The sequence below is a fragment of the Podarcis erhardii genome (assembly GCF_964252035.2).
Source record: "Podarcis erhardii genome assembly, chromosome: 7".
NCBI lineage: Eukaryota > Metazoa > Chordata > Lepidosauria > Squamata > Lacertidae > Podarcis > Podarcis erhardii.
Window position 1 is genome coordinate 33,989,602 of NC_138511.1, and position 60,948 is coordinate 34,050,549.

The 60,948-nt window shown below is 44.3% G+C and overlaps 1 protein-coding gene across 1 annotated transcript; it reads right to left on the reverse strand.

Moving 5' to 3' along the window:
• Positions 1-39,011: 39,011 nt before the first annotated feature.
• SHCBP1 (SHC binding and spindle associated 1) lies at positions 39,012-60,686 on the reverse strand. The gene is made up of 13 exons (XM_081870211.1): positions 60,295-60,686; positions 58,336-58,521; positions 56,744-56,859; positions 55,620-55,831; positions 54,892-54,984; positions 51,635-51,868; positions 50,337-50,505; positions 49,454-49,574; positions 43,931-44,062; positions 41,733-41,851; positions 41,186-41,272; positions 40,101-40,251; positions 39,012-39,440 (listed from the first exon to the last, which is right to left on the reverse strand). Exons 1-13 carry the CDS (start codon positions 60,566-60,568, stop codon positions 39,127-39,129), a joined length of 2,208 nt encoding a protein of 735 aa, XP_081726337.1. The 5' UTR covers positions 60,569-60,686; the 3' UTR covers positions 39,012-39,126.
• Between the last annotated feature and the right edge of the window lie 262 nt (positions 60,687-60,948).

Here is a 60,948-nt window from a genome sequence, read left to right on the forward strand (position 1 = left end):
TCAACAATAACAACTCTGCTATGGTGACTAGTGTTGCAAGGCAAGGGCCACCAGTCTTTTTGGACCAGCGGGCACATTGCCAACTTGCCTTAAAGAAGACTCAGGACACAGCTTTATCGAGAAGAGTTTATATTTATTAAATATATCCTCCTAGAGGATCTGCAAATCAAAGTTAAGCAGCCAAATGAAAATATAGTACTGGGCAGGAAATTCCCTAAAACAGGTGAAACCAGGTCATAGAATCATAGAGTTGGAAGGGACCATGAGGGTTATCCAGTCCAAACTCCTGCAATGCATGTTTTCAGCAACTTCCCTAACTATTCCACATAAAGCTTGGTTTCAAGACCCTTCCAGACACAAAACTTTCCACCTACAGGCAAAGCTGTAGCTCCGGGGGGTCTAGCCAGGTTTTTTGCCCTGGATGGAGCCTCCAGAGGGACACCATTGAGGCTTCCAGCCTCTGTGTGTGTGTGTGTGTGTGTGTGTGTGTGTGCGCGCGCACACACACACACACACACACACACACCAATGCACATGGGGGGTGCCAAATTGGGTCTTTGACCTGGGTGAAATAAAGCTTAGTGCTTTCCAGGTGAAGTTGTTTCTGTGGCGTCACTGAGCATCAGTCATGCAATCTTAGTGCACATTGCAGAGGATCTGGTGACATTTTTTAGAGCAAGGTGTGGGTGTGGCCAGCAGATTGTTACCTCCCCTAATCACCATGGGTCGAGTCTGACTGGTGGGTGTGGCTACCCACCTGTCAATCACCTAACACAGTAGCCATGCCTGAAAGTGTCAATGTTCTGGGATCAGATAATGCAGGAAATTTACAAAATCACACACCGGCAAGTCATGAAAACCCTAGAGTTGGCACCTTTGAGCCTATTTACAAATGAAAATCAGGACTTCACAGACAAAGCTTTAATGGAATTTTTCTGGTGGCAGCACATATGGTCGTCGCCAGCTTCTGGAAACACCTTAAGCTACGGTTGTACCTTGGAAGTCGAATGGAATCCATTCCAGAAGTCCATTCGACTTCCAAAACATTCAAAAAGCAAAGTGCAGCTTCTGATTGGCTGCAGGAAGCTCCTGCAACCAATCGGAAGCCGCAGAAGCCCCATCGGACATTCGGCATCCAAAAATCGTTCGAAAAATCACTTCCGGGTTTAAATCGTTCAGGGGCCGATTTGTTCAGGAGCCAAGACGTTCAAGATTCAAGGTACAACTGTACTTTAAAACTTTGGTATAGAAGAGTGTGGCATGTAGTCCTCACTGAAAAGCTAACAGACAAGTTAAAATGGGCAAGAAGAATGAAAGATAAGCAGCATGGTGTACTATGTCAGACTAGGACCTGGGAGAGCAGGGTTCGAATCCCCATTCAGCCTACCTCACATGGGTTGTTGTAGGCATTAAATAATGATGATGATGATTTTATTATTTATACCCCACCTATACTGGTATACAGAACTGTGTTTGTAGAGTATATGCATCATGGCCAGTAGCCATCAATAGCCCGCTCCTCCACAAATTTGTCTATAAGAACCACTTCTGCTGTTGATTTCACCCATGTCCCTTCCTTCCGGTCAATGAACAGGTTCCCTCATAATAAAAACGCTACTGTCAAATAATGAATAGCAAGATGCTCTCCGTGTGTCAGCATGCAAACATTAGGACAGAGATATGGCTCTTCCCAGCTGCCTGTTTTGTTGCCGGGTAAATGGCACTACTTGAATACCAAAGGAAGCAATACAATGAAAAAGCATTTCATTATCAATTCATTTTTAATGAAGCAGAAAAGGCCTTTCCGTTGGTGGTGGCGGGGAAACAGTGCTGCTGTTGCGCGAGGCAGCCTTCTGTAAAAAATGAAATACACTCAAAGATGATGGGGGAGGGGTTCAAGGACCATTTGAGGAACAGTCACTAACATCAGGCGATACAGGAAAAGATGTTTAACCCCTTAGGATGGATCTGTCTTGTTCGCCTCCTCAAAGAGTCTGCTCCTTAAAAAGAGCCTACTGGATTAGGCCAATGGCTCATCTCGTCCAAAATCCTCTTCTCAAAGTGGCCAATCAGATGCCTGCATGAAACCCTCAAGCAGGACTCGACTACCAAATGACTCTTCCCTCCTGTGGTTTCCAGCAACTGGTATTCAGAACCATTACTGCCTCCTGCTGTGGAGGCAGAGCCTTCATCACGGCTAGTAGCCATCAATAGCCCTTTCCTCCACAAATTTGTCTGATCCTCTTTAAAAGCTCTCCAAGTTGGTGGCCCTCACTGCCTCCTGAGGAAGCAAGTTCCATAGTTTAACCACACTCTACATCTAGGAGGACTTTAATTCATGTCTCCTAAGTTCTTTGCTTCTTCTGCTTCTCAGAATTAGACAGCTATTCTGATTTCAAGTTCTCATTTTACCCAGCATTAAATTCAACCGGCTGCCGCCATCGCCATCATGGCTAATGCAGAGTGATTTCTGAAAGATACTACCGGGGTAAGTCCCTCCGGCAGCTTCCTGGGCAACTGATTTAATGTGATAATGGCTGTGATGATTGAGTGAGCCATCAGTGCCAATGGCTTCCTGTTCAGTGGTGCTCCTGTGCCTCTGCTGTGGGTTATGTCAGCCTATCTGGGAGACACAGATTCAGCCACAATGTCTGAAAATGAATCATAAGCCAGACAGCAGTGAGCCCTTTACTTCTCCTGCTGCCCATTTGCTTTTATTTGGCTGGCCCATCTGATGAGATGCTCCACAAGCTTCAGCTATGGCAGAGTGGTGTATAGTTTGAGCCAACCAGCTCCATTCTGGCAATCAGCTCCCCAGGTTTGCTGGATCGAGGCTGCAGGTTCTCCCCTTTGCTTTGAGATTCTCCGGTTGAATTTCATCTGTTCGTCTTTTCTCCCTAGAGAATCAGTTCCATGGCATTGCAAGTCAGATGCTCGGCCAAACAGAACTGCATCTGAATGAGAGGCTTCCCTGCCATAAATCAAGTCCTTTTGTGGAGACTTTGGATTCTGCTCCATCATTCATTTCCTTTAAAAAGGGCTGGTCCAAAACATCATGGCACATCAGAGCTGGCAGCCTGAAGAGTGAACTGTGAAGCAGGCAAGCAGGTATTGAAGGGAGAGGCAGCCTGAGACAAATGAGAACCCAAGACAAAGTCAGTGGTGTTGTGGATTTCTTCAGTAACTACACCAATTGTGACGTTTAAGTCAGCTTTATTTTGGTCAAAGCAGCAGCCAGTGGGGAAATGGATTCCAACCCCATAAAGGCACATCGACTTTTATAAGCTTCCAACTTAACACTACTAAGCACATGCACACTTTCTATCCATGTAACAGGCAAGGTTACCATCAGGTAGCTAGGCAATGACCTTATTGGGTGGAGCAAACAGTGACAGCACACAGAGAGAAGTGAGGAAGAACCAAGGCCACATATCCATCCATCTTGGGTTGCTTACCTCCCTATTTGTGCTTTAAGCAGTCCAAGTGTTTATAGAAATCTTGTGCACACATGCAAGAGGGAGAGTAGATTGCTGGGGTCTGTGGGAGAGTTTCTCCTGCAAGATCCAAAGATCCCAGAAGCCCACTGGAATATGATAGGCACCCACTATCTCCACTTTCTGGAAACAGTTAAAGACATTTATGTTCTAAAATATTTCCCCAGCTGGATAGATGGGTCTTTACCCCGAGCGCCCACTTGTTGGGGTCTTAGCTTTGTTTTAAATGCATTTGTTGTTTTTAACTGTTTTTTAATTAACTTTAGTGTAAACCACTTGGAGACGGGGGCTTAGAAGGCAATTAATAATTTAATTGTAATGGAAAGATTTTCTCTGTTGATTATTTTCAAAATCAAAATGACAAGTAAACCCTCAAAAAGAAAAAAGAAGACCCTTCAACTAACTGGCTCAGGGCTGGTACTCAGCAACCATTTTTAGCATTTTGAAACACGATGACTTTGCACTGGATTGTATTAATTGTTTGATTAACTTGTTTTTCACCTTATATGCTTTTGCATTTTCGATGCAATTATAGTGATTGTAATGTTTCTTAACTTTTAACATTACCCCGAGCTACTTTGAGCTCATCATTTTTGTTTTTGGAAAGGCTGACTACAAATATTAAATCAAATCAAAATAGGAAAGAAATAAACAAACTGTAACAACAGCAACAACAACACCACCACATGAAATATGGTTTGCATTTGACATAACCCCAGAACAAAGGGTGGTTGTTGGAAGTGGGTTGATTCCTCTTTTCGTCAAGGGAGGTAGAGAAGCATTTCGAAAAGACCGACAGCACACTCTAGTATCCATTTGCAAACAAAACCACCACTGGCAAGGAGCATCGTCTGCTTGCAGCAGGCAGCGACATCTTTACCATTCTGACAGTTTGTCATTTGGGACATGTTTTATTCATGCTTTCGTGGGCCCCTTGTGCACACGAGGTATTTAGATGTGTCATTGGTAATTAGCGTCACACTAGCAAGAGGGGATGCCCTTTTCCCCCCAGCTCCCAAACTCCCCTGCCTCCAGATTCCCACAATCCCGGTTTCACGACAACAAACCTAGCAGAGATTACAAAGCATCACAGCAGGACATCTTGTTGAGCAGCCGGATTTGCGATCAGCAAAGTTACCTAGCTAGGATGATGCCAGGTAAAGCACTTCAAATGGAAGGGAGGTGCGTTCCATAGAAGGACACGGACATCCAAGAACTGTAGTCTAACCTTGCTGAGGGAATTATTCCCCTCCTTGTTTTGAAATAGGGCCACCTAGCTTTGGCTTTGCTACGGTATGGACAATTGCACCCAGATTTTTAAAGTTTTCCTGTTCAGTTATGTTCATGGTTAACCTTGCAGGAGCTGAGCATGTTAGATCAGAGCACTTTCACGCACAGCTCAGCTTTTTTCCAATCCAAACACAAGAAATAAAGAACCTTTGCTTAGCAAGCTTACATCTTAAAGCTAGAGACCTTGAGAGATCTAGAGAGCTGCATAGCTCAGCAGGGATTTGAAACCAAGTCGCTTAGTACATGTCCACCTGCTCCACTTCTCTGAAAGCTTGACTTAAGATGCAATCCCAAAACCAATTTGCAGCAAGCCAGGAAGGACTCAAACAAATGGATTCAAATTACAAGAAAGGACATTTTGACTAAGCATAAGGAAGAACTTCCTGATGGTGAGAGCTATCCAACAGTGAAACAGACTCCCTCAGAAGGTAGTAGACTCTCCATCACTGGAAGTTTTTGAGCAGAGGTTGAATGGCCATGTGCCAGGGATTCTTTAGCTGTGATTCCTACATTGCAGGGAATTGAACTGGATGATCCTTGGGGTCCCTTCCAACTTTACATTCCATAATTCTAAATCCCTGGGGCACAGTTTGGATTCCAGCCTATGTCATTCTCAGAAAAGACCCACTGACACCAATGGAGTTATTGTCATTATACCATGTGCTTCCTCCCATGAGTAATAATAATTAATAATAATAATAATAACAATAATAATTTATTATTTATACCCCGCCCATCTGGTTGGGTTTCCCCAGCCACTCTGGGTGGCTTCCAACAGAATATTAAAATACAATAATCTATTAAACATTAAAAACTTCCCTAAAGAGGGCTGCCTTCAGATGTCTTCTAAAAATCTGGTAGTTGTTTTTCTCTTTGCCACCTGGTGGGAGGGTGTTCCACAGGGCAGGTGCCACTACCGAGAAGGCCCTCTGCCTGATTCCCTGTGACTTGGCTTCTTGCAGTGAGGGAACTGTCAGAAGGCCCTCAGCACTGGACTTCAGTGTCTGGGCTGAATTGTGGGGGTGGAGACACTCCTTCAGGTATACCGGACCAAGGCCGTTTAGGGCTTTAAAGGTCAGCACCAACACTTTGAATTGTGCTCGGAAACATACTGGGAGCCAGTGTAGGTCTTTCAAGACCGGTGTAATGTGGTCTCAGCACAGATCCAATGATTTCAGTGGAACTCCTGTGGGTATGACTTAGCTGGATACCACCCAAAGGAAACCTAAGCCCTGTTTCATCCTGATTCAGGTAGAGAAAGAAAGGTATGACTGGAGCACCATTAAATATAGCTGCAGCTTTCCAAGGACAATCACAGAAGCAGAGTTTTCAGCACCCATCATTACACTCCAGCCATGGTTGTATTTTCTGTATGAATACCTCCCTGGAGACACAGAAGCTGAATGCATAGTGAACTTCATTGAATGTTTGACCCATTCGCAATTATTCATGGATTTAAAAAAAGAAGAAGATGTCTCGGTTTCAGCACTGCAAGAAAACACAGACTGTGACTCAAAGTGGCGCTGACATCCACAAACGATAAGGACGGCTGGAAATAGCCAGACGCGGCTCAATGCTGTCAAATGTGGGTTGAATTAACAGACGTGGCATTACCAGTGCTGACAGCTCTACCATGTCCAGGGTGCCATTTCTCCTTCCACCCCTTTCAAGTCTCTAAATAAAATAGCCAGAGAGAAATTCTTACCCCAAAAAATATTTTTTTTAATTGGAAAAGTGAAATCAAATATACACGGCATGGAGAAAGTGGATAGAGAGGAAGTTAGTATCCCTCTCTCTTAACACTAGAACTTGTGAGGCCACCCAGGGAAGTTGAATGTTGGAAGATTCAGGGCAGAGAAAATAAAATTATCCTACATGCCGAGCCTAGTTAAACTATGGAACTTGCACTCACAGGAGGCAGTGACGGCCACCAACTTGGATGGCTCTAAAAGAAGATTAGACCAATTCCTGGGTGAGAGGGCTATCAATGGCTACTAGCCATGATGGCTATGCTCTGCCTCCATAGTTGGAGGCAGCAATGCTTCTGAATACCAGTTGATGGGAACCACAGGAGGAGAGAGGGCTCTTGTGCTCCAGTCCTGCTTTATGGTTTCCCATAGGCATCTGGTTGGTCACTGTAAGAACAAGATGCTGGACTAGAGGGGCCAGTGGCCCGATCCATCAGGGCTCTTCTTATATTCTTCTGTTCTTACATTATTAAGCCTTGAAGACAAGATGGGAAATAAGACCCTGAAACTTCCTCCAACGGGTGACCTTCTGAGGTTGCTGGGCTATAACCCCATCACCCCTGAGCACTGGCCATGTTGGATGGAGATATGGATAAGTAAATCTAACCCTTCAATTTCTTTCAGTTTCTTATTTGTTCACTCTTAAGTTCAGTTCTCCACATCAGTTTGCAAAATAAAAATAAAAATATATTTTTCGGTCCTCATGAAAATCCGTTCACATTCCAGTGTGAATTTCTCCTGACACACACATTTTTGCAAAAGAACTTCCCCCCAATATAATGCCTTTGTGCATGTTATTTTCAGTAATAGATGCATTTTTATGCAATGCACAAGCTACCCTAGTGCTTGTACAGGTGATCAGAACGAGGAACTGCATTGCAAAATTCAGAGACATGCAATTTTTCGAAAGAAAGCTGTGGTTTGGTTTATGCGTCATTTCAAAAAGTGTGAATTAGGTAGATTTGTTTTTATGTTTGAACTGAATCTGATTTCTCCTCTGTCCCTAGCTGGAGTCCTGTAATGTCTGGAGAGCACCAGCTTAGGGAAAGTTGCTCTAACATCTCCAAGGAGCACCGTGAAAAGCCTTCTTTGGTGCCATCTTAAGAGATGCAAGTGAAGGCACTGACCCCAACATTCTGAGCCATCGCCACATAACAGTTTAAGTCACATGATCTAATTGGCAGATCTCTGCGCTGTGAAGAAAACACAGAGGGTGTAAATAGAAACTGGGCTGACGTCCACAGACTCTTGAGGACAGCTCAAAATAACCAGGCGCCACTAAATGGTGCCAATGCTAAGTTTCTTAATTTCTGCTTACATTTGACTGCGTCAAATCAGTATGTTGACAGTCGTGGCTCAGGTCCACCCAGTCAGAGGTCAGGATGAAGCAACATTATGTTAGCCACACTGTGTCCAAGGAAATGAAAGGGGGAGGCGTGTTGGTTACCATAAAAGCAATAAGGAAAACAACTGGGTTTTTCCTCAATAAGTGCCCAATTTTATTGATGCCTAATGAATTTTGGGAAAGGACACTTTCCTTCTGCAGCAGCTGATCTAAACAATCAGGTGAGCACTTTATACATGATACAATGAGCACTCATACTTTACATTGTGGGTGCCCTTTGCGGGATCACGCGCAGTGCTACAGTTCCCAGGGAACTTACTGGCAAACAGGGACTGGCCTGCCTCTCAGTGTTAATTTTTGGAGGTTCACGCCCAGCCTCAGTAGTCAAGTTTCATTGCTGGGAAGTGGAGCCAGCCAGTACCCAGGCAGTCGGCTTAGGAGATTCACCCTCCCTACCCTCCCTTAGTTTAATGTTTTCTTGTTTGCAGGTTAAGTTTTTCTTCTTGTTTAGTGGGAGCTGCTACCAGGAAGAAATTTTCCTGCATTTGCAGGTTTTGTCTTCCCCGTAGCAATTCGTCACAACTTTGGTGGTTATGGCATTGGGTGGAATCCTTTCGCCTTTTCTTCCCTATATGGGGGGGGGGCTAAAGTGATGACTCACCCCCCCTGCAGCTGCGATTCCAGGATCCCCTCTTAAAGGGGTTATATATAATGGGTGTCATTGGCCATACACTAAAAGGTTGTCAGTGAACTACCCTGCATGTGGTAATATGAGCTGGGCTGCTTGCTACACTTGTGTCTCACAGAGCACTCCCATATCCCATTTACCCTGATGTGCCCCAGTTCCCCTGGCTGGGGGGCTAGGAGGAATACACACCCAAGACTTAATCCAAGGTCTTCCTACATTTGAAAGTTTAATAAAGTTGTGGCCTGATTTTAATTCCATATAACGTTCCTTATGATCCCTGGGGGCTGGGGCTGTCGCCACCTGATCACACAATAACTTATCCTGCCCTTCACATTTGGATCAAGATAATAGAATGTCAAAGGCCGGGGGGAGACGTGCATCTTTAGAATAACATGAAAGCTACACAAGGAAGGCTCAGAATCACCTGTGTGGGTAAGGAATCCCACAACTTTGGGGCTGCCACAACGAAGGCCCTTTTAGTGGCAGACCTTGGGGTCTCCTATTTCAGTGGCACCCTGTGCGACACCAAAACCCCACACTCCAATCTACTTCACAGGTGTGATGTCCACTGTGATACACCCAAGGCTCCACACCTAGTGCGACCGAACCACTTGTGCTCCCCCAAATCTGCCTCGGGACTCTTTCCCTGGCTGTCAACCTCCCAAATATCAAAGGGTGCTAGAAGTACCAAGAGAGCCAATCTGAACACTCATAAGTTTCTGTAGGGACAGCAAAAACTATTCAGATATTAGGGAGCCTAAGTTTCAACAATCGCACGAGCACCTTCCATTGGACCTGGAAATGAACTGGCAGCCAGTGCAGCTGTCTTCAAACAGCAAGCCCGACGCTTCTGATATACCCAGCAATGTAAGATGGTCTCTAACCACGTTAACACACACAAACTCTGGTTTGCATTTGCTAACTGCTCTTTAGATGAGCAACTGCAGGTGGGGAAGGAGAGGCAGAGACAACAAGGATATCAAATTGAACAGTGCCCTCTTTCGACCAGGAACAAATAAATAAAGAGCTGCTCCTTTTCTCCCTTCTTTTATACTGAACGAGAAAAATGTTAACACATAAGAATTCATCGTGGACATCCAATAAAAGATCAAAGAAAGTCCTCCTTCACGCAGTGCATAGTTAAGCGGTGGAACTCGCTCCCACAGGAGGCAATGACAACCACCAACCTGGATGGCTTTAATTTGGGCAATTCATGGAGGAAGTGGCCATTGATAGCCACTAGTCATGATGGCTATGCTTTGCCTCCACAGTTGGAGGCAGTGATGCTCCTGAGCACCAGTAGCTGGAAACCACAGGAGGGGAGAGTGATCTTGTGGTCCAATCCTGCTTGAAGGTTTCCCACAGGCATCTGGTCAGCCTCTATGAGAGCAGGATGCTGGACCAGTTGGGCCATTGCTCTGATTCAGCAGACTCTTCTCACATTCTTGTTTCTTAACAAGGAAGACCCCGGCGAAGCCAAGCAAAAGTGGGGAGTGGGGGAGAAAGCATCCGTTAAGTTACAGTTGCAAACTTTCAGAGAGATAAATCAGCTTGCCTCGGGGAATACACTGCTGCATTTTCATTATGTGGATCTTAATGTGCTTAAACAGAAATCCCAGCAAAAACACGGCAACGGAGCATAAACGCAATTGTAAACACTTGGCACATTTGCATTTTTAAGCAGCGTCGCTCGTAATACTTTTTTCTAGCTGATCATACAGCTGCTTGGCGAGGCTCCGAGGTGGGACTCTTCTATTCCCAAAGACAAGATAACCATTTTAAAACCAAGAAAGATCTAAGTCAACATGTTAAGAATGTCTGAGGTGTGTGTGTGTATTTCACAGCAGTGCTTGGCGTGCAGTCTTTGTAGGTTGGTGCTAACCTGGAAAGCAGACTCTCGAAAGCTTTATGGAGAGAAGGGAATATGAACAGCCCATCTGGATCAGGCCAATGGCCCATCTAGTCCATTGTCTTCTTCTCACAGCGGCTAACTGGCTGCCTCAATGAAAAGCTTGAAAGCTGAACCTGAGCACGAGAAAGCCAGCATGGCGCAGTGGTTAGAGTGCCAGTCTAGCACCTGGGAGACCAGGGTTCAAATCCCCACTCAGCCATAAAGTTCCCTGGGTGAACTTGCCCTGCTACTGCCTAACATACTTCCTAGGGTTGTTGCGGAGATTAAATGAGGAGAAGGAGAACCTTGCATGCCACCTTGAGCTCCTTGGAGGAAAGGTGAGCTATAGATATATAAAAATAAAATAATGATGAAAAATGACTTTGTGGCAGCTACCAAATCCTACCAAAAAACACCAAGAGGTTCACAGCCTAGGTAGTCAGCATTAAAACTAAGCAAAAGAGTAAGAGGGGAGAAAGAGACAACAATGTGCCATGTTGTCAGATGCTAAAGTCGAATATTATAGGATAGGACACGAAATACAGATTGATATGGCTGGGGGATGTTTTTGCCAAGCCATCAAGTACCGTCACCCACAATGCCATGGGCAGATTAAGCCATGTGACTGCAAGCTGCTGCCAATCACTACACCATGAGCCAAGTCTGGATCTGCTTTGAACCTCCATCATAATGACAGAAGCTTTGAATGGTGCAAGAGCACACAAAAACCCCAACTCTTTCCAGTCTCTCCAAACCACCCTCACAATACTACTCTTTTTTCATGCCCATTACACTTTCGGCATTACCTGTGTTTGCATTTAACACTGCAACATGCTAGGTGCAGTATTTGCATTTTGATTATTGATTTTATTGTAAGGGACCATCAATAGAAGGGGGGGGTTGTGTACACACACACACACTTTTATTTATTTTTAAAGATTATTTCTGTTTGCCCTTTTATATTATAAAATATTAGCATTTTGAATCTGGCATTTATTTATTCTTTTAGAGTCCATGATATGCAAGGAGAATAACCCTAAAGCACATTCTCAGTTATGGCTTGTTCACAGCTTAGGTATTCAGCATTAAAACTAAACAAAAGAGTAAAAAATGAGAGGGACGCAATATTCACAAACATTTTCATCAGCAACAGAAATCTCTCTGCTTCCAATTTCACTGGGGGTTTTTTTCAGGAGCAACCACAAATTGCTATGAAAGTATTCGCTTTAAGCATTAGCCAGAGTGGCTTTGCTTGACCTCAATTACTCCATCAGTTCACTGATTGGTTCTATATGACCAGACCAGGAATCATTGCCCTCTTTTATATGCAGCGATATCAGCAAATAGTCAGATCTGATTGGATGTGTACTGTTGTAGCAGTGCAACTTTAGTCACTTTAGGCTGTCCTTACATCCCTGATAGGGTAAAAACCTGAGTACAGTTCATTGAGACCCTGCAAGTCATTGACAGAGCTTCTAGGCCTTCATGGAATGTTAAGAAACATTCTAATATATCAAGGAGAATGAAACTGTTGTCAACAGAATGTTAACAAACAATGCAGATTCTCTTGGGGGAAATTAGAAGTTGGTGCAGCTAAGAAAAGCCACAGACAGGGTCTAGGAATGGCTGCATGCTGTCAAGAGAGCAACTGAAGGCTGAGAAACCAATAGGAAGCTGGTTAGATCAAAATGCACAAATCTCAGAGTTGGCTGATGGAAGGGGACCAGATTAAGCAGTGAGCTGAGTACAGCAGCTTGAAATATAATACTATATGTACGGTTTTATTTACACACATATACCACCTGAGCATAAGTTGGAGGGGCTCACAGCTTTTCTGTGAAGATCTTGCTTCTCCATTCATTGCAACTTTGGATCCAGCACAGATCAAGCATGTCTCTGTGTCTCCAGCTTCCAGCCTGCTTCCAGCTCAGCTCACATACAACTCCCTGGCTATTGCTCCCCTACCTAGCAGCTGGGTGAGTAGGGTGGAAGACCCAGAGGGTGGCATCACTTAGTTGTAGATTTTGCTACCTAGCGTGTTCTTTTAGGGGGCTGATGAGGACTCTTCAGTGGCCAGCATTCCAATCCTCACCAGATACAGGGCCCTAAGAATTGGAAGGGATTCGGGGCAACAGCCAGACTGACTATTCAAACCTACAACACTTGAGAGAATTATGTATTAAAGAAGCATGAGGAAATCTCACACAGGGTCCAGGGGCAGAAGAGAGTGTGTGCTGTTGTGAAAGACAACAGACAAGGGAGGTTTGGTGGCTCAGGAACTGTGGACCATTCCATCAGGGAGGGGAGGAGTAAGCTCCACAAAGTGATGAGAAGATCTGAACCAACCAAACTGGTGCAGATCTCTAACCTCTAATAGCAAGTATGGGGAATTCCAGATGTTGTTGTACACAAAGTCCCATCAGCCTCACCCATCATGGTCAATGATATGGGAGGGGCTGATGGGATATGTAATCCAACAACATCTGGAGAGTCACAGGTTCCTTGGGAAAGGCTCTCTACCACCTTCTACCACCTTCTACCACACAGTAAGCCTGGATCCTTGTTGATAAACAGAAGCCAAAATGCATCCATAACTGTGGTAAATTAAAGACTGCTTAAGCCGGAGGGGATGATGCATTGCAGCACTGCACAAAGGATGCTGTTTAAATTCCCATCGCATGACACCTTGAATAACAGAATTGGGTTTGATGAAATTGGAATTACAAGCAGAAAAGCTTGGATTTCTTTATGGCGGTGGAGCGAGCACCAATGAAGCCATCCAAGGCCTGAATTATTGCCAAACCACATCGAGACAGCAAACAAAAGCAGGTGAGATTTATCAGGTACATTATCACGTATTATTTACCCCAAGTGACATTTTAATAGCTCCAGAAAACATGAAAAAAAAGCTAATGGAGGATTTTCATAAAAACCCCTCACACACATTTTGCCACATGCCGTTCCGAATACATAAATTCATGCTTTGTCAATAGTAATGAGACGCAGAGTGCAGAGAACCCGCTGGGCCCGCTTACATATTCCCGGAGAAAAAGGCAGACATGGCTGAGGATTTGTGAATGCTCACCTCCAATCTATTATTCAAATAGTTTCCTTCTTATTTGGCTCTGAAATTAAACATGAACTCACTGTGGACCAGCATATCTTTAATTTAGGATCAGAAGTAGCCTTTGATGCACGCTGGTTAGGCTCATAGCACGCCTGTACATCGCTTGATTTCTTATCAGTTGATTGCTCACTAGTTTTCAAAATGTGCCGTCCCATTTCTCTGGAAGGCACAACAGTTTCAGGGGGACATCAGGTGTTACAATCACAGACAGCCAATGTGGCACAGTGGTTAGAGTGTGGAGCTGTGAGTTGGGACAGGCCAGGGTTCAAATCCCCACTCAGCCATGAAAGCTCGCTTGGGCCAGTCATTCACACTCAGCCTAACCTACCTCACAGGGTTGTTGTGAAGTGAAAATGGCGGGGGGGGGAGGCCTATGTACACCACCTTCAGGAAAGGTGAGATTAAAATGTAATAAATAAATAAAATTAATCTTGAAATGCTTTTAAATGAATTAATTCTATCCAGTCTTCACTGTGCATTCATTCTGACTTGCTTGTGCAGCGGGGGGCAGTTGTTAGTAATTTGTTCACCTCACACTTTTCAATGCATTTCCCCATCGCTTTCCAACCCATCCACCCCCCCCCCAAAAAAATGCCCATTTCTTTTTAAAAGTTCATTTGTCCCTCTAGAGAAGACAGGGAGCTTTAATCGACTTTAAGAGCATTAAACTACAGTGCCAGGACGTCCTTGGATGCCTCTTGCAGAAGAATGGCAGTCTGGAGGCCGCCTTCATCTCCCCACACCAGAAGAAACTCTGGGTTGCGATGAAAGAAATTGGCCTCCAGAAATTCTCCTCTGCATATTTGATCACAAATATCCCCTGAACAGCCAATGATTTGTTAATAGCACTCAACGTTTCAAAATGTCTGATGCGTAACTGTCAGCATTTGACAGCTGATGGGGTAGTAGTCAACGTTTGAGAGTGTCGACAGCCGTCTCGCAATAACATTTCACAAATGTTGTGTTTGAAAGACCAGAACACTTTTTTAAAAAAAAGGATTAAATAACTTCAGAAAGAATACAGCAGTTATGAGCTGTGGTAGCTATAGGGAACCTGCACAGACAGGGGCAGTATACATTAAGAATAACAGGTGCTAGAGATAAGCAACAGGGGAGTGCACCGATTCCCTGTTTGGAGCTTCCCAGACATACCTGGACTTTTTGTGGTTTAATCCAGGAATGGGAAACATGCAGCCCTCCAGATGTTGAACTCCAAACCCATCATTCCGGACCATTGCCCATGCTGGCTGGGGCTAATGGAGTCTAGCAACATCTGGAGAGATGCTCAGAGACAGGGGTGAGTGTAATGCTTTGTTCCAGTTCAGTACAAATGAGCTCCAAATATCTTAAGCCTGAGCTTGTGCTATAAAACAGACCAGAGCTAAATTAATAAAGGCCAGACAGCAAGATGGGAGCGGTCCAGATTCTATGCGCAGCCCATGCTCTGCTGTGGCTTTTGATAAATATGTGAACACAGCACTTATTTTAAATAGAATGGTGTGGGTTTTTCATTTAAAAAAAAAAAAACCTGGGGATGATGGAAACAAGCAGGCAGAGAGTGTGAACGTTCCCCCTTCCTATTCACAGAGCTAATTTTTCCTTCTCGTCACAAACAACAACCACCGATTATCGAGACCGCGCTTTGGTGACTGCTAAACTTCCTTCGACTGGGAAAGAGATGGATGCATTTTGAACTACTTCTGTGGGTTGCTTAGTGCTTTGTCAGTAAAATTACAGTCATATCTCACGCCATCTGTCCCATTCCCTTCCCGCAGCAGGAGTCGTCTTCAGCTATAAAGTTGCAACGCTGGATTTAAATCTTAAATAGTTAGCATGCAAGGATGCGGGGCTCTAGCGAGAGGAATGTTCTGTTGAAAGGGGGAGAGAAAAGCAGAAAGGCAGGGCATAAAGATGAGCAATAAGACTCATTTTCCATACTTGCTTTTTTTTAAAAAAAAAAAAAAAAGCGGGGGGGGCAAGCAGGCTTTCAAGAATCACATCCTTCTCTGAAAATGCAAGGGGTAAATGCTACAGGAGCAGCTGTTCAACTCTGAGCAAGCATTCCCCAATCAGGTGCCTTCCAGCTGTTTTGGATCATCATTCCCATGAGCTCCAGTCAGCTTCAGTTCTCATGTAAAGTGAAGAACTTGCCATGTACGGAAATTGGACGCCTAAATTAGTGTCGGGGGGGTTAAAAATTTTAAGAGATGTCAGGAATTTCTGGGACATATGGCATATGGTTTTTCGGTTTTCTCTGGTTTTTTCTGGTTTTATTAAAAAAAAAGTACAGGGGAGGCTGTGCCCCAACGGCAGTGGAAGTGATGGGAGTGTTACCATAAAGAAGCAATGCAGAAGCAAGAAGCAGCTAAGCCAGCTGGTGCTGGCTGGAAAGGCAGACAGTTGCCATGGCAAAAAAAGGGGCAGTCCATTCTCCGTACTGAGCACAGGATGTGAGCTCAGTGTGTGTCATATGACCTGTACAGGATGTACATGGGTGGAGTCAGTTTGAGTTTCTCTCTGTTGTTCGAAGAGTGCAGACATCTTTATATGTATGGCTGCTAAAGACAGAAATAAAGGCATGTAAATACGCTTCTGTCTGTCTGATTCCCCTCCCTGGGGATATGCAGGGAGGAGGAGAAGCAGTGGTGTGTTTTTCTCACAGTCTGGGAAAAATCGCCGATACGGACCTCAACTGTTTTTCCTGCCGGGAGTCGCGGGAGGGAGGTCAAAAGGAATTCAGCCGGTGCCTGGACAGATAGGCACATACCTCTGACCGAGGCAGAATTCCAACAGGGAGGTCACTTTCCTTGGCCTGGGGGGGGGGAGGCGACGCAGCCACCACAAGCCTGGCCATTTTTGGATTTTTTTCAGGGGGGTTCCTGGGGGTTTTCGCTGGGGTGTTTTTTTCCCTGTCAGAGCTGAGCAGTGTCCATTCAGGTGTGCTGGATTCAATCGCCCTGCAGTGTCATAATAATAATAATAATAATAATAATAATAATAATAATTTATTATTTGTACCCCGCCCATCTGGCTGGGTTTCCCCAGCCACTCTGGGCGGCTTCCGCAAAGACCAAAAATACACTAATATGTCATACATTAAAAACTTCCCTGAACTGCCTTAAGATGTCTTCTGAATGTCAGGTAGTTGTTTATCTCTTTGACATCTGATGGGAGCGTGTTCCCTCAGGTACAGTGGTACCTCGGATTACATACATACTTCAGGTTACATACACTTCAGGTTACAGACTCTGCTAACCCAGAAATATTACCTCGGGTTAAGAACTTTGCTTCAGGATGAGAACAGAAATCGTGCTCCAGCAGCTCGGTGGCAGCTGGAGGCCCCATTAGCTAAAGTGGTGCTTCAGGGTTAAGAACCGTTGCAGGTTAAGAACGGACCTCCGGAACGAATTAAGTACTTAACCCGAGGTACCACTGTACTGCTATAGGAAAGCTGGTGGGTCTCCTCCATGAGGGGTGGTGGTTATTCATAAAAACCCTGCTAAGTTTGCCTCAACTGCAGTTTGGGTCAGAAAAATCTTCCACATTTTCTGTCTTCCTCATTGAAATCCACAGCTTCTGCCACTGTTGGTCACCTTCCCTGCTGAAGGTAGCTGGTGCCTTTGAGGGTTCCCCTCCAGTAACAGAATGAGCACAGCCGGACTGGAGGCATTAAGTTTAAAAAAATTAAGAAACCGAGGCAGGTCGTTGTGAAGCTCAACCATTTCAGTGATTTCCTAGAAAAAGCTCAACAACTTTGGGGGCGACTTTTTGAAATATAGCAAGCTTAGGAACCCACATGATTCACACACTCTGAAACAACATGAGAAATGAACCACCATCATTCTTTGACATTCACATTTATCTAAAACTTGCAATTCTGTTCTCCAACTAAAGAGCTTTAGCAAATACAGGAGACGGACATTTTAGGCGCATCTGATATGTGCATGACCACCACCGCACATTGCGCCAAACCCAAAAGTGACCCCAAAAAAATCACAAAAAGGGGCAGAACAGGCCAATGAAGGGGCTGAATACGGTATTTTCAGGCTTTCTCGACAGTGTTTCAAATATATGTAAGGTAAAGGTAAAGGGACCCCTGACCATTAGGTCCAGTCGTGACCGACTCTGGGGTTGCGGCGCTCATCTCGCTTTACTGGCCGAGGGAGTCAGCGTACAGCTTCCGGGTCATGTGGCCAGCATGACTAAGCCACTTCTGGCGAACCAGAGCAGCTCATGGAAGCTGCCGGAGTGGTACCTATTTATCTACTTGCACTTTGACGTGCTTTCGAACTGCTAGGTTGGCAGGAGCAGGGATCAAGCAATGGGAGCTCACCCCGTTGCGGGGATTCAAACCGCCGACCTTCTGATCGGCAAGCCCTAGGCTCTGTGGTTTAACCCACAGCGCCACCCATGTCTCCAAATATATGTGATTTCACTTAAATGCACAGTGCCTTGGAATGTAACCACTTCGTAAATTGGGAGTTGCTTGTATGCACATGTTACATGACATGGGGCATGCAAATGAAAACATTACTGAAAATAACATAGAAAAATGCATTATATTAGGGGCAAAAAGTATGTACATTAGTCAACAGGGCTTGCAAAAAAATCTTTATTCAGATAAATTTGCACAAAAATGTTCCCTGAGTATTTTTATTTTTTATTTTTGCTGTAGAAATGTGGAGAACTCCATTTAAGGATACGAAACAATGAGAAACCGAGAGGACTGAAATGAACAGATCCAGCAGCAGTTCTGGAGAGGAGGTACCAAAAAATCCCCTATTGTCAACGGAAATGTCCTTGTGAATTTGAAGAGGCAGAATCAATAACTCAAGTGAGGTCCCACAAATCTGAAAGACCACCTGCTTCCCTACAGGCCCTCCTGAGTGTTAAAATAATCAGAGGGGCCCTCTTGGTAGTTCCTCCCCCCCCCCCCAGAGGTTCCCAGGGGCAAGACCTGGGAGAGGACATTATCTGTGGTGGCCCCTAAGTTGTGGAACTCCATCCTCATATAGGTTCATCTGTCACCTTCATTGTACAGCTTCTGGAGAATAATGAATATGCACCTCTTTACCCTGGCTTTTGACAATTGAGATGTGTACTTTTAGATCCCACCTTATTTTTGTGATTGTAAGTTGTTTTAAACTGTTTTTAATATTGTGTTTTAATGTTATAACACATCCTAGGACATTAGGGTGAAGGCTGGGTAATTAGTAGTAGTAGTAGTAGCGATGATCATGATGTTCAATCATATGTATTTTATGCTCTTTTACACCTTTCAGATAAAAATGCACCCCCCTCTTCCAGGGTAGCTAAATGTAAAACTAACTGGGGACTAATTCTAGTAAGCTTAAACAGTGGCACCTTGGTTCTTAAACTTAATCTGTTCCGGAAGTCAGTTCCAAAACCAAAGCTTTCCAAAACCAAGGCACACTTTCCCATAGAAAGTAATGCAAAATGGATTAATCCGTTCCAGACTTTTAAAAACAACCCCTAAAACAGCCATTTAACATGGATTTTGCTATCTAACGAGGCCATTGATTCTTAAAATGAAAGCAATAAGCAATGTACTGGAGTCACACAATTAATCAATCAGTAGCTGAACTGGGTTCCACACAGTCATAAAAACAAAACAAAAAAGCCACAAAAACGAAACCGCAAAATAAATAGCAAAATCAGACAGACCTCAGCGTAACACTCAAATCGTCAGCGCAACACTCAGAACGGAAGTGTGGCACTCAAAATGGAAGCTTAACACTCAAAACGGAGCATGTTCGGCTTCCAAAAGAAGTTCACAAACCGAACACTTACTTCCGGATTTAAGAGATTTAAATTTTTATAAAGATTCTATAAGGAAAGTAGAAAGCAGCAAGAAATATCAAGTAAAAGTATCGGAGAGGAGATCAGTGTAAATGAAAACATGAGACTTATGGTTTTGTTGTATATGATTTTATTTTGGAGTTGTGTGCTTATTTTGGAGTTGTTTGCTGTAAAGAATGTGTATTATGTGAATATAATAACAAAGGATTTGGGGGGGAAGATTGTTTGAGTACCAAGGCATTTGAGAACCAAGGTACCACTGTTTTCCATGCCTGACATTCTATAGTGAGCAATAGTTATTAGTAACTTTATTTCACGGCTCTCTATTCTGCTTTTTTATTGTGTGTTTTTAATATTTGAAAAAAAAGTTTCTTTTTGAATGTTTGTCATTGGCCATAGTAAATGGATTGAATCAAATCAAATCAATTGGCATATCCATCCATCCCTTCTCTCCATCCCAGAGGGTCGGTATTGTTAAAAGAAAGAGTTGGTAGCACTGGGCAGAAGCAAAGAACAGTTTCTATGCTACAGGATCTGAAGGACCTTCATACATTTTAAGCTAGGAGAGGGACAGACACAGCAGCAAACCTCAATCATTTGTTCTTCTTGTCTGTTTGCGAAGCGTGAATCTCCACCAATTTATATCCAAGCCAGGCTCAGTAGCTGTACAAAATACAAATGCAAGCCAATAAAGTATTCTAATTTTTTTAAAAAAAAGCAAAGCCTTGCAAATAATAATAATAATACCATACAAATCTAATTTTATCAAACTCCAAAACCAGCTACAAAGTGCGACAACTTCAAAACATATTGGAGCACTATAACTTTTTATAATACACTATAGCAGTTGGAGCACTATAATTTTGTTGTAATATATCAGATGGAAAGGTTGTGTTTTTAAAAAAAAAATGAAAGGGGGGGAATCAAGTCAGACAATAAATTTAAGTCATGTTCTGCACCATGAACTCCCTCTCTTTCAAAACAAAATAAAACAATATGAACTCCTACATCATTTTCTGACCGGAGCACTTTGTAAAAACAGGAATGGAGAGTGTGGGGAGTGATTCAATCTCTATGAAACCAAATGTGATTTAATAACAATTAGCAGGTTGCAGGGAGCAGGGAGCAGGGAGCAGACAGATACCAATGTGTGGGTGAGAGAGGGCTTTAAACTTTAGCTCCTCCCATTGTGTCCTGACTGGCATCCCCCTTTGGTGCCAGTTGGAGCAATCACCCTGGCTGGCACCAATGGGAGCATTTCTACTCTGGAGAACAATAGGTGCAGGGGCCATGTCCAATCAGGAGCCACAACACGGGCGAAGAGTGAGAGACTCCCACATACCATGATCCCAATCACACAGGAAAAGAAAGAGTGGTTGCAAGGAAGTCAGTTGGAGTCAAGGGCCCTTGGCCAATGCCAGATTTGACCAATTGTTGCCGCTGCCCATACACACACACACTCACACATTTTTATATAGAGAGATTGATCTATATATTTGCATCTACACAATGGCAAATCACATGGCAAGCACCGTGTTTGGCCCCAAGGCCCCTGAAGCTTTGTACTGCAGCAGTTTTCTCTGAAGTTACTCTCCTCCATTCACTCCAGTTATCATTCTCTTCCTCAGCTAAACCAAGCAGCACACATCGATTAAATCTATCATCCCTTAAAGGAGTCCAAGCAAGCTGCTTTCAGCTGATTAAACTGTTCCCCAGCTGTTTCCCATTCTGCTCTCCACATCTAGAATTGTCTCTTTAGTGAAATGATCCGTTTGGCTATAATTAGTTCTGTATTTTGAATTTGTCTCCCACCTGTCCCCCACCCTGCCCCCAAATATACCCAAATCTCAACCTTCTTGGGCTGATTCTCTCCATTAAATAAGTACAATACTTTTGACACGTTGAGTTGCATATGTTTAGGACTCATTTTGTTTCTGTAATTTTAAGTTGTTTAGAACTGTTTTTAATATTGTGTTTTAACCTGCCCTGGGACCTTAGGGTGAAGGGCGAGAAATATATTGTAATAATTATAATAGTCAATTTTGGCCATTTTGGCTGGGGCTTGTGGGAGTCCCATCAAAATCTGGGGGAGCCACAGGTTACCCAACCACTGGTCCATGAAAACAACTTTTGCACCCAGCTTGTCACATAACACAGCTCTCAGCTTCTGTCTTTCTAACTAACAGATAATTGAGGGGGGAGACCAACCCATTTGCTCTCTCATTCAATGCCACTCCCTTTGTTCCCTTAACAAACTGTGTTTAGCAAGCCATTGCCAGGTTTGCCTGGCTATTCCAGCAATTGAATCTGTGCTGGATCCAGGCATTAGAAGCAGGGCTCAAGCATATAGCCTAACATCCCCTGCAAAACTTTAAACAATATTGTTGTATGCTGCTTTGATGTTTTTGTTAAGTTGTGGGTGAACATATCAGACGACACAGCGATTCTTCAAACAGCTCTTGCTTATTCACAGGCCAGAACAGAACTGAACTGAAGGGTTCAGCCAGCCTGCTTATATAGAGCTCCAGTACAACGTAACCGTAACAATTTTCTAAAACTATCCAATCACTGAACGTCACTTTCGATCCCTTATTTGCATAACTATCTACAGTATCCCCCTGCTGGCCCAGGGTGAGAACTTCAGCACATAACAGTTTTATAAAAGTGGGTGGTATATAAATGTTTTTAAATAAATCAAACTGTGGCATGAGTCACCCAAAAGGAAGCAGTTGTTCAGTCCCAATGAAAAAGAAGAGTATTTGGTCCTTCGAGAAAAAAGAAAAAAGGGCAGTCAGCCTTGGAATATAATAAACCCGTGTGTAAATGCCATGGTTTTGTTTCGTTAAAAAAATAAAATAAAAGAGGAAACAGATGTTGAGAAACAGATTTCCATTTGATTGGTTTCCAACAGCTTATTTGCTCGAGCCAAGTGAAAAATTCAAAACAAAATGTTTTCCCATTTTAATGTGCGGGGTGGGGGGGGAGGAAAGATTGCTTCTCTTTGTTCCCCACCCCCTACCCACACCCCAAAACTCATTCCTGTAACAAAATGAAGCAATAGCGGAATTCTGGTTTTGTGAAAAATGTCACGCAGTCGAAGGTGTCAGTTAAGACAAATGTGAAAATATTACAGAAAATGTTCTACCTGGTGGGTCGCTGCAAATGTTAATGAGAGCTGCGTCTCTGTGTTCTGTCTCTTAAAGATTTGTCAGAGGCATGGGGGATGACGACAGCAGAGCAGAAGAGCTTCTCTGCTACATTTTCGCAGAAGCAGAGTGGTCCCTCTTACCGACGCTGCTTTTTAGCTGGAAGAGGGGTCTCGTAAGGGCCAGTCGGGAATAAAATCATCAATTTGATTTGAATTAATTTTAGAATGAAATGATTTTAGAATGTTGTATTATTTTATTGTTGTTAGCCGCCCTGAGCCCGGCTTTGGCTGGGGAGGGCGGGATATAAATAAAAATTATTATTATTATTATTATTATTATTATTATTATTATTATTATTATTAAAATGGAGTGAGGGTGGAGAAGACAGATGAAATGGCAGGGAGAGCTAGGGGAACATCAGGCAGCTGGATTTCAAACACCAAGGAGCAATAACCAACAAGAGATCCATGAAACACCTTCCATGAAACAGGAAGACTTCCCTTCTCAATATCCTTAAATGCAGGGTTGGAAACGCATGGTGCTTCTGATGTACCGTAAGTTGAAGTCCTGGATAGAGTTAGCCTGACCACTGTAGCCCATGCCTTAGTAACCTCAAGACTGGATTGCTGAAATGTGTTCTATGTGGGGCTGCCCTGGGGTCTGGTTCAGAAGCTCCAGCAGGTGCAGAAGGAGGCAGCCAGATTGCTGATGGGCCCATCTAGCCAACAACATGTGGCACCGTTTTGTTAAAGCATCTACACCAGCTGCCTATCTACCGCAGAGGCAGGTTCAAGTTCCTTGTGTTAATTGACAAAGCCCTGAACTATTTAGGTCCTGGTACCTCGGAGACCACCCAAACCCTTATATCTCAGTTTGATTGTGGAGATTATCTTCAGGAGTGGTCATTCTCCATGCTGGCAAAGCTCATTTGACAACAACAAGAAAAGGAGCCCTGTGGAACACTCTGCTAACAGAGATTCAAGAGGTGCCTTCCATTTCAACTTTTGAACATCTGCTGAAAACTTTTCTGTTCTGTCCAGTTTATGCAGGCAATTAAGAATACACATTCCTGCAAAAGCCAGCTGATTTGTCTTAAAGATCTATATTGTTTTTATTGTATGGCTTTGCGTACACTTGTGAACCACTTTGATATTTACCTTTTGAATTCGTGGTATAGAAATATTTGTATAAATAAAAGAAATAAAAACTTCCATCAGTCCCAGCCTAATGGCCAATGGGCAAGGGATGATGGGAAATGTAGTTCAGCAATACCTGGAGGGCCAGAAGTTCCTTAACTCTGCTTGCCCCTTTCTCTGTGTCGAATTTCCCATTCTAAGCTCATCACAGCAAGCACCTGTCCTTTTGCACCTTTCTTGAGAACAGCAGTCCCACACCGTGGGCGAAGAACTCAAAAGGCATCAAAAATATTCATGGGGAGAATTCTGAGTGTGGTTTGGGTTTTGTTTTATTTTTTTTTTTTTATAATAATTTTTATTGATTTTACAACATAAAGAAAAAACAAAACAAACATAATGCGACTTCCCCAAACCTCCCCTTCACTGCATCCAAATTTCAAAATTTTTAGCAATTCTTCATCCCATTTTTATATTTAATTCTCTTTAAAAAGAGTTTCTGCTTTATAAATTTCGATTTATAGCTGTAATTCTTAGTGTCCAATCCCCTGACATCTTAACATTCCGAAATTTTACAACAATTTTTAAGATAGATTTTAAATTTTTTCCAGTCCTCCTCCACTGTCTCTTTCTTCTGGTCACGGATTCTGCCGGTCATCTCTGCCAGTCCCATAAATTCAGTCACCTTGGTCTGCCATTCTTCCAGAGTAGGTAGTTCTTTAGTCTTCCAATACTTCGCCAAAAGGATTCTTGCTGCTGTTGTTGCGTACATAAAAAAGGTCCTATCTTTCTTTGGTACCAATTGGCCGACCATGCCCAAGAGAAAAGCCTCCGGTTTCTTTACAAATGTCCACTTAAGGATTTTCTTAATTTCATTATAGATCATTTCCCAGTAGGCCTTAATCTTTGGGCAGGTCCACCAAAGGTGATAAAAAGTTCCTTCACATTCATTACACTTCCAGCAATTGTTATTGGGCAAATGATATATCTTTGCAAGCTTGACTGGGGTCATGTACCACCTATAGATCATTTTCATTATGTTCTCTTTCAGGGCACTACATGCCGTAAATTTAATACCTGTGGTCCATAACTGCTCCCAGTCAGCAAACATAATATCATGACCAATATCTTGTGCCCACTTAATCATAGCTGATTTAACCGTTTCATCTTGTGTGTTCCATTTTAGCAGCAGATTATACATTCTAGACAGATTCTTAGTATTGGGTTCTAGCAATTCTGTTTCTAACTTTGACCTCTCCTTCTGAAATCCTAGTTTTCTGTCCTGCTTAAAAGTTTCATTAATCTGGTAATAATGTAACCAGTCTCGGACTTTAGGTTTCAATTTCTCAAAACTCTGTAGTTTCAGCTTTTCACCATCATATTCTACAATTTCACAATATTTTGGCCAGTCTGTATCCATGTTCAATCTTTTTACCGCCTTAGCTTCCATTGGTGACAGCCACCTGGGGGTTTTACTTTCAAACAAATCTTTATATCGATTCCATACATTATACAATGCTTTCCTGATAATATGATTTTTAAAATTTCTATGTACCTTTACCTTGTCATACCATAAATATGCATGCCAACCAAAACTATTATCATAACCTTCCAAGTCCAGAATGTCTGTATTCTCAAGAAGTAGCCATGGTTTCAGCCAGCAAAAAGCTGCTGCTTCATAATAAAGTTTTAAGTCCGGCAGGGCAAAGCCCCCTCTATCCTTTGCATCAGTCAAAATCTTAAATTTAATTCTGGGTTTTTTGCCCTGCCAGACAAATTTAGATATATCTTTCTGCCACTTCTTGAAACAGTCCATCTTATCTAAAATTTGCAATGTCTGGAACAAAAACAACAATCTCGGCAATACATTCATCTTGATTACAGCAATTCGGCCTAACAAGGAAAGTCTCAGTCTTGACCATATATCGAAATCTTTCTTCACTTCAGCCCAGCATTTCTCATAATTATCTTTAAATAAATTCACATTCTTAGATGTTAAGTTCACCCCCAGATATTTTACCTTTTTAGTAATTTCCAAACCAGTTTCTCTTTGAAAACTATCTTTTTCCCCCACCGTGAGATTTTTTTCCAACACCTTTGTCTTGTGTTTATTCAATTTAAAACCTGCTACCTGACCAAATATTTCAATAAGTTCCAAAACTCTTTTTGTACTAGTTTCTGGCTGTTGTAGTGTCAAAACTAGGTCATCTGCAAATGCTCTTAGCTTATAATGTTTAGTTCCGACCTGTATACCTTTAACCAGCTGGTCTCTTCTAATCATGTTAAGGAAAACCTCCAGTACCGATATAAACAATAGAGGGGAAATTGGGCATCCCTGTCGTGTCCCTTTCTCTATTGGAATTTCATCCATAACCATACCATTTACAATAAGTTTGGCCTTTTGCTCAGAATAAATTGCACTTATACCATTTTCAAAGTTCTTGCCTACCCCCATTCCTTGGAGATTCCTCTTCATAAAGCTCCAACAAATATTGTCAAAGGCTTTCTCTGCATCCACAAAAATCAAAACAGCTTTTCTATTTATGTCAGTTTCCAAAAGTTCTAGAATATCTATAATATTCCTCACATTGTCTGACAAATGCCTGCCTGGTAGAAAGCCTGTTTGGTCCCTGTGAATCTCCTCTAACAGCACTTTTTTGAATCTTTTTGCTAAAATGTCTGCAAAAATTTTATAATCCACGTTCAAAAGTGATATAGGGCGGTAATTCTTGACTTGATGTTTCTCAGTTTCTGTCTTTGGTATAAGTGAGATGAATGCTTCCTTCCACGATTCGGGAGCCTTTTTCCCCTCCAAAATTTGATTGCAGACTTCTTTCAATGGTTGTATTAACCAATCCTTCAATACTTTATAATATCTCGCAGTTAATCCATCTGGTCCTGGTGATTTTCCCAGCTTCATATCCTGGATGGCACTCTCTATTTCTTGATCTGTAATTTTCTCGTTTAAACTCCTTCTGTTGTTTTCAGAGATTTTTGATAGTCCGTATTTTCCAATAAATTCTTCTATCTCCTGTTCATTTTTTGGCCCTTGTTTATATAATTTCTTAAAGAAACTTTGAAAACAATTACTTATCTCATTTGGTTTATTAATAAACTTCCCATCTACTTCGAGTGATGTCACTGTATTCAATTTTTGTCTCTTTTTCAGTTGCCAAGACAGTAGCTTCCCACATTTATCTGCAGATTCAAAAGTCTTTTGTCTCATTTGTTTAATTTTCCATTCTATTTCCTGGTTCGTCAATTCCATATATTGTGTTTGATAGAATTTTATTTCTCTTAATATCTCCTGGGATTTAGGCTTAGATCTCAATTTCTTCTCCCCTTCTTTTATTAGATTCCAAATTTTCTCTTTCTTCTCATTCTGCTTTTTCCTCTTTATTGAATTCTGTTGTATTAGGAAGCCACGCATCACGGCTTTACTTGCGTCCCAAATGATTCTTTTTTCTGTGTCTGATCTCAAATTGATCTCGAAGTAGTCTTTAAGTGTTTCTTGGGCCTTTTTGCAAATTTCCCCATCTCCAAAGAGAGTGTCATTCATTCTCCATCTAAAGGTTCCAGCTGTTGTCAGTTTCATTTCCATCTTGACAGCATTGTGGTCAGAGCAGGTCTTTGGGCAGATTTCTGTTTTTTTAACCTTTGATGCCAGATTACTAGAAATCCATATTTGATCAATTCTAGTCCATGTCATTTTTGCTTCAGAGAAGAAAGTCCCCTCCCTTTCCAGAGGGTTCCTAGTTCTCCAAATATCGATCAGATCCATAGTGTCAGTCAGGTCAAAAAAAGTCTTTGGTAGTCTTCCGTCATTAGATATTGTTTGTCTTTGGGCCTTGTCCATGTTTGTAGAGACGACTCCATTCATGTCACCCATCATTATAATTTTAAAGTCCAAAAAGTCCATTAAAGTCTCGTGCAACTTCTTGAAGAATTCAGCCTTCCCCTCATTTGGTGCATAAACTCCAACAATCAATATTTTTTCTCCATAAATTTGGATTTCCACTGCCAGGTATCTTCCTTGGTCATCCTTAAAGATCAATTTTGGTTCAAATTTTTCCTTGACATAAATCACAACTCCTCTTTTCTTGACTCTATCTGATGATATAAATTCTTGTCCTAGTCTCTTGTTTGTTAAAAGTTTTCTATGTATCCTGGCAATGTGAGTTTCTTGTAAACAGATTACGTCTAGATGTTCCTTCTTTAATAAATGAAATACTTGGCCCCTTTTTCGAGGGTGGTTCAAACCATTGCAGTTCCAACTGAAGAGTTGCAGAGACATTTTGGTTACTGGGTAGACCTTCCACCGACTGCACCAAGTTGTTGTTCCTCCTCGGTCGGTGCTCGGTTCAGTCCAAATGATAGATTTGAGATGTCCGGTACTTCCTCCTCGCTGACGGTTCCTTTCTGAAGATCCTCTTGATTTCTTTCCAAAAAGAACTCTTTATCCTGGTTTGTTTTTATTTTAATTTTCTTCCCTTTGTAGCTAAAGGACAGCCCTTGTGGAAATTCCCACCTGAATGGGATATTATTCTTCTTAAGTAGATCAACTAGTTCTTTAAATTGAGATCTAACCTCCAAAAAGTATTTAGGAATATCCTTGAAGATTTGAATCTGAGAATTTTTAATGACCAAGGCCTTCTGGAAATGTAGGTTCAATATTTTGTCTCTTTGTTCCTTTGATCCTAAGGTAATTAAACAATCTCTTGGCTTCTTCCCTTGCTTCCTGCCAATCCGAAAGGCTGAGGTTATCATAAATTCATCTTCCTCTCCATCTAGCTCATCATTCCAGAAGTCTTGAAATTTGTCTGTAAGGAATTCCCCGAGCTTGTCCTCTTCCTCTTCTGGAACCAGTCTTAATTTCAGATTCTTACTTTTCCTTTCCAGTTCTAGTAGGGCTAATGCTGAATCATGTTCATGTACTTTTTTTACAATAGGCGCAAACTTTCCTTTGGTTTCTTCAGCAGTGGACCTAGCACTCTCAGCTATTCTCCTTGTTTCCGTAGATTCTTGAACCAAACGGTTTATAGAATCTGTATTAGATGAAATTGTTGTTGTATTCAGGTCTAGTCTTGTTGTCAACTCCGTCAATTTCTTTGAGTTCTCTGTAGACTGTTTAGTGAGTTCTGCAGATTGCTTGGTAAGTACTTCTAGTGACTGATTTATTTTAAGCAGGGCCTGTGTCATTGACTCCATTGATGCTGCTGTTATTTTTTCTTGTGCAGCTGCTGCTCCTGATAAGGAGCCTCTTTTTTGAGCTTGTTTTTGAGCCTGCTTTGTTTTACTTCTTGTTGAAATCTCTTCTGGCGGGTTGCTCATAACTCAAGGTCATTCACACAGGAAAGTTGCAAGTAGAAAATCCCACTGGATACTCCGTAATGTAACTAAAGCCCTCTAGAGGAGGAAATTGTAACCGTCCAAAGGCACCCAGAACAAAGAAACAGAAAGTCCAAAGGCAAAAGTCCCATTAAAAGTCTTTAGTTTGTAGCACTTTACTGTTAAAATTGTAATCCACCAAAGTCCCGAGTATGTTTCAAAATAAGTCTTATTTTGTAGCCGCTGTCCTTTGACAGCTCACTTGACAGTTCCTTTTTTCAGGCGATCGCTGCTCCGGCAGCCTGGCCAGAAGTATCAGCAGCAGAGGTTTTTTATTCCTTATCCCTTTCTTTTGCAGGTTAAATTAATTCTGTTTCCTCCCCCCCTTCTCCTGCACAACAGGGGGGAGATCCTTTCGATGTCTGGTTTAATAAGAGTTAAAAGGAAGGTCCATTTAAACACAGCTTAGTCTTTTCATTGCTCCATTAATCATGCAGTTCCGGGAGGCTGACTTCCTTAATTTTGCCTTCCCGTTTTCAGCCAAATCTTCTAAATTTTTTAAGTCCCGTCTTACTTTTGCAGTCTTACTCACGGGTATTGTTGTTGCCAATCGTTGATTTCAGAAAGGAATCGGCGCTCTCCGTTAATGGCGACGCGGCTTCACTCCGTAAGCTGGGTAGCGATCCTCAGCACCGCGCTCACCCCGATGCCGCTCCGGAGCCTTTAAAAAGGCTCTTTCACGATGCCGGGGGGGCGCAAAGGTGCCCACCGAATCTCCTTGCTCACAGGCTTCAGCGCCTGTGATTTTAGGGGTCCCCCGCTTGCCGTAGCGGGTAAGACCCGAACTTACGGAGCAGTCCTGCCTCGGAGCTTGAGGCTAGGACCGCCATCAAACGCTGGCGCCGACCGGAAGTGGTTTGGGTTTTGTTTTAAAGGGAAGCATGTTATGCACATCAGCAGACAGCAATGATCTTAGACTTTTAATTAGTGCTGAACTGAAAAGATCTCAGCGGAGCTCAATTTGAGGGGTGGTGGTGTAAAAATAGCCCTCTGAAACTACAGGTAATTTTGGGGGGGGAGGGTGGATTCAACACAGCCTCAAAGCATATAGCCTGGAGCACCTCAGCTAGACTGTCACAACTGATCACACCCTTCTGAATAACCACGGCAGGCTACACACCAGCACCTGTTTTTAAATAGCTTTGAAACGTGGGAATCAATACAGGTTCTAAAAATGAAAAATGAGCAATGCCCAACCATTGTAATTGTTTCTCCTTGCTAAATCTTTATCAATCTGAAGGGAAAGTGTCAACAATAAAGACAGTATCAATTCCAACATTATTTAAGAGCTACAACATCCTCCCAAAAATAAGGGTAGCTGGGGTGTGAATAAGGGCACTTTTTAAATGAGTTGTTGTTGTTGTTGTTGTTGTTGTTGTTGTTGTTTCTTGGCATTACTTCCCTGCCTTAATTTTTTCATGTCCCATTTCATGAAACTGTTTTCTGGCACTGAGGTTAATCTGGATTAAGTGGATATAGATGTCTTGCAGGTTAGACCAGGCGGGTTGGAAAGCAGGAGGAAGGGGTTCTGCTGCTGCTAGGAAACGTTTCATTTCCAAAAGCAATACAGTGGTACCTTGGTTTGCAACCATTTTGGATTACGATCATTTTGGATTACAACCATGTCAAACCCAGAAGTGTGTGTCTCTTTTTTTGGATTACAACCCATTTTGGGGGGATTACAAACCTTTTTTGGGGGGGAGGCCCCATTGGCAAAAGCGCACCATGGGTTACAATATGTTTTGGTTTACAACCAGACCTCCGGAATGGATTATGGTTGCAAACCAAGGTACCACTGTAGGTACCAAGCTGAAGTAGACAGCTTTCTCAGACCTGAATACCCTGAATACCCATGGGTAGGCAAACTAAGGCCCTGGGGCTGCATCCGGCCCAATCGCCTTCTAAATCTGGCCCGTGGATGGTCCAGGAATCAGCATGTTTTTACATGAGAGAATGTGTCCTTTTATTTAAAATGCATCTCTGGGTTATTTGTGGGGCCTGCCTGGTGTTTTTACATGAGTAGAATGTGTGCTTTTATTTAAAACACATCTCTGGGTTATTTGTGGGGCATAGTAATTCATTTGTGTGTGTTTTTCAAAATATAGTCCAGCCACCCACAAGGTCTGAGGGACAGTGGACTGGCCCCCGCTGAAAAAGTTTGCTGACCCCTGTCTTAACCCATGAGCAGAGTGGGTGATTATCTTTTAGACACTCTTTACACATTGCCAGCAGCCCTTACATTACTACTTTGAAATATGTTGGATGTGGTATGGACAGCAGGTTCAGGGATTTAGCCCAGTAGCCTCAGCTCTGGAAAAGAGAAGTTCTGGGAATCAAGATGACTAGGTTCTCCACTTTGCTCCTACATAAAATCTACCAGATTATCCAGGCATCTGGTTGGCCACTGTAAAAACAGGATGCTAGATGGGCTATTGGGTTGATCCAGCAAGCTTCTCTTACGTTCTTATGCCAGGTGCTGTTGGACTTCAATTCCCACAGTCTGTAGCCTACATGGGCAATGATTAAAGATGCTGGGGGTTGTAGTCTGGCGGTAGCTGGAAGGCCAAAGGTTCCCTATTCCTGGAGGCACTTAGGACTTCATCCAAGCCAGCAAGCTAGTTCCAAACTAGGCCTAGCTATAAATGCTTGTTCATTTTGTTTAAAGCAGCATGGGTCATGTATGAACTGTAGGAAATTCGTGGCAGAATTATTTGAGGAAAATGAAAATTGGGAATGGGAAGAAGGAGGAAGCACACAAGCATGTCATCCCATTAATTCACATCTCATGCTGCGTGTGAGTTTGAGGGCCCGGCACTACATGGCAGATATTTGACAGATAAGCCTATCTAATCACTGAGCACTTTAAAGAAGTTTCATTAGCAGTGCCTAAAAATAAGGAAGGCTGTACACCCGTTGAGTGGCACAGAAAGCTAATAATCCATCAGGGTGTAAATGACAGATGTATCCTAGGTATCTGCTTCAATCCATACCCAACCTCATTAAAATATCAATTTGCAATTCAGAAACGAAGGGGGGAACTCCAATGTCGCAGTTCTGCTTATGGAACAGCTTTTGGTTCAGTAGAGGCATCTGCCAACATGAGGGAAAGCAAGGCAATTTTCATCTAGTCACCCTTCCCACTTCAGGATCCCCCCGTCGTGCCTCAAAATCTTGTCAAGGGTCAGAGGAACCTCCAGAGCAGCATCGAGGGTGGCACAGGTAGGCTTGACGAGAAATGTCTCCCCTTCTCTCTCAGCACTCTCTGAATGCTGTTGGACTCCAACTCCCATCAGCCCCAGCCAGGACAGCCATAGTTAGCCGTATTGGGAGTTGTAGTCAAGCAACATTGATGCTCATGGCAGATTGATTCTGCATTCCCCAGTGGGCGTGTCCATTCAAAAAGAGATGTAGGCAGTGGTCCCAGCAATGGAAGTGGGCGGGTGTTGTGTCTGGGCATGGAACAGGATTGCAATCCCCATTTCCTTCTTCGTTCGCCTGGGGTATGTGTGAACCTAATTGAGGGGAGGGGTTTTCAAATGCGTATCAAGGAATCACACCCTACCCTTTGTGGGAGGCGGGATTCCAGAATCAATCTAGATAGAAAGCAGCCTGTTGAGGAAAAGCATGAACAATTCCAGATTGAGGAGAAAGTATGACTATTCTTATTACCCCACCCTTCATCCTAAGGTCCCAGGGCAGTGTTATATTAAAACACAGTATTAAAAACACTTTAAAACAACTTACAGCTACAGGCACATTACCACTTGTGTGTGATCAGCACATGCACGCACAGCTGACACGTGCACCAATTTTGGCGCACAAAGGGGGTGAAGTGGGAGTGGGACGGACTTGCCCGCATCCCCCTGGGAACAGAACCCCTGGATAAATGGGGATTCCCCTGTACATTTTTGTGCTACAAACAGGTTAGCTGTAGGATGCCACCTTAAACCAAGCCAGAGTCCTGTCTACGTTGGCTGGCAGAGGCGGTCTGGGGTTTCAACCGAGGGACATCCCACCTCTGAGTGGAGATACTATTGGGGATTGAACCTGGGACCTTCCTAAATGCAAGGCAGATGCTCTGCCACTGAGCTACAGTGGTACCTCAGGTTACAGACACTTCAGGTTACAGACTCCGCTAACCCAGAAATAGTACCTCGGGTTAAGAACTTTGCTTCAGGATGAGAACAGAAATTGCATGGTCGTGGCATGGCAGGCCCCATTAGCTAAAGTGGTTCTTCAGGTTAAGAACAGTTTCAGGTTAAGAACGGGCCTCCGGAATGAATTAAGTTCTTAACCCGAGGTACCACTGTACACTGCTTCCCCTCTAAAGCACGACTAGTTGACTGGGACATTATTTCTCTGGGGTGGAAACGCTCCACAATATTTTTCTGTCACGGCCAAGTATTGCATTATTGCATGCAGATAAGTGAGCAAGGTTTCTCAGTGTTGCACTCCCTCAGCACCCATGTTCTGTGGGACCAGCACAGCAGTGCTCTCCTGATACACCGAGATTCACGCCAAGAAATTGGTACTTGCCAAGTAAGAAAGAAATAACTTCCACTAATTAGGAGTGAATATGGGGTGGGGGGCCCAGGCAGCTGACAGCACTTTCTTTGCCCTATAAAAAAAAAAAATTCTTTCCGAACACATGATAATATACTGCTGTTGGCAGGCTGGCTGTATTATAATACTTAATTATCACTTCTGACAAGATAAATCAAGCACGTATTTTTAAAATTTCACATAAGCTAGCATGATACTCTGTTTCACCTCTTTCTTGGCTTGCAAGTGAAAAGGACAGTAGCAAAGTTGAGGCCATTTCAGTATTTAACTTGATATACATATATAGATAAAAGAATTATAATCAGCCATGACCCTAATTCTCGATGCCCTACACACCCACACCCTAGGTAAAACACAATTGGCCCACTAGATGTGGCAGGACTACAACTCCCATCATCCCTGCTTCCCTGATGGGAGTTTGAGTCCCTCAGATCTGAAGGGCCACGGAACCCTCAACTTTGTATGACGCTGTGGTTTAGACTTTAGAGGCAAGGTTGGCTTCCCCCACCCCCAAAACGAGATTGGGAGATGTTTATTTAAGAGTAATTCAGCTAATAATCTTTTCTCTCTCCTCAGCACCAACACCCTCCCACTTAAATGTAATTTTGACATCCATTTCTTTTTTGACTAGATAATACTAGATTATAAAATTACAAGGTAGTAGCTTAAACATGTTTAAAAGGAAGTATGCCAGCAGTGAAGAAGAAGAAGAAGAAGAAGAAGAAGAAGAAGAAGAAGAAGAAGAAGAAGAAGAAGAAGAAGAAGAAGAAGTAGTAGTAGTAGTAGTAGTTAGGCAGAATTAAGGGGAAGAACGTTTTGTGGTATTCATGCTTTATTCAGAGCAGACCCATTGAAATTAATGGGCATGTTAGGTCCATTCATTTCAACAAGTCTACTCCAAGTGAAATTAAGCTGAAAACCACCCTTAGAAATTATAGAGAATATTTTAACACAAGCCTGCCTCTTTATAGACAGATCTCCCAAATCTACACTATTCATTTTGGGGTAAAAAAAGGTAAAAGGACCCCTTACCATTAGGTCCAGTCATGACTGACTCTGGGGTTGCGGCGCTCATCTCGCTTTATTGGCCGAGGGAGCTGGCGTACAGCTTCCGGGTCATGTGGCCAGCATGACTAAGCCACTTCTGGTGAACCAGAGCAGCGCACAGAAACGCCGTTTACCTTCCCGCCGGAAGCTTTCGAACTGCTAGGTTGGCAGGAGCAGGGACCGAGCAACAGGAGCTCACCCTGTCGTGGGGATTTGAACCACCGACCTTCTGATCAGCAAGTCCTAGGCTCTGTGGTTTAACCCACAGCGCCACTATTGTCAGGGCCAAAATATTAAGCATTGTTGCATCACACCAACATCCAAATCTCTTAAGGAACAACATGCTAAATCATCATGTGAAGGACTAATCTGTGACACACCAGGTGTTATAAGGACCTCCCATTAGCCCCAGTCAGCATGATCCAGTTTTACCAGCTGATTTGAAGATAAAGCACTCTGTCTTACACTTTAGATATACTTTCTAAAAAACATGAAGAGTCCTTCATAGACCAACCAGGAAAGTGGGTCAGATGTGTTATAATATACAGTTACTGACTTATACTCAAACCAAAAAACAAACTATTTTTAAGGAAAATTGTCTATGTCCAATAAATTCTGGACATATTGCTACCCTATCCCTTTTCTCCTGTTTCCTCAAAGACACTGCAGCTGACTATGGCTCCCAGCTCATGTAGAAAAATCATGTGAATGGAAAATCTCTCCAAAATGGGATTTCTGCTGCGTTTGCTAATGCAAGGACTGCATGATTCTTTTGTAAGGAAACCAAGTTCTTTCTTTTTAAGTCTTTTGGAACCATTTTTCTTCTTTATCATTCCTGTCAACAGATGGAGACTTGTTTGCTTTAACTTCTGAAAGCCTGTAAAATCTTCACTTATTTGCAAAGCAGTCTGTAATTTATTCTAGCCTAAGTATTTCTCCTGGGGAATGTTTGTTTAAAGAAGAATGAGGGCAGGTGTAAAATCTAACAAAGCTTTATTGTGCTTGGTAGCAATCACCACTGTATTAACTCTGCTAGGAGAAAGAATATCTCTTCCAAAACTCTCTAACAGGCTGTGGCCCATTAGCGTAGACAGCACTGAGCAAGATGGAATCGTGATTTGATTTGTCATAAAGGAGCTACTGTATCTGTGATCCTATGCACAGCAGCTGCTTCCTGTCAGACTACAACCCTAACCCCACAGACCTAGAAGTCATGGTTAGGATTGTTGGTATCTGAAAGCATGAAGTGTAGGCACCATCATCAAGTCAAGTCCTGCCACTCCGAGGGCAGTGGTGGACAAGCTAAGGTCCCAAGGAATGCTCTGAAGGTATATGAGGCCACCCCCTTCCCTTGCTGAAGCTAAGCAGGTCGTGATGTGGTCAGTGCCTGAAGGGGAGACTGCACGATGACCTCATGAACTCCACCTTGGGTTCCGTAGGAGCCAACTCCTAGGGATCGTGGGGGCTTTGGCCCCCACAATAAAATATTTAAGGGGGGTGGGGCCCCACTAAGTTTACGGACATTCCCATTCAAATGATGTGTGTGGAATTATGTGATCAATTATGAGGGGCAGGACTTACCTGGGCCCCCACAATATTTTATTCAAGTTGGCACCCCTGTTGGGTTCCATGGTGGAAGAAAAGTTACATGTAAATGTGATAAAATAAATAGCAAGAAACATTAAACTGCAGTATGCCTCACCCAGATGAATGAAAACCTTGAAATGAAAAGTTAGGCATTAGAACCAAGTAGTATTCAAGTTCTCATGAAAAACAGGCTTCAGGCAGCTTTAAGTTTGGCAAACCCAAAGAAACTAATCCATATTAACTCTGAAAACTAGGCGGACTATTTGAAAAGCAGCTGGAACCTTGATGCAAAAGATGTTCAATAGGAACAGTCCCTGTTTTATTTTGGAAACACATCTCTTTTTCTCGTTTGAAAAAGAGAGGGGGGAATGTTCATTTATCTCAGCTTCTTCTCTCTCTCTCTCTCTCTCTGCCCCCACCCCCATCTCCCTCTCCAAAAAAAGCTGAATGCACAAGAGTAAACGGCAAGGTGACAATATATTCCAGCATCGATCGCTCTTAACTTGCCTTTTTAATCATTTATCAAAGGGGGGGGGGGGTTTGAAGAGCAGCTCTGGAGTTACTGATTTGCCACAAAGGACCATTCACAAGCCCCCAAGGCACACAGCTACTTACACGGAGAAAGTATTTTACATTCCACTTTATTGACCAAGATGAAGACATCTAAATATCAGCGCTTAGTTCTACGAGCATCTGCGTTGACAAGAAGTCTTCAGGGAAGAGTAAAGGCATGGTGGGGAAACAGAAGCACAGGCCTTTCCGCTGCCAGAGAAAAAGATGAATTACAGTTCAGCCTGTAAAAATGGTATACTAGTTCATATATAAAAAAGGAGTAATGAGCTATGATCATTATTTCATTAAAAACAAAACTCTGCTTTTTCAGTACACATATCTAGGAACGCTGGATATCTAGGAGGGCAGAGAGGCGGAGGGAACTGGTTTCTCCCAGGAGGAGTGCTCGCCTTAAGGCCAGGAGAGGCAGGTCACCTGGGGGCCAGGACCGCCCCTGGCCTCAGAAAAGATAAAGACCAGTCAGCCCGGTCCCAGGTTGCGGGAGCAACGTCGTTGAAGAGCTGTTTTGGCCAGCACCCAGTCCTGTTCCTCTAGAGTTCCTGTCCTTGCTCTGCTCCTCGCTTTGGACCCCGCCTCGCCCGTGGAGGACAGACTACCGACCCTCGACCCAGGTCCTGGACCTCGCCCCACGGTAACCTCCCCCCGGGACCAGCACAGCAATAAGGCAGGCACAGGCAAACTTGGCTCTCCAGATGTTTTGGGACTACAACTCCCATCATTCCTAGCTAACAGGACCAGTGGTCAGGGATGATGGGAGTTGTAGTCCCAAAACATCTGGAGGGCCGAGTTTGCCTATGCCTGCAATAAGGGGATGGGGAGAAAGCAAATCTAACACTAAAACAGGGATTAGGGAACCTTTCTCAGTCCAAGGGATGTGGATTTGTGCATGAGCAACACACAGGTACATCTCACAGTAGAGAAGAAAGAACCTTTTATAGAGCTACCACTCGGTCATCCTTCCCTCCATTTCTGATGTTCAGGCGTGAGTGTTGCTTTACGTAGCCAAAACAGCATTACCCGCACAAGACCCCTGGGAACCAACTCCAAGCAGATAGGCAGGAATACGCTTCCCCAGTCTCCATTGCTACCTGGATGAGTGACTCCCAGGTAGCCACATTTAGGAGCCAATTTCCCTTACCCTTGAGCTAACCTGACAGAGAGTAGGCACCCCTGTTCTTTTTGCTGAATTGGGCATCCAGCTGATAATGCAGGCATGCTTTTCCTCTGTGAACATGACTTAATCTCTACGCACGTGTCAAGCTAAGGCAAGAGAACTTCTCTAAAGAAGCATTGTGTCATTATAGGCCTGTGGACTCGTCGTTTTGACCGCTGTTGTTTTGGCGAAAGCAAAGCTGCCTCAGTGGTGTGTTTACTGAAGAAATCCACCAGATGTACATTCCTGGCCCTGGTACAATGCCAGTTCCCCTCTCGGCCACTCGCAAGAACTCCCAAGCATACGGACGGACGACCACGCCTCTCTCATTCCTCCAAGTTCAAAGATCTTCCATCTCGCCCACACCTTTCCAAACCTCTCACTCAGGGAAACGTTTTCTGAGTTACCGTAACTGAGACCACCCTGAGAATCACCAGGTCTTTCTTCACCAAAGCACAAGACTACACGGTTTTCTAACACCCGTTAAATCTAAGCACTGCAGTTCTACACCCTAATATATTTTTAGAATGCTCACATGGATCAGCTGTGTGAGCATTGAAAGGGACCGACAGAACTCTGTACAAAACAAAGAGGGGGGACAATTTCCTAAATATATTTTTTTTAAAGGTTTTATTTAAAAACAGCTGAAAATAATAGACTACCACTACTACGTAGGAAGCAAAGCACACTTTTCAGCTGTGGTTAAGAGGTCAACAGTTTTACAGTACTGTGAACAGCCTCCTTCCTCCTGCAGCTGGAGCTTCAAATGTATTTTTTAATAAGGTGTCTTCTATCAGAAATAAATACAGTAAGTGATGTATGTATGTATGTATGTATGTATGTATAGCAAGTAGAAAGGGAGCATATCCATTCGAAAGGTTCCACGGGGAAGTTTTCTTTTACTCTCAAGTGCTGGGTTCAAAACTCACACCAAGGAGTAGAAATTTCAGTTGTGCAACAGACGTGCTGCATAGGAGAATAAATACACTGGAATCACACGCAAGCAAGGAATGGAGCCAAATAATAATAATTCTTTTTAAGGGATGGGTGTCAACAGTTTCAGCTACTTGGCAGCAAGCCAGCCGGCAGCCAGGCTATATATTATTCCAATGCCTTTCTACTAAGGAAATCTAATAGAGAAATGTGCCAAAGCTCCCTTTGCCATTTCGCTTGAAGTGGTTGCCCACAATGGACACAAACATCTCCTGAGACATCAGGTTGTCGTCCGCTTCCGTGATGCCCAGGTTGCTCAGCCTCTTCTTATGCAGATTGCTCTTCTTGAGAGATGCGGCGGAAAGTTCGTTGGCGATTTCAGAATTGCCTTCCGTGTGCTCAGAAACGCCTGCCCTTCCGTGAGGCTCCCAACCACCGCCGACCTGTTGATGTGCATCTTCGCACGCCGGGATGGAGCCGTCGCCAGTGGGATGAAGGTCCTTTGCTTGCTCTAAGCCAGAAACAATGACATTAAGTGGAATCCTCACGTACGACTGATTTTATTGACTACCACATCTTAAAAACAGTTTGAAACTTTGAATCCTAACAATAAGACAGGACCTGAAAATGTACACCTCAAGTGTCAAAAAACCAGGGACAAAAGATGCATCTTCAGCATCCTCCTGAAACTGTATAATGAAGGTGCTAAATATACCTCTGTGGGGAGTTCCACAGCTTAGGAGCTGCCACAGAGAAGGGTCCTCGCCCAGGCTGCCACCCCCAAGGCTCTGTGGGTGGAGGAACCGCCAAGAGGGCCCCCCTCTGAATGCATCAACATGGCCAAAGGCAAAGCAGTTCATCATGGGAAGAGCTACTAGCCATCATGGCTATGTCTGCCTCCATGGTTGGAGGCAGCAATGCTCCTGAATGCCAGTTGCTGGAAACCACAGGAGGCCAGAGCTTGCAGGCTTCCCATTAGGGTCTCTGGTTGGCCACTGTGAGAACAGGATGCTGGACCAGATGGGCCACTGGCCTGATCCAGCATGGCTCCTCTTATCCCGGGGTTCAGAATAGGCATTATTATTATTAATTTATTGAATTTATATACGGCCCTATACCTGCAGGCCTCAGGGCAATTCACAGGTATTGCTGCCTTTCATTAACAACTTACCTGGGCCACTTAAGACGGTGCCTCCTGAGCTTTCTGGAGCGCTCTCTTTGACAGTAGGCTTCACCAGGACCACTCCATACCCTTCGTTATTATGTATTACATTGTTCACCATTGTTATCTTGGGAACGTCATAATTTTCATCCAAAAAGTCCTAAAAGCCAAGGGTGAGAGAGATTCCCAGTCCAGAAGGTAAGATTGCTCGTCTTCTCATTTCATATATTTATTACTAGGACGTTTATACAGTGGTACCTCGGAAGTCGAACAGAATCCGTTTGACTTCCAAAATGTTCGGAAACCAAAGCACAGCTTCCAATTGGCTGCAGGAAGCCGTGGAAGCCAAGTCGGACATTCGGGATCCAAGGTACCACTGTACTCTGTTTTCCCCTACTGTGACAATTGTCAAAGCGGTTCCCATAATAATAATAAATGTAGGATAATATTTAATAAGATACTCAACTGTCAGATCAAAGACAGACAACGAGATCAACACCAGAAACTAGAAAGGGGAAAATGGTCAGGGAATCATGTGAAGAAATAAATACATTTTTAACTTCCAGTGGCAGCAGCCCAACAGGGAGGTCACAGGGTAGGTGCCACTACAGAGAAGGCCCTCTTCTAGACCACAGCCAGGTGCTGTGTAATCAGCAGATCCTCCCCATCAGATCACAATGGACAATAATGACTGCAATGGAGAGACCAAAAGCAGGTTCCAGCATAACACTAAGCCAGGGATGGTGACTTCTTTCCTCCTAGAGTGAGCCAGGAGGAGCAAAAAGGGTGCAATTTGGTCACACAGTCTAAGTCATAGTTTATGGCAGGGTTGAGGTGCCCCCCCCCCCCCGCAAGGTGTTCTTGGGCTGCATCTTCCCAACAGCCCCAGCCAGCATGGCCAATGGTGGGAACTCCAGATCAGCTGCATCTGAAGAATCACAGGTTTCCCACAGCTGATGTGCAGCTTACAGAGACATTCAAACCAATGAGAGCTCATGAAACTATGCCCTTCTCTCTGCCCACACAGCTCTGCCAATCTGATGTTACCAGAAGCATAGGAAGCAGCCCTGCTAACCCCAATTCTGCTCACTCACTTTTATTAGGATTCCTTCTTTGCAATGGTGTATGCCGTTCCCCATCAACGTACACATGCTGCCCGGATAGATTTCTACACCAGCACCCTGCAATTAAGAGGCGGAGATGTTGCTAATCAATAGGCAATTCTAAGAGACTGTTGGAGAAATCAATAAGGCCTAGACTCCTGGATAATCGACAAATGAACTTTGCTCTGGTCAACAGTTCAAGTGCGCATGCGACGAGCGATGGCTGGTGAAGGTGGCGTTTGCATGGTCCGCATTCTGCTCTAACCAGAACAACAAAAAGTTGCTCAAAAGCACTGTCACACGTTGCAACCGCCACACAATGCTAGATAAACTGATTTGAAAGGGCAAACCTATTTTATAGTAACCGTTTGTAATCTTCTTGCAATTTCTGTAATTTTCCAGTGTATCCGAGGAAGCGCCTCGCGTGTGCTTTTGAAAGAGGAGCGGATTATTAGCCGGCGTCGAACGTATCTGCCGAAGCTGCTTTTGTTTCCTTTTCAATGCGTCTGTCAATCGCAAGAAGAGCATCAATTCCTACCTTAGCACCGTACAAGTCGGAATTTTTCATTAAAAGCTCAGCCGATGTCCGCACCGCCACCCCTGTGGTCTCGCACTGCAACACGCAGTTCTCCAAGGTGGTCTTCCCTTGATGGACACCTGGGTGGGAGGGAGAGAGAAGAACGCTCTGAGCTGCTGCACCTGTAGCCCAGATTTAGAAGTGGTTCCTGGTGAACCCCAACAAACAAAAGCAAGGGATTCTAGGGTGTTCAAGTTATGCAAGCCTGGGGAAGAGGTAGAGTGGTAGAGAATGTGCTTTGCATGCAGAAGGTCCCAGGTTCCAGCACATCCAGGTAGGTCTGGGAATGTCCCCTGTGTTGAACACTAGAGCTCTGCCATTCTGTATCAAGGATCCTGAGCTAGAGAGACCAGTGGCCTGATTCAGTAGAAGGCAACAGAAGATCCAAGTGTCTTTTGTGCAGGGGAAGGGGGAACCAGGGGTTGGAGGGACAGAGAGGAGTATCTTGCAAAAGCATCAAGAACAGAAACTCTTCACACTATAACCTTTGGTTGCTGGTCCACTGCAAAACTGTCACTCATTAGTTCTAGAGTGATGGATTCGTCTTTAGGGGGAACATTTCAGTGGCTTATTTTCAGGACATATTGCCATGCTGGAAGTTGCACCGGGTCTACAATTATTAGCTGCTGGAAACTTTTCCTGCTGAATCGTTTTCTCAAGTGGTTTGTTGTTGTTTTTTTGGATTGCATTTTGTGTTTGAGTTGTCGCTACCCACTTTGGAGAAGTGTCCTATTGAGAGGCAGGTGAAAATCTTCTAAACAAATGAACAATTGTGTATGTGGGGTGAGAAGGTCCTTTGGAAGCAGGGGCAACGCTGGAACTGAACAGGAAGTCTTTGCAGGCCAGATTTAGCCTCTGGACCTCCTATTTTTCTCCTCCCCACCCGCCATTAAGTATTTATTGCGACAGCCAGAATTTTTACAAAAAGTTACTCTTCGTAAGAACATTTTAGGGACATACAGTTAGTAACTTCTCTCCAGCAGTGGCCCAAGAACCCTCTCTTTTCGTGGTGCGTGAATATATTTTCACATGTAGAAAGGTGCTGAAATAGTCTTGCTAGCCCATGTAACATTTGTTATTCAAATCTACCTCTCGATGACGAAGTGTTAATTATCACCTGCTCCAGAAGACAGAAGGGCAGAGCCAACAAGATTGTTGTCAAATTCAGATAGGGGTGGAGGGGTGCCAGATTCCCATTAGGGAACAAAAATTTAAAAATTAAACTTTTGATATCAAACGATGGGGGCGGGCGGGTAAAGTATCCACGTTATGACATGCCTCTCTGGAACAGACCATTGATCACCAGCCACCAACAAGGTGCCCCCCCCAATGTTTTGGATGTCCACTCCCATCAGCCGCAGCCAGCACAACGTCCGCCAGCATGGTTGATGGGAGTCACAGCCCAACACATCTGGAGGACGAACCACAATGGTGACAGCAGAACTAGGTTATTAATAAAAGCAAAGATGAAAGGTAAGAAGATGAAACTTGAATTAGAACAAATAGGTGATGCTTTGATGCAACAGATACAGGGGGGATGATGTTAGGAATATGATGCTTCTAAGAATTAAACTGGGTCTCTGCCATTAAAGGCTAGGAACATAAAAAGAGCCTGCTGGATCAGGCCAATGGCTCATCGAGTCCAGCATCCTGTTCTCACAGTGGCCAGCAAGATTCCCCAATGGGAAGCCCTCTGCCCTCCTGTGGTTAACAGGAACTGGTATTCGGAAGCACATCTCTGAGGAATTATATATCTGGGCTGCCCCACCCCAAATTCAGATAAGGAGGAAGGGAAAGAGCAAGAAAAAAACAACAGATGAAGAATGGGGGTGGTGCCTGTACAATTTGCAAGCCAAATCATGAGCCTTGCATGCTGGCCTGCTGGGTTAAGGCAACCCTCTCCTCTTTGGCAGCGCCACCAAGGCAGAAAAATCTTGGGGTATTTCAATCCCACCATACACGAATAGTAACAGAAGTCATCCAGGCATGGATCAAGTTGCGGCAATCGTCCTAGACTGTCTGTTTCACCTGTTATTAGGGTTGGCACAGCAGAAGAGGGACGGGGCCCTGTAGGGACAGGGCCCAATCCACCACTTAGTTCCTCAGTCCAGGCTAGGGGGTGGCATGCCAAAGCCAGGTGGCAAGCTTAAGGTACTTACTCAAGATGCCCTCCACGGCATCGTGCTGGACCAGCTTCACGCTGGAGATTTTCACGTCCGCAGCAGTGCACTCCACAAAAGCGTCCCCCTTCCCTCGTTTCTCTATCACAATGTCGTCTGGCAAACCGTAGCCTGCGGAGAAAGTTTCAGGAGGCAGAAGGAAAGAATAGTTTTGGCTGGTTGCAACAAACTCAGGGACCAGGCAGAGGGCCTTCTCAGTAGTGGCACCCTCCCCTCAGACGTCAAGGAGATAAAGAATTACGCAACTTTTAGAAGACACCTGAAGGCAGCCCTGTATCACAAGGTTTTTAACGCTTGATGTTTTTATTATGTTTTTAGATATGCTGTAAGCTGCCCACATTGGCTGGGGAAACCCAGCCAGATGGGCAGGGTATAAATAATAACATTATCATTATTATCATCATTATTATGACCACCCTGTAGCAGCCACACCACCAGCCAATGTGCTGTAGTGGTTAGAGCATCAGACTAGGGCCTGGGAGACTGGGGTTCAAATCCTGCTCTTGGCCACAAAGCTCAGAGAGTGGCCTTGGTCCAGTAACTAAGTCTCAGCACTAACCTTCCTCACTGGGTTTGTTTTGGGGATAACACAGCAAAGGAGAAGAATCACGTCTACCACCTTGAGCTCGAAAAGGTGGGATATACTTGTAACAATAAATCAGCTTCCTTCTTACACACTTCTGCATTTTAGGAGGGACGTTCTGCTCAGTTCTACGGCATTTAGTTAAATGACATACACAACAAATGTGTCCCCCCCCCTCCTTTTTAAGGCTGCAACGCTGTGTTAACTAAGCTCTCCACAGTCGTTCGCTCTGAAGCACTTAAGAGAAATTTACGAGCATGTAAAAAAAAATTTATGGCTCGTCACTAGCAAGAACAAACAACAAGGCAAGCGATAATAACGATGCCATTAGAGAGCCATGAGATCTTTCTGGAATTAAAAAGAAAGAAAGTGCAGGAACTCTTGTTCACAAGGCACATCCAGCAAGGAGGAATCTTCTAAAAAAGCAGCTCTTTAGTTGTGGTTCTGGGTTGTACTAGCTGACCCTTGGAATCCCTTCCAACTCTACAGTTCTCCAACTCTATGAAGAAAGCACTCGGAACCATAGCAAGGCTGAATTCAGACATGGGATTTATTGAGGCATTTTCCCAGTTAGGATGCTGGCACTTGTCTCCTCATTTGTAACATTCCTTTCACACTGCAGGAACTGTTGCATCACGGAACTGTGGGGCTGCTGTTGTTTTTTACTGATATACTGGCAGGTCACCCTAAACACTGGCCATGCCACTACTCCCCCACCCTTTCCACACATGCACACTTCTGTTCCCCCATGATTCACCCACGGAAATGGCAAGGAAGAACCATTTGCTGATATACCACCCCAAATTTTGTCACTTGGCTCCTGCTCTTTTCTGGGTTAATGGAGTTGCAACTGGATTTCTCTCTCTCTCTCTCTCTCTTGTAGCAATCTACACAGAAGTGCTAAACCTCCACTAGTTCAAATGTAGTGGGGAAGCCATGGCTCCCCCACTATGTGAACGAACCTTCCAACGAGTCTTGGCCTCACCTCTCCTTTCACAGCAAGGAGGAAATGGGGAACACCCACTTTTAACTAAATCACCATTTCCTTTGAAGTCCAAACTTGGGAAACTGTGGTTTGCTTCAAACTCTAGTCAGCACAAAGCAGCAACATTAGCTGCAGAGATAGAGCATGAGACTCTTAAAACTCAGTGCCATGGGTTCAAGACCCACTTTGGGGACAAGATTCCTGCATTGGCAGGGGGCTGGACTGGATGACCCTCGTGGTCCCTTCCAACTCTACAATTCTAAGTGGCTTCAGTTCCCAGTTTCTTCCCAAGGGGCTTCCCAAGGCTCATTCACATGGCAGGAATCCACGGTTTCCCCCTTTAAGTGTGAACCGGTACTGTACATCAACATACAAATACAGATACTTTCATTTGACCACAATTTTTGGTGCGGCTAAGAGGAGCATGTGTTGGTGGGCTCACTTTAAAAGTCTTGGATCAATTTATCAGTAAAGCTACCGCTGCCTTTCCAAAAAGAAGTGTATGCTACCATTAGTGTAGAGGCCTGGGGTCACTGGGAGTGTGTGTTAAAAACTAGTTACTATTTCTGTAGCAGGGCCCCCTGCCCTACATTGTCCTAGAGAGCCACCCAATCAGCTTGGAAAGAGAGCTTTTTAGCCACTGAAAACAAGTTCTCTCACCCTCTGGGCTAACCGGAGCCAATCAGAGTGAGGGAGGCGGAGTCAGCCACCGAGGATCAGCTCTAGGGTCAGCTCTGGAGAAGTCGCAAGGGGAGAAAACAGAGTAGTTGTTCCCAAACACTCCAAAGCTAAGCACTTGGGAAAATTGGAAACACAAGTTGCTTCCGTTTCAAGGGAAGGGGAGTGTGCAGGTTCTGTACTGTATGGTGGGACTTCAAAAGAAGATATTAGAGCACTCCAGATGATTTGCCCACGTACCTGCACAGGAAATTGCAGGTCTGGGTGAAAGGCAACACATGGAGATCTGTACCAACTGTTGCAATGCATTCCCCATTATTATCCTGTATAATTATAAGATTATAGAATTCTAGGAAGTATAATTATATAATTCTAGATTATATAATTCTAGGAAGTATAATATTCTAGGAAGCGGTGAGAGATTTTACTTTCTTGGGCTCCATGATCACTGCAGATGGTAACAGCAGCCACGAAATTAAAAGACGCCTGCTCCTTGGGAGAAAGGCGATGGCAAACCTAGACAGCATCTTAAAAAGCAGAGACATCACCTTACCAACAAAGGTCCGCATAGTTAAAGCCATGGTTTTCCCAGTAATGATGTATGGAAGTGAGAGCTGGACCATAAAGTAGGCTGATCGCCAAAGACTTGATGCTTTTGAATTCTGGTGCTGGAGGAAACTCTTAAGAGTCCCATGGACTGCAAGAAGATCAAACGTATCCATTCTTAAGGAAATTAGCCCTGAGTGCTCACTGGAAGGACAGATTGTGAAGCTGAGGCTCCAATACTTTGGCCACCTCATGAGAAGAGAAGACTCCCTGGAAAAGACCCTGATGTTGGGAAAGATGGAGGGCACAAGGAGAAGGGGACGACAGAGGACGAGATGGTTGGATAGTGTTATCGAAGCTACCAGCATGAGTTGGACCAAACTGTGGGAGGCAGTGGAAGACAGGCGTGCCTGGTGTGCTCTGGTCCATGGGGTCACGAAGAGTCGGACATGACTAAATGACTAAACAACAACAAGGAAGTATAATCTTGGAAGGGGTGTAGCCATGACTATCAGGAAAGGATCCTGCCCTTCTGGATTTGCCACTGTACTGCTGCATGTCATGCACCAACAGTAACACTCAATGGCTCAAATTGGTCCATACAAACACAAACACACACAGACACACACACACACAAACACACACACACAGAGAGAGACTCCTCCCTTATCATTAACACCCATCCAACATCATTAACAGACCACGTTGCTAAAATGCCACCCAGCGCTTTTATTTTTCACAGCTTCCCAAAAAGGAAAAAGCAGATCTATCAAACGACAAGCAATAAGACTTCCTGGCACTTGTTCAATCAGAAGCGTCGACTCGATGAATAAACTAGATGTCGGCTTTTGTTCCTTAAAAGCTGGTGGCGATGTCTGGTCTAGTACGCTTTAATTTGCTTGCTCACATTCTCCTGACCTCTCTTGATAGGATGCGATTTGTCATAAATACCACCCCGAGTTCCCGAGCCATCTTATTCTCACTCCTACTGATAAAGAAATTTATTGAAAGCCTCTGTCCTGCAGGGGTACCACACACTGGCATGCATATCTATATAAATCAAACATTCGAGAAAGACTGGGAGAAAAAGAAAATCATTGTCATAAAAATAAAAGAAGCAAAAGTTGTTGGGTTTTTTGTTTTGTTTTTTAAAGGAGGCCGGCAAGAGTGGAGGGGGGGTGGAAAGAGTCTGAACAGCAGGAAATTAAACCTTCGGCTCTTTTTCCACTAAAGACTTTTGACAAGAGAAAGATAGCGACTGCAACATAAGCCCCACAGCAACGTACAACCTATTATGCTAACAACCGCACAGCAGACCCCAGGTTCTTTTGACAAACTTAAGGGAGGTGGAGTTGTCCGCAGTGAAGAAAGTCCAGGGAGAGAGTTACAGGGTGGAAACAAAAAGGGGTTCGTGTCTGTTTCTCCAAAACAAGACGGAAGCATTTCCAGAACTGCCTGAATGAACCCTTATATATCCAAGCTCGGTCAGGGAGATCACCTGCAGGAGCATGACTTGGCGAGGCTTGTTTAACATCGCTCCAATCCTGTGGAACTCACTGCCACTAGAACTTCTGTGCCAACTTTTAAACACCTACTGAAAACTTTTTTCTATTTCACCAGGCCTAATAATAAATAATAATAATAAATTTTATTTATATCCCGCCCTCCCCAGCCGAAGCCGGGCTCAGGGCGGCAGGCAATTAAGTTTTAGTTCTATGTTTTTGATGCTGTAAACTGTTTTGGTTATTTTAATGATACAGCGGTATACAAACGTTTTTACAAATAAATAAGCATTTCATTTTGGACCCATATTCCTGGATGAGGGTGGCTAGCTATGGAGATACGCTTCAGAAAGTCCAGCCAGTGTCAGTGAAATATCAGAACATGAAGGAATAGCAACAGAGCTAAGAGGATTGACTGGTCGCCATAGCTCTTATATATACACGTTTCTATAGAACAGGGGTTTCTTCCTATATTTTATCTATTAAATTTCTATACAGAACAAGGGGACAGGCCCACTGACTTAACCGGAAAGGGGTGCTGCTCCCTCACACATGCCCCTTCCTCCATGATGTGCAGAACATGTTAGACAGCTACTCCACATAAAGACCTACACATGTGTAAGCCCCATTGTACAGTTTCCTCTCCCACCCATTTGAGGGCAAATATCTGGCTCACATAAGAAGATCCTGCAGGACAATGGCCCATCTAGTCCAGAATACTGATCTCACAGTGGCAAACCTGGTGCTTGTGGGAAATCCAGAAGGAGGATTCCAGCACAAGATCCCCCCTCCCCTCCTGTGGTTTCCAGCCACTGGTATTCAGAAGCCAACTGTGGAGGTGGAACCAAGCCATCAATAGACACCCCCCTCCATGAATTTGACTAATCGTCTTTTAAAACCATCTAAGTCACTGGCCATAGCTGCCTCCTATGGGACCGAGTTCCACAGTTAAACTATTCACTGCATAAAGACGTCCTTCCTTTCCTTTAGCTGTCCTGAACATTCCAACATTCAGCTTTGTTGAATGTCCGCGAGTGTTAGTTTCAGGAAAAAACGAGAAATAATACTTCTCCCTACCCAATTTCTCCTGGGATTGAAGTCCCATACAGGCTGAGGCTGATGGGAGTTGGAGTCCAGGTTCCCCCACTCCTGGTTTCATAGAGAAGAAGGAAAACCCACCAAGACTTTTAGCAAACAGAAGCTCTAACCTTCCAGTTCAATGCTGTCGGCGACGCACAAGGTGCCCTCCACAAGGTAGTGACCAGGGCAAACCACAATCCTGTCCCCTGCATAGCAGGCGTTCATAGCAGACAGCGGGTCGCTGTGGAACTGAGGAAGAGGAAAGAGATACCATCAAAAGCAATGTTCAGATGCTGGGAGAGGACTCAGGCCTTCTCTCCATTCCAGGTCTTCACAGTTTTAGAGGACACGTGACCAGGACATTGTGGCGGTGGTGGGGAAGCTTTGGCCACTCATATGATGTGGAACTTCAACTCCCACCATTTCCAATGGGAAGGGCCAAGGACAATGGGAGGGGTAGTCCAGCAACAGCTGGAAGGCCACATCAAGGTTCTCTCCACCCATCCATTACCTGGAAAAAAATCACACGAAAATGGGAAGATGCCTGACCAAGTCAATGCCATGCTCCAAGCCTTCACCAACCTGGTGGCCTTGAGATGTTGTTGGTGGATTACAGCTCCCATCAGCCATGCTGGCTGGGAATGATGGGAGTTGTAGTCTAGGAACATTGGCAGCTACCTAAAGAGTCTGTCTCTTTCCAGAAATTTTAATTCTGCAATAATGTTAATTCAAAGATGGACAGCCTACAGCCTGCAGTCACCACTTCCAACTGCAACTTCCCTGTATGTCAAGAAAGCGCTGCTTCCCTACAGCAAAGTTTTCAGCCTGGATAGCTCAGTTGGTTAGAGCATGGTGCAGATAACGCCATGGTTGCAGGTTCAGTCCCCATATGGGGTTGCATATTCCTGCACTGAATGATCCTCAGGGTCCCTTCCAACTCTACAATTCTATGATTCTGTGATGCAGGCAAACAACAGCAACAACATACCAAACAACCCTGGACCACTGTACCTGTATTTCCATTTCTTCATTAGAAGACTCTGGAGAAAATTTGTCCCTGAGCAGACACTGCAGCAGGCTTGACATCATGGTGGCAGACACAATATGGGTGATGGTGGCACCCGAGGGGCGCACTCCCCTCGCCTGGAGGCGAGCGTGCTTCTGGTAGCCAAACACATACCTGCAAAAAAGAGAGAATGTTCCTTAAGCACGTTCAGTTCCTAGATGGACGTTACAGACAAATGAATAATTGTACAGAACATATTTTCTCTTGTAAAAAATAGAGGCCACACCACCCACACAAAAATCAGGGTCAGGACTATAGTATGTGGGGGAAGGTAGAGTTCAGGATTAACCCATGGGTAGCCTATGTGAGGCACTACAATTCCCATCAGTCAACAATGGCACCATGAGAACATAAGAAGAACCTGCAGGATCAGGCCAAAGAGGGGCCCTTCTAGTCCAGCATCCTGTTCTCATACAGTGGTACCTCGGGTTACATATGCTTCAGGTTACATACGCTTCAGGTTACAGACTCTGCTAGCCCAGAAATAGTGCTTCAGGTTAAGAACTTAGCTTCAGGATGAGAACAGAAATCATGCTCTGACGGCGCAACGGCAGCAGGAGGCCCCATTAGCTAAAGTGGTGCTTCAGGTTAAGAACAGTTTCAGGTTAAGTACGGACCTCCGGAACAAATTAAGTACTTAACCCGAGGTACCACTGTAGTTGCCTACCAGACGCCTGTGGGAAAACCAGCAAGCAGGATTTGAGCACAAGGGCACTGTCTCCACTTGTGGCTTCCAGCAACTGGGATTCAGAAACATGACGGCCTCTGATTATGGAGGTGAAGCATAGCCATCACGGCAAGCGGCCACTGCAAGCCTTATTCTCCATGAATTTATCTAATCCGTTTTAGACCTGGGGGGGGGGACTCCCACTCCCAAGCAGTTACTTGCTCTTGGAGGAATGTGGCCATTATACCAGTATCCCACCAGAATGGAAGACAGTGTGGGAAAGAAAGCCCCCTCCCCATGGTCCTGATAGCTTACCCAACCCACCCTCACACACAAGCTACTTTTAAAAAATAGGGGGACATGCAATCACATGTTTAAAATATTGTCTGTCTTGTCCCCAAGACTAGGCAAAGCCACCCAGATTAATCCATGGTTGGACTGAATCCAGAAAGAAAAGATCTTCCAAGATCCCAAATGCAACCCTGGTCACTAAGTCCTACTGCGTTGTTGCTATTTTTTTATTCAAAAGGCAGTAAAAAAAAAAAAATCTTTTCAATTAAAATGAAAATGCATTACCTCAAAAGAGGGTTTTCAATCAGCTTTAACTTTTGTTTCAGGTGCTCTATCCTGTTGTAGAGTTTCATCCCTTCCACCACAGAGACATTCTCTGCTTCCGTGTCGGAATCGCTACTTGCGAGGCTGTTCCTGAGGACTAGAAACCTGCAGTAAAGCTCTTCACACTGGGAGAGGAGGCTGTGGTAGTCCGCCACCAGCGCGGAAGGGACACGATCTTCAGCAATGTCATAGTACCTGGAATTCAAAATTAGGACATCATCGATTGGGGGAAGAGGCACAAGAATCAAACATTGCATGAAGGAAGCCAGAATAAAGAAATTCCAGGTGGAACAGCTAGGGTAGTCTGCTGGGGGGGGGGACTACATCCCAAAGTCTAGTAGCACCTTAGAATCATAAAAATCTAGGGTTGGAAGGGACACCCAAGGCTCATCTAGTCCAACCCTCTGCAATGCAGAAATCACAGCTAATGAATCCCTGACAGGTGGCTGCCAGGGAACTGCCATTGGCTCAGAGGCAAGAAATAGAAGGGCAGTTGTGTTACAGGGAGCCTCCGAAAATCTTGCGAAGCAGTTCCTCTTCCGGGGAGGAGGAAAGCCCCACCTCTAGTGGAGAAGAGGTGCAAGGACCAGAGGATGCTAGTAAGAGCCTTAACGCCGCTCCTGAGCTAGCCGGAGAGGAGGGAAGCTCGCCTTTGCCATCGCCCATCCTGCACAGTAGTCTGAGGAGCAGGGAGGGTTGGGAGTAACGAAACTCTTATGTTGGGGGAGGTCCAAAAAAAAAGACCTCTCCCGGATTCTGCTAGCGATTGAGCCAGACATGAACTTATGACGCTCTTCACTGTAAATAGTTTGCACCAAAATAAAGCCTGTAAAAGACAGGTTGGAGTCCTGCCTGGTTACTCTCGAGCAACCGCAACAGCCATCTGACAGTGGCCATCCAACCCCTGTTTAAAAATCTCCAGGGATGGATTGCTCACCGCCTGCCAAGGGAGGCTGCTCCATGGCCGAACAGCTCTTACAGTCTGAAAGTTCTTCCTCATGCTTACTCAGGCTCTCCTTTCTTGTCATTTGAATTCACTGGTTCAGATTCTGCCCTCCAGAGCAGAGGAAAACAAGCTTCCTCCATCTTCCACATGACAGCCCTTCAGATACCTGAAGAGGGCTATCATATCACCACTCATGCTTCTCCAGGCTAAATATACCCAGCTGCCTCAGCCATTCTTCTTAAGGCTGGGTTCATAATATGATACAACAAAACAACACCACCGCAAACTGGCTTATAAATATAAAACCAAATTTGCTAGAATAATAGCTAGAATAAAAACCAAATTTGCTAGAATAATAGCTAGAATAGAGTTAGACTTGTAACCATTCAAACAACAAACATGCTAAGGTGCCATGTGCAAAACAAAGACTGGAGATACAGTTGTATATTTATTTACTCCATGTTTACAGTATCTCCAGGCTTTGTCTTGCACATGGCACCTTAGCATGTTTGTTGTTTGAATGGTTACAAGTCTAACTCTTTTCTAGCTATTATTCTAGTAAAAATGGTTTTACAGTGGTACCTCGGGTTACATACACTTCAGGTTACAGACTCCGCTAACCCAGAAATAGTGCTTCAGGATAAGAACTTTGCTTCAGGGTGAAAACAGAAATCGTGCTCTGGCGGCACAGCGGCAGCGGGAGGCCCCATTAACTAAAGTGGTGCTTCAGGTTAAGAACAGTTTCAGGTTAAGAACAGACCTCCAGAACGAATTAAGTACTTAACCCGAGGTACCACTGTATACTTATAAGCCAGTTTGTGGTGGTGTTGTTTTGTTGTATTATTATTACTGTCACCACATTTGATACTTTGGGTTCGTAATATGACCTGCGATACTTTGGAGCCAGTGTGATGTAGTGGTTAGAGTTGCTGGACTAGGACCTGGGAGACCAGGGTTCAGAACTCCTCCTCTGCTACAAACATCACTGGGTGACCTTGGACCGGTCACCAACCCTCACAGCCTAACATACCTCACAGGGTTGTTGTGAGGGTGAAATGGAGAGGTCTATGCCACTTTGAGATCCGGGGGGTGGGGGTGGGGGAGAGGTGCACCAGAAATGGAACAGTAAAATCTTTCCGAGCAAAAGAGAGTTGTGAAGCAAGAAGCAGGTGGGGAAGTGGGTAATTTTTAAGATGGACTTAGCAAAAAAAAAAAAAAAGAGGGGGTAGAAAGGGGATACAACCCTGTTTTAAATCTATCATACAGCCCTGGGCCACTGAAGGGAAACTCAGAACGCCCAATTTTATTTTAATTTGGACATAACTCCTCAAAGTGCCTCTTCTTGCCTATAAAATCCTACTGTTGGTGTTATAGCACCACATAGAGGTGAAATGACCCCATGCATGGGATATATTTTAGAAAACACGCCTAGAACTATCCCCAAGATTCCTTTTCATTCCACAGCAATGTTTTCAGAACTAAAGTGGAGGGGTCAGGGAGTTGTGTGTTTACGTTTTGAGGCAACCAAAGCCACAGAACGGCTCAGAAGCTTAGACAGTCCATGATGCAATTTGAGACAGCTTGCTAACTGTGCTATCTGACTCAGAAACGTGAGAGTCTGACCCAAATCACCCCGATTTGCCTTGTCATTCGGGGTACACACAAAACCAATGTGCAGCCCTAGTATACAGCCATCATGACTAGTATATAGTCATCAACAGCATTTTCCTCCACCAATCTGTCTGGTGCCAATTTGAAGTCATCTCTAAGTGTTGCGGCAGTGAATTACATAGTCCAACTAAGCACTGGCCAAAGTATTTCTTCTTACTTGTCCTGTAAGCTTCTCCTATTCACCTTCATTGGGGGGCCCCAGTATTATGCTGGCGTTTCTTCAGAGCTTGCTCTCCAGTTAACCTCTCAACTCAATTCCCCATCCCTTCAAGCCTCGCCTTCTCCACATACACTTCCTATGTGTTCCTCCTCTGCACCCTTTTCTTGCCTCTTAACTCCACATACTTCTTGGGACCTTTCCAGTTCTCCATCCCCGCCAACAAGGTTTCACACTCAGTCAAGCTGTCAACTTCCCCTTCCCTCACAGGAGCTGCACTGCAAGCAGGTTTGTTGCCCAAGTAACTGAACATTCCCAACCAAGACACCAACGCTGCGCCAAAACTATGTGGGAAGATTCACTGCCACCAGCACATTTGCAATACAACATAACTCCTTTGGACTTGGGAGCGGAAGCTCAGAAATGTTTTAAAGAGGGACTTACAGCCTGAGCCGAGGTTCAACACATCTACCAAAATAATCGAAGTCGTCGTCGTCCTCTTCATCCCAGCTCCGCCAGAGGTGCTTGTAGAAAAACCTTCAAAATCAAAAAGGGAGGAAATGTTAAGGATGCCAAGGAAGAGCTTGCTGGATCAAGACAGTGGCCCATCTAGCCCCGTATCCTGTTCTCACAGTGGCCGACCAGATGCCTATGGGAAAGCAGGACAAAAATACTTCTGTGGTTTCCAGCTACTGGCATTAAGAAGCATTGCTGCCTCTGACCATGGAGGCAGGGCATAGCCATCTTGGCTAGGAGCCTTTGGAAGAACTTTCTTCCATAAATTTGTCCAATCCTCTTTTAAAGCCATCCAATGCCACATCCTCCTGTGGCATTGAGTTCCACAGTTTAATAATAAATTAATAATAATAATAATAATAATAATAATAATAATAATAATATTATTTATACCCCACCTATCTGGCTTGGCTCCCCCAGCCACTCTGGACAGCTTCCAACAAAATATTAAAATACATTAATGCATGAAAAGGTGCTTTCTTTTGCCTGTCCTGAATCTTCCAACATTCAGCTTCATTAGATGTCCATGAGTTCTAGCGTTATGAGAGAGAAAACTCTCTCTCTCTCTCTCTCTTTCATAAATGTCTATCATGTTGGGTCTAGGGCCAAGCCATGGGCGAGCAGGTCCCCAGCATAGGCAGGCCACGTAATCTTACCTGACATGCTCGACAGCCAGTGCGGTGTGGTCAAATTCCCCCGACTCGTCAAAGACAACCCACAACTCCCGCAATGGCAGCTTCTGCGCCTTCACTTCTAAAAGCTCCTGTATACACTCCTGAGTGAAGGCATCGCCCTCGCGAGTCTCACACAGGAAAGGGTCACAGAGGTGCACCACCGCCTTCAGAGCAGAGTAATCCACATCAACAACCTGTTGTGTTAAAAAGAGAGGCAAGAAGAGGCACCTTCATGGTCTGCGCAGCGCCATCTGGGGGCAGGAGGATGGCTTCAAGGACCCTCCAAAAAAACTCAATGTAATAAGAATAGTATTAATAATACTATTCATTAATAACAAGCAGCTTGTTTTCTGCTGCTCCGGAGGAGGGTAGGACTCAAATCACTGGATTCAAGTTACGAGAATTCCGACTAAACATTCGGAAGGAATTTTGGACGCTGAGATCTGCTTTTGGTAGTGGAACGGAAGCCCTTGGAAAGTGGACTCTCTTTTGTTGGAGGTTTCCAAACAGAGACTGGGTGGCCACCTGTCCGGGATGCTTTAGCTGCAACACATGCGCTGCAATGGGGTGGACTTGAGGACCCTTGGGAACCAGAGCAATTCCACAATTCTATGATTCTAACAACACCTCGTCCTTCACTGTAACATCCCAGGGTGGATTACAACAATTAAAACACCCTGTTAAAAACAGTAGCTCCCAACAGGGCTGGTACTGCCATCTGGGGGTGGAGGGAATACCTAGTGGGGTGCTAAGAGGCAAGGGGGATGCAGGGCAATGCTGGAGGTGTGTTTAACTCTTGTTATATAATTGTTGAGTAACAAATGTAATTTTCTATATGGAAAAAAATATTATTTAAAAAGAGACTGTGAAAAGCTGGTACTGCTGGATCAAAATGATCAATGGTGCTGAATTAAATGAAACAGTTTTCACTGGATTTTGAGTAAACGTGCAAATAATAATGTTTTGAATTTTTATTTTGTTATTATATTGCACATTGGGTCATGCAACGAAAGCAATCCCCCTAGCACAAGGCAAGCATCTAAACACCCAGCTCTTGTCAATGGTTCACGTGGAACCAAGCCTCTGGGCTGCCCAGCTGCACTTACTTCAACCAGGACCTCAAACACGCTTGTGCGCCACACCGCCTGCCACCCGGACGGCTCAAGGACCTTCTCCAAATACGATGCTGTGAATTCTTGGACCTCTGAGGCTTTGCAGTCAGCTGGAAATCAAATAGGGGGGAGGGGAGATTACACACATCCACGCATCAGAAGATACACAGGCAATGCCCTGAATGTGTTTGTGAGCAGAGCAGACAGAAAACAAATGAAAAGGAGTCACCCGGAAACTGCAATTAATCCAGAATGCGGCAGCTAGACTGGTGACTGGGAGTGGCCACCGGGACCACATAGATCTGCTGCATAGACCTGAGAGATCTGCATTGGCTCCCAGTACGTTTCCGAGCACAATTCAAAGTGTTGGTGCTGACCTTTAAAGCCCTAAACGGCCTCAGTCCTGTATACCTGAAGGAGCATCTCCACCCCCATCATTCTGCCCGGACCCTGAGATCCAGCGCCGAGGGCCTTCTGGCAGTTCCCTCATTGCAAGAAGTGAGGTTACAGGGAACCAGACAGAGGGCCTTCTCGGTAGTGGCGCCCACCCTGTAGAATGCCCTCCCTTAGGATGTGAAGGAAATAAGCAGCTATCCTATCTTTAAAAGACATCTGAAGGCAGCCCTGTTTAGGGAAGTTTTTAATATTTAATGCTGTATTGTTTTTAACACTTGATTGGGAGCCGCCCAGAGAGGCTGGGGAAACTCAGCCAGATGGACGGGGTATAAATAATTACTATTATTATTATTATTTTAGGTGAGCACTTTGAATGCACAAAGAGATACAATGAGAACTGCTCAATTGTTACTGGGCAACATTAAGGAAGCCAACAGGCCAGGGTTAGGGAACCCAAGGCATTGCAAGTGCTGCAGGACTCCAGCTCCCATCTTCCCTGACCACTGGCCATGCTGGCTTGGGCTGAGCAGGGTTGGAGACAATGAAATATGGAGAAGCCGCAAGTCCCCAACCCCCTTTCGCTAGCTGCAAGAATTTGAGCAGCACAGACCTTGCGGAAACTAGGAGGGGCTCACAATCTGCTGCAAACCCACACAAATACCTCCTAGGAGAGAAGGCTTGCAACAATGGGCTATAGTTTCCATTTGGGCAGAGAGAAGATAAAAGGTTGGAATCTACTGGTGAATCACTGGGTGATTTGCAGCTCAGAAATGGTGCCTGAATCCCAGCCAGATTTTAAAGGGGGGAAACGCTCAGCTGGTAGAATCCCTGGCCTGTAGTTAACTCAGACGCATGTTTGAACTTGCAGCTTAATGGTGATATTAACCTGTGCTGAAATGGCAATAAACAGAATTCAACCCCCGCACAACCCTCATTTTAAAACAGACTCGCTGTTGTTGTTCTGCCTGGCTTTATTGACTCTCCAGGTGTAATGTTTTAGCTGCTGCCATTTTAACTCATCAGTTTTCATGCCTATACTTATTCATTTATTGGTCATTCTGTAAGCCACCTTGTGAAGGTTTGCACCTGAAACAGGCAAGGTGTAAATAAATTGACAAATACAGAAACTGTAAATAAATCTGGAACCCCGATATCAAGAGCACAGCCTCGGAAACCAAGAGGCTACTCACCCAACATGTAGTCCTGATAGGTCTTAAACCGCTCATAGAACAGGAGGTTGTTTGTCTGGAAAGTGTCTGGGAAGAGGGCATTCCTCTCTGGAACGAGCCTTTGCAAAGAGGTCCCTGGCTTGCCATGACTCCCATAATCGCTGCAGCTGCTGCATTCACTATCGCTTTCTCCACCTTTGCCCTCGTCTTAGACCAGAGAGAGAGAGAAATCATACGTCCAATTGATTTATTATTGAACACATCAGATGAAGCCTTTTTAAAAAAAACATGCTACTTAAATATTTTGCAGTTCCACACAGAACATATAGAAAACTTGTGATGCATTAAACACTGGTCGCTTTTAGCACACCCATAATGCCTTTCTATTAAAGTGCAAGGCCTAATTCCTAGGTAGGGACCCAGCTGTGCTCCAGATGTTGCTGATTTTAAGGCCTTGGTGGCTTCATATTGGAAGAAGTATTCCTTCAGGTTCAGAGGTCCCAGTGTAAGGACATATGAAGAGCTCTGGCTGGATCAGGGCAGTGGCCCATCTAGTCCAGCATCCTGCTCTCACAGTGGCCACAATGGGAAGTATATATACAGTGGTACCTCGGGTTAAGAACTTAATTCGTTCTGGAGGTCTGTTCTTAACCTGAAACTGTTCTTAACCTGAAGCACCACTTTAGCTAATGGGGCCTCCTGCTGCCGCCGCGCCGCCGCTGCACAATTTCTGTTCTCATCCTGAAGCAAAGTTCTTAACCCAAGGTAATATTTCTGGGTTAGTGGAGTCTGTAACCTGAAGCATATGTAACCTGAAGCATATGTAACCCAAGGTATCACTGTGTGTGTGTGTGTGTGTGTGTGTGTGTATACACATAATTTTATAAACTTCTACCATGTCAGCTCTTACTCACCTGCTCTCTAAACTAAAAAATCCCCAACGCTGCAACCTTCAGTCATAGAGGAGTCACTTCATCTCTTTGATCATTTTGCTTACCCTTTTCTTAACTTTTTCCAACTCTACATTTAGACTGTTCTGAGGTGAGCCAATCAGAACTGTACGCACTATTCCAAATACATTCACACAATAGGTTTTGCTGACAGCATGTTTAGGAAAAGAGGCTCTTTGTTCAGAGGGGTCACTGCATCAGCCTCTCAGGTTAACCTACCTAACAAGGTGGTTGTTACAAAAAAACAACAACAACAGGATTTGCACCAAGCCAAGTTCTTTGGAAGGAACAATGGCATGGAAAATGTAAAAAATGGTAACCAACGTCAGCTCCAACTACAGATAAAATGGTTTGGTCTTTTTAAATGGAAAACAGGATCAACTGAAGAACGGTTGGATTAATTAAAAAAAATGAAATGTGAAGTTAACTAAAGGCATCATTTGTTTTGGTTATACGTTATGGGAAACAATGAACACTGTAAAGAGGGGAAAATTAGAACTAGATACAGTGGTACCTCTGGTTACGTACTTAATTTGTTCTGGAGGTCTGTTCTTAACCTGAAACTGTTCTTAACCTGAAGCACCACTTTAGCTAATGGGCCCTCCTGCTGCCACTGTGCTGCCACTGCACGATTTCTGTTCTCATCCTGAAGCAAAGTTCTTAACCCAAGGTAATATTTCTGGGTTAGCGGAGTCTGTAACCTGAAGCGCATGTAACCTGAAGCGTATGTAACCCAAGGTACTACTGTATTGTAGTAGAACAAATATATTAACAAGATACTTAATCCTACTCATAGAATGGATTGTGTTTCAATCAAATGTAATGTGAATCCTGGAAAACTTTTTCATAGAGGGAGTGGCATAAACTTATAGTTACGCTGTGATCCATATTGTACTTTTGTAATACAGCTTAGTTTGGAAAACAAAAACCCCAGTGTGAGTAATCAGTTATAGGATTTAAAACAAGTACGCAATAATGAGATTTGTGAAAGGAGGCAGAAGGTAAACAAACAAACCAACCACTTGTTTACCTAGTTTAAGGTTTTCTGGTTCTTCCTGTGGCTCAGAAATGCGGGCATTTGGCGCGGGCTCCAGGGACTCCTCTCCCCGTCCATCACGCCCTTCTTCCGTTTCTCCTGCTTCCGTCTCCAGGATCACAGCGCCCTTCACCGTCTCGCCTGGTCCGTTCTCATTCGCTTCCTCCCCTCTCGCTGGGGCATCCGAGGCCTCTGTCTCCATCGCTGCCTCTTCCAGCGGCAGCGGCGGCGGCGGCGGCGTCAACGATTCGGGCGCCGGATCAGCCATCGTCCCCCTCCTCCTTCAACCCGGCCCGGGTCCCCGCAACTTCAACCCTCAACGACAGCCAAGCGGCCAAACAAGCCTTTCCTTGTAAATTTCAAACCTTCCCGGGCAATGAGCTCACCGTCTTCCTCTACGTAACGGCGTGGGAGAGCTCGGATTGGCCGAAAGGGGAGACTCGGAACGTCGCGGGAGCCAATCGCTGCGCCGGCAGCGGGGGAGTTGTGGAACGTTGAGACTTCAGGGCGGTGTCCCAGCGTTCGAAGTGGGCGGGGGAAAGGAAGTAATGGAAGGTTGAGAAGGAAAGTACAGAGAGTCAGCTCTGAAATCTGTCTTAAGCAGGGCCGGATTTAAGTTTGATGAGGCCCTAAACTACTGAATGTAAT

What these genes read in the sequence shown, in the direction of transcription:
- SHCBP1 (XM_081870211.1), bottom strand. Translation starts at nt 60,568, where the DNA reads ATGGCTGATCCGGCGCCCGAATCGTTGACGCCGCCGCCGCCGCCGCTG. An exon ending in ACCAGAAAACCTTAAACTAG is followed by an intron (nt 58,522 to 60,294) that starts GTAAACAAGTGG and finishes CTCTGGTCTAAG; the next exon opens with ACGAGGGCAAAGGTGGAGAA. An exon ending in TGCCGTGGAGGGCATCTTGA is followed by an intron (nt 41,852 to 43,930) that starts GTAAGTACCTTA and finishes CCTCCCACCCAG; the next exon opens with GTGTCCATCAAGGGAAGACC.